The following is a 72,089-nucleotide window of genomic DNA, read 5'->3' as shown; positions in this document are numbered from 1 at the left end:
CCCGTCAAGGGCTGCCCGAGGTCCCTCCCAGAGCCTCGGCCCACTTACCCACAGCTGTCCCACATGCCGTGCGCGGGCCGGCACACAGCCAGCAGGACGAGGAGGGCGAGCACTTTCATTGCTGCCAGCGGCACGTGTCAGCGTCAGCTGCAAGAAGGAGGTCTGGTTGCCTCCAGCGCAGCCGCCGACGTACTGCCCGCAGCAGTCTCGCTGCCTCTGATGCCCTTGGCCCCGGGGCTGATGTCACAGAGCCGCCGTTTCTGGGCGTGGGGCACGGTGGCCTCTCAAGGGGGGGTGGAGGTGGGGGTGTCAGCCACATGAGGGCTTTCCAAGCAGGAGCGGCGGCGGAAGCTGGGATCAGACAGCCCTGACAAACCCCTGCTGAACACTCTGCCTGCGGGACGAGGGCGTGCAGGCCCCGTGGCAGGCAGCGGCGCCTGCCTCCGAGCGCTGCCTGCTCACAGCCAGCAGGAAAAAAACAAGCGTGGCATCACGGCCTCTTTGGGAAGTTCACTGCCACCCTGCTCTCCACAGCCGTTTGCCACCAGGTCCTTCCCAAAACACATACATCGGGGAAGATCACCGCTATAGGCAGTACGCGCCTGTTTGGGGGCAGAAGAGCCAACTCGGTCTCAGCCGCGGTCGGCAAGCTGCGCGGGCAGCTCCGGGACCGCGCGGGCTCCAGAGGCGGCGGCTGCAGCCGGGGCCTCCCCGCGCAGCTCATGTACGGCAAGCAAAGGCAGTGGTTTATCCTTCTTTTTCTCTCGTTAGTGATGGAGTTTTTCCTTCCTTTGCTTTCCCAGGTCTGGCCCTGGTGTTTGGCTTTGGTTTTCGGCCTTGTTTTTCACAAAATTCTCATAGGAATTGCAAACCTTGAGTTTTCCCAAGATCCAGGGCCTATTGTTCTGTCTGATGGACCAAGTGGTCTGTCAGCAAGAGTTCCTTTCTCAAAGCCTGGTCCTGTTTTTTTCAGAAGAAGGACTACGGGCAGCTCCCTTCCACCCGCTCAGACGAGGGAACCCCCAGCCCCCCTACCCACGGCATTATCAGCACCCGCTTCTTAAGCAACCGGCTGTGCTGCCGTGGAGGCCAACAACCCCATTCTCCCCGACCTCCGTGGCAGCAGCAGCAGTGCCTGTAGCCGATCCCTGAGCCTACGGCTGGGCTGGACCAATGACACACGCAACGGGCAGCAGCAAAAGGGCCTGACTTTCCAAACACAACCTGCCACTATTGCCTGACGTTTGCAATGGTGTCACACCAGCCCCAAGTACCCGGGAGCCCTCAGCGCAAGCAGGGACTTCAGGTGACAGGCCCTGGGCTCTTGGAGCTTATGCACCAAAGGGAGGCAGCGACTCCCTCCCCAGGCCAAGCTCACCCATTCAGGGCCGGTCTGCTGCTGCTTGCCTCCCCGAGCGCCTTCTTCCCGCCTGGCTCTGCAGATGCTGAGGCTGCTCTGGGCTCTGCGAGGGCTCCGCTGGGGCTCAGCACCAAGCAAGGCTGGGCCCGCTCTCACTTCACGTTCCTCTGGCAGCTTTGCATCAGACGAGCCCTTTCTGAGCACACGGACTGATCTTTCTGCTCTTTCAGCTCAGGGAGACTCTCACCCAGGCAAAAAGATTGCAGTTAGTGACACAACCACACTGTCAAGAACGAAACACTGTATGGTCACAGCTGAAAGCCTGTCTCTCCACAGGAGCTCTTGCCTGTCCCACCCCTCATTCCCTGTTGGTTGGAAATGCAGTTTCACTTTCTTCCTCCTCTAGAAGGACCACGACTGGGCACATACCAGCGAGTATGTACTGAAAAGGCAGTGCAGTCGGCAGCTTAGGAATGCAGGAGACCCTTCTCCAATTCCAAACCGTACCAAAAATTAACCAACCGTCAAAGGGACTTTCCGTCTCTAAGAAACAAGTGACAATTTAAAAGTGAATGTACAGCTTATTCACAGGGTGAGAAGGAAGAGAATCTTCCAACTCAGTTTGCTTTACCTTGGAAACGGATGAGGCAGCAAAGCATTTTCGGTCATTACCTCTCTGTCTTAAGCCGTCATTCATCTTAAAAATGAAGGAAGGAGCCAGAAAGCAGGAAGAAGACAAACCATACATTTTTACTCAAGGGACTGGGTTGGGTTAGGGTTAGGGGTTAAGTTAGAGTTTTGGTTCTCACTCCTGCGCTGAGCTGGCATGGGAGAAAGCCCCCCTGAAGTGCTAGCAGCTGCTGTTCCGAATCGCTTCCTTTGCTGCAACGAACACAGGCGTCAGGCTGGACAGAGGCTGGGCTTTCTTTAAAAATGGATGCTGCCCACAGGAAAAAAAAAAAAAAGAAATGAACCATTACTTTCCAAACTCAGTTACTCACGGGCTCAAGCAGTATCCTGCTGGTTACCAGGCATATGCAGAAATGGGACTGAGGGGACCGCCTGCACCTGCATCTGCAAGTCCAGTCCCTTGCTATCACAGGCCACCATGGCCCATCATTCGATTAATCCATTTCTCAAGGTGTCTTCAGCTTGCTGGCAATTTTGCCCTGCCAGTGCTCTGGGAATGCTGCTTGCTGTCCCAGGGCCTTGTTCCTCTCAGGAACCTCAAAATGCTCACTTAGGTTCCTGTTTTCTACAGACACGGGCTCTTCTAGTGGTCAGAAAAGATGAGGGGCACAAGCCATTCCTCAAGGAACTCCGGTACCTCTAGGAAATGTTTATCCCAGCAATATTTAGGCCCATGTGTTCTTCTGAAGGCCTCTGAGGTCGAGAGAAGAGCAGGGAGACAAGTGTCAGAGCGCTGATGCACTCAGCTCTGGGTTGCAGGGACAGCAGTGTCTACCACCCCATGCCCTGCCCCTCCTGCGCTATCTGGCACCTTCACAGCAGGGACAGCCAAGGGGCACATGGTGCCACTCCCTGCCTGCCACAAAACCTGGCACCAAACCTGCGGCAGTTTTCATCTACTCGACTATGCCAGGCAACAGAAGGAGCTGTGACAAGTCCTGCTCAGCCGTCCCCGTTTCGCTGGCAGAAACCTCTAAAAGTGGGGCTCAGCAGCAGAAACCTTTAAGAGTGGGGCAGGAGGGACAAGCCGGGGCCGGGGCCCCTCTGATGCTCACAGGGAGCACCCGCAGCCCCTTCCTTCCCACTGCCAAACCTCTGACCGCTTGGCTGGGACTGACTTCACTGCGTTCCTCCCTGCTCATCTCTCGGCATACACCAGTCCCCGACGCCATCTCAGGCCTCTGCACCTGCTATCGTTCCACTGCAGTTATTTCGCCACCCTGTAAAACGGAACGTCCTACCAGAACACAAAATAGGGCCACAAAAATGACCGGAGGGATGGAACACCTCCCCTGTGAGCACAAGCTGAGCGAGTTGTGGTTGTTCAGCCTGGAGAAGAGAAGGCTCCGGGGAGACCTTCTAGCGCCCTTCCAGTGCTGAAAGGGGGCCTATAAGAAAGATGGGGACAGACTTTTTAGCAGGGCCTGTCGCAATAGGACAGGGGCTAACGGTTTTAAACTAAAGAGGCCAGATTCGGACTAGATATGAGGAAGAAATTTATTACACTGAGGGTGGTGAAACAGTGGCACAGGCTGCCCAGAGAGGTGGCAGAAGCCCCATCCCTGGAGACATCCAAGGTCAGGCTGGATGCGGCTCTGAGCAACCTGATGCAGCTAAAGATGTCCCTGCTCACTGCAGGGGGGCTGGACTAGATGGCCTCTAATGGGCCCTTCCAGCCCAAACCACTGTATGATTCCACTGATTTTTCACCTGAAAAGCACCGAGACTGGAGACTAACGCGAGAGGGCTCCATCTGATGCCTTTGAGTTCAGCTGATGACAAAACCATGACACAGCGCAGCTCTTTCACCTGCAGCCGCTTCGCCCTTTACCTGCAGAAGGTCCTTGGCAGACCCTCGCCTGCCCACGTCCACCTCCAGGCAGCAGCTCCAAAAGGCCCGAAACTCAGCAGACAGTTGCTCGCGGTTCTGCGGCTCTGGTGTCCCGTTGGTCGCTATCAGATCCATCGCCTAGAGAGACAAGAAACACGAGACTCCACCTGTTTCTTTCTTACCCAGAACTGCTCACAGAGAGCCCAGTTTTTAAGGCCCAGCCTCCAGTGCCACTTTCCTCCCTGGCAGAGGGTTAGAGATGATGTTTCTATACCTACAAAAAAAACCTGATGCAGCCACAGCTACTCCAACATCAACGTGATCTTGTCTCGACAGCTGATTGCAGTGGCTGACCTAGTGAGTAGGAAGTCCATCAGCAAAAGCACATTTGGCTTCTTTGTGCGTCAACACCAGCTTTACCGGCTATTTTAAAGAGTGAACTTGGTCCAGCTGTGTTATTTCAAATGATTCTGACATAAAATGCATCCCTGCAGTGCTCACTGCTCCCTAAAGTACAGCTTCCTTAAAAGACAAGTAGTCCCGATTTTCGCTCTGTTTTAGATAAAAATGGTAACTAGAGGAAAAAAAAGTAGAACCATCAGCTTATTCCTTGGCTAAACGGAAACATTTGGAGCCTCATTTCCAACACAGACATGTTAGCTGCGTGCACAAATATATTATGGAGAAAACACATAACTGGGCAGACAGGAGCCACCCGCAACTCTGTCTTTCAGCAGTCTCCAAATTCCAGATCAGCAAGTCTTCCTGACAGACCTCATGCCAAGGAATTAGAACGTAATTTTGCAAAACATCGGGCGAGCTTTATCCAGGGCGGTTCACTTGGAACCAAGGTCTAACACGTGGACAAGCTGGACAGATGAGTTCTTCTGACCTCAACGCCAAACCCAACCCGTTTGCGTCTTCTGACCCCAGCGCCAAACCCCAACGCCAAACCACAATGCGTTTGCGTCTTCTGACCACAACGCCAAACCCTAGCGCCAAACCCCAACGCCAAACCCCAACGCCAAACCCCAACGCGATTGCTTCTTCTGACCCCAACGCCAAACCCCAGCGCCAAACCCCAACGCCAAACCCCAACGCGTTTCCCTCTTCTGACCCCAACGCCAAATCCCAACACGTTTGCTTCTTCTGACCCCAACGCCAAACCCCAAGGCCAAACCCCTACGCGTTTGCATCTTCTGACCACAACGCCAAACCCCAACGCCAAACCCCAACGCCTAACCCCAACGCCAAACCCCAACGCCAAACCCCAACGCCAAACCCCAACGCCAAACCCCAACGCCAAACCCCAACGCGTTTGCCTCTTCTGACCCCAACGCGAAACCCTAATGCCTAACCTCAACGCGTTTGCGTCTTCTGACCCCAACGCGAAACTCCAGCGCCAAACCCCAATGTGTTCGCGTCTTCTGACCCCAAGGCCATATGCCAACGCCAAACCCCAACGCGTTTGCGTCTCCTGACCCCAACGCCAAACCCAACCCGTTTCCGTCTTCTGACCCCAACGCCAAAACCCAACGATAAACCCCAACGCCAAAACCCAACGCCAAACCCCAACACGTTTGCGTCTTCTGACCCCAACGCCAAACTCCAACGCCAAACCCCAATGCGTTTCCGTCTTCTGACCCCAACGCCAAACCCCAGCACCAAATCCCAACACGTTTGCTTTTTCTGACCCCAACGCCAAACCCCAAGGCCAAACCCCAACGCGTTTGTGTCTTCTAACCCCAACGCCAAACCCCAACGCGTTTGCATCTTCTGATCCCAATGCCAAATCCCAACGCCAAACTACAACGCCAAACCTTAACGCCTTTGCTTCTTCTGACCCCAACGCCAAATCACAACGCAAAACCCCAAAGTGTTTGCGTCTTCTGAACCCAACGCCAAATCTCAACGCCAAAATACAACGCCAAACACCAATGCCAAAAACCTAAGCCAAACCACAACACGTTTGATTCTTCTGACTCCAACGCCAAACCCCAACGCCAAACCCCAACACCAAACACCAACGCCAAACCCCAACGCCAAACCCCAACGCCAAACCCCAACGCGTTTGCTTCTTCTGACCCCAACGCCAAAACCCAACGATAAACCCCAACGCCAAAACCCAACGCCAAACCCCAACGCGTTTGCGTCTTCTGACCCCAACGCCAAACCCCAATGCCAAACCCCAACGCGTTTGCTTCTTCTGACCCCAACGCCAAACCCCAACGCCAAACTTCACCGCCAAACTCCACCGCCAAACTCCACCGCCAAACTCCACCGCCAAACTCCGAGTTTGCGTCTTCTGACCCCAACGCCAAACCCCAACGCCAAACCCCAACGCGTTTGCTTCTTCTGCCCCAACGCCAAACCCCAAAGCCAAACCCAACGCCAAACCCCAACGCCAAACCCCAACGCGTTTGCATCTTTGATCCCAATGCCAAATCCCAACGCCAAACTCCAACGCCAAACCCCATTGCCAAACCCCAACGCCAAACCCCAACGCCAAACCCCAACGCCAAACCCCAACGCGTTTGCTTCTTCTGACCCCAACGCCAAAACCCAACGATAAACCCCAACGCCAAAACCCAACGCCAAACCCCAACGCGTTTGCGTCTTCTGACCCCAACGCCAAACCCCAATGCCAAACCCCAACGCGTTTGCTTCTTCTGACCCCAACGCCAAACCCCAACGCCAAACTCCACCGCCAAACTCCACCGCCAAACTCCACCACCAAACTCCAACGAGTTTGCGTCTTCTGACCCCAACGCCAAACCCCAACGCCAAACCCCAACGCCAAACCCCAACGCGTTTGCTTCTTCTGCCCCAACGCCAAACCCTAAAGCCAAACCCAACGCCAAACCCCAACGCCAAACCCCAAAGCGTTTGCATCTTCTGATCCCAATGCCAAATCCCAACGCCAAAATCCAACGCCAAACCTTAACGCGTTTGCTTCTTCTGACCCCAACACCAAATCACAACGCAAAACCCCAAAGTGTTTGCGTCTTCTGAACCCAACGCCAAATCTCAACGCCAAAATACAACGCCAAACACCAATGCCAAACACGAAAGCCAAATCACAACGCGTTTGCTTCTTCTGACTCCAACGCCAAACCCCAACGCCAAACCCCAACACCAAACACCAATGCCAAACCCCACTGCCAAACCCCAACGCCAAACCCCAACGCCAAACCCCAACACGTTTGCTTCTTCTGACCCCAACGCCAAAACCCAACGATAAACCCCAACGCCAAAACCCAACGCCAAACCCCAACGCATTTACGTCTTCTGACCACAACGCCAAATCCCAACGCCAAACCCCACCGCATTTGCGTCTTCTGTCCCCAACGCCAAACCCCAACACGTCTCTTTCTTTTCACCCCAACGCCAAACCCCAATGCCAAACCCCAACGCGTTTGCTTCTTCTGACCCCAACGCCAAACCCCAACGCCAAACCCCAACACCAAACCCCAAAGCCAAACCCCAACGCCAAACCCCAACGCCTAACCCCAACGCCTAACCCCAACGCCAAACCCCAACGCCAAACCCCAACGCCAAACCCCAATGCCAAACACCAACGCGTTTGCCTCTTCTGACCCCAACGCGAAACCCTAATGCCTAACCTCAACGCGTTTGCGTCTTCTGACCCCAACGCGAAACTCCAGCGCCAAACCCCAACGTGTTCGCGTCTTCTGACCCCAAGGCTATATGCCAACGCCAAACCCCAACGCGTTTGCGTCTCCTGACCCCAACGCCAAACCCAACCCGTTTCCGTCTTCTGACCCCAACGCCAAACCCCAACGCCAAACCCCAACACCAAACACCAACGCCAAACCCCATTGCCAAACCCCAACACCAAACCCCAACGCCAAACCCCAACGCGTTTGCTTCTTCTGACCCCAACGCCAAAACCCAACGATAAACCCCAACGCCAAAACCCAACGCCAAACCCCAACGCGTTTGCGTCTTCTGACCCCAACGCCAAACTCCAACGCCAAACCCCAATGCGTTTCCGTCTTCTGACCCCAACGCCAAACCCCAGCGCCAAACCCCAACGCGTTTGCTTTTTCTGACCCCAACGCCAAACCCCAAGGCCAAACCCCAACGCGTTTGTGTCTTCTAACCCCAACGCCAAACCCCAACGCGTTTGCATCTTCTGATCCCAATGCCAAATCCCAACGCCAAACTACAACGCCAAACCTTAACGCGTTTGCTTCTTCTGACCCCAACGCCAAATCACAACGCAAAACCCCAAAGTGTTTGCGTCTTCTGAACCCAACGCCAAATCTCAACGCCAAAATACAACGCCAAACACCAATGCCAAAAACCTAAGCCAAACCACAACACGTTTGCTTCTTCTGACTCCAACGCCAAACCCCAACGCCAAACCCCAACACCAAACACCAACGCCAAACCCCAACGCCAAACCCCAACGCCAAACCCCAACGCGTTTGCTTCTTCTGACCCCAACGCCAAAACCCAACGATAAACCCCAACGCCAAAACCCAACGCCAAACCCCAACGCGTTTGCGTCTTCTGACCCCAACGCCAAACCCCAATGCCAAACCCCAACGCGTTTGCTTCTTCTGACCCCAACGCCAAACCCCAACGCCAAACCCCAACGCCAAACTCCACCGCCAAACTCCACCGCCAAACTCCAACGAGTTTGCGTCTTCTGACCCCAACGCCAAACCCCAACGCCAAACCCCAACGCGTTTGCTTCTTCTGCCCCAACGCCAAAGCCTAAAGCCAAACCCAACGCCAAACCCCAACGCCAAACCCCAACACCAAACCCCAACGCGTTTGCATCTTCTGATCCCAATGCCAAATCCCAACGCCAAACTCCAACGCCAAACCTTAACGCGTTTGCTTCTTCTGACCCCAACACCAAATCACAACGCAAAACCCCAAAGTGTTTGCGTCTTCTGAACCCAACGCCAAATCTCAACGCCAAAATACAACGCCAAACACCAATGCCAAACACCAAAGCCAAACCACAACACGTTTGCTTCTTCTGACTCCAACGCCAAACCCCAACGCCAAACCCCAACACCAAACACCAACGCCAAACCCCAACGCCAAACCCCAACGCGTTTGCTTCTTCTGACCCCAACGCCAAAACCCAACGATAAACCCCAACGCCAAAACCCAACGCCAAACCCCAACGCGTTTGCGTCTTCTGACCCCAACGCCAAACCCCAATGCCAAACCCCAACGCGTTTGCTTCTTCTGACCCCAACGCCAAACCCCAATGCCAAACTCCACCGCCAAACTCCACCGCCAAACTCCAACGAGTTTGCGTCTTCTGACCCCAACGCCAAACCCCAACGCCAAACCCCAACACGTTTGCTTCTTCTGCCCCAACGCCAAACCCTAAAGCCAAACCCAACGCCAAACCCCAACGCCAAACCCCAACGCCAAACCCCAACGCGTTTGCATCTTCTGATCCCAATGCCAAATCCCAACGCCAAACTCCAACGCCAAACCTTAACGCGTTTGCTTCTTCTGACCCCAACACCAAATCACAACGCAAAACCCCAAAATGTTTGCGTCTTCTGAACCCAACGCCAAATCTCAACGCCAAAATACAACGCCAAACACCAATGCCAAACACCAAAGCCAAACCACAAAGCGTTTGCTTCTTCTGACTCCAACGCCAAACCCCAACGCCAAACCCCAACACCAAACACCAACGCCAAACCCCATTGCCAAACCCCAACGCCAAACCCCAACGCCAAACCCCAACGCGTTTGCTTCTTCTGACCCCAACGCCAAAACCCAACGATAAACCCCAACGCCAAAACCCAACGCCAAACCCCAACGCGTTTGCTTTTTCTGACCCCAACGCCAAACCCCAAGGCCAAACCCCAACGCGTTTGCATCTTCTGATCCCAATGCCAAATCCCAACGCCAAACTACAACGCCAAACCTTAACGCCTTTGCTTCTTCTGACCCCAACGCCAAATCACAACGCAAAACCCCAAAGTGTTTGCGTCTTCTGAACCCAACGCCAAATCTCAACGCCATAATACAAAGCCAAACACCAATGCCAAAAACCTAAGCCAAACCACAACACGTTTGCTTCTTCTGACCCCAACGCCAAACCCCAACGCCAAACTCCACCGCCAAACTCCACCGCCAAACTCCAACGAGTTTGCGTCTTCTGACCCCAACGCCAAACCCCAACGCCAAACCCCAACGCGTTTGCTTCTTCTGCCCCAACGCCAAACCCTAAAGCCAAACCCAACGCCAAACCCCAACGCCAAACCCCAACGCCAAACCCCAACGCGTTTGCATCTTCTGATCCCAATGCCAAATCCCAACGCCAAAATCCAACGCCAAACCTTAACGCGTTTGCTTCTTCTGACCCCAACACCAAATCACAACGCAAAACCCCAAAGTGTTTGCGTCTTCTGAACCCAACGCCAAATCTCAACGCCAAAATACAACGCCAAACACCAATGCCAAACACCAAAGCCAAACCACAACACGTTTGCTTCTTCTGACTCCAACGCCAAACCCCAACGCCAAACCCCAACACCAAACACCAACGCCAAACCCCATTGCCAAACCCCAACGACAAACCCCAACGCCAAACCCCAACGCGTTTGCTTCTTCTGACCCCAACGCCAAAACCCAACGATAAACCCCAACGCCAAAACCCAACGCCAAACCCCAACGCGTTTGCGTCTTCTGACCCCAACGCCAAACCCCAATGCCAAACCCCAATGCGTTTGCTTCTTCTGACCCCAACGCCAAACCCCAATGCCAAACCCCAACGCGTTTGCTTCTTCTGACCCCAACGCCAAACCCCAATGCCAAACTCCACCGCCAAACTCCACCGCCAAACTCCAACGATTTTGCGTCTTCTGACCCCAACGCCAAACCCCAACGCCAAACCCCAACACGTCTGCTTCTTCTGCCCCAACGCCAAACCCTAAAGCCAAACCCAACGCCAAACCCCAACGCCAAACTCCAACGCGTTTGCATCTTCTGATCCCAATGCCAAATCCCAACGCCAAACTCCAACGCCAAACCTTAACGCGTTTGCTTCTTCTGACCCCAACACCAAATCACAACGCAAAACCCCAAAGTGTTTGCGTCTTCTGAACCCAACGCCAAATCTCAACGCCAAAATACAACGCCAAACACCAATGCCAAACACCAAAGCCAAACCACAACGCGTTTGCTTCTTCTGACTCCAACGCCAAACCCCAACGCCAAACCCCATTGCCAAACCCCAACGCCAAACCCCAACGCCAAAACCCAACGATAAACCCCAACGCCAAAACCCAACGCCAAACCCCAACACGTTTGCGTCTTCTGACCACAATGCCAAATCCCAACGCCAAACCCCACCGCGTTTGCGTCTTCTGTCCCCAACGCCAAACCCCAACACGTCTCTTTCTTTTCACCCCAACGCCAAACCCCAATGCCAAACCCCAACGCGTTTGCTTCTTCTGACCCCAACGCCAAACCCCAACGCCAAACCCCAACGCCTAACCCCAATGCCTAACCCCAACGCCTAACCCCAACGCCTAGCCCGAACGCCTAACCCCAACGCCAAACCCCAACGCCAAACCCCAACGCAAAACCCCAACGCCAAACCCCAATGCCAAACACCAACGCGTTTGCCTCTTCTGATCCCAATGCCAAATCCCAATGCCAAACCCCAACACCTAACCCCAACGCCAAACCCCAACGCCAAACCCCAACGCCAAACCCCAACGCCAAACCCCAACGGGTTTGCGTCTTCTGACCCCAATGCCAAACCCCAACGCCAAACCCCAACACCAAACACCAACGCCAAACCCCAACGCCAAACCCCAACGCCAAATCCCAACGCGTTTGCTTCTTCTGACCCCAACGCCAAAACCCAACGATAAACCCCAACGCCAAAACCCAACGCCAAACCCCAACGCGTTTGCGTCTTCTGACCACAACCCCAAACCCCAACGCCAAACCCCAATGCGTTTGCGTCTTCTGTCCCCAACGCCAAACCCCAACGCCAAACCCCAATGCGTTTGTGTCTTCTGTCCCCAACGCCAGACCCCAACACGTCTCTTTCTTTTAACCCCAACACCAAACCCCAACGCCAAACCCCAACGCCAAACCCCAACGCCAAACCCCAATGCCAAACACCAACGCGTTTGCCTCTTCTGACCCCAACGTTAAACCCTGATGCCTAACCTCAACGCGTTTGCGTCTTCTGACCCCAACGCGAAACTCCAGCGCCAAACCCCAACGTGTTCGCGTCTTCTGAACCCAAGGCTATATGCCAACGCCAAACCCCAACGCGTTTGCGTCTCCTGACCCCAACGCCAAACCCAACCCGTTTCCGTCTTCTGACCCCAACACCAAACACCAACGCCAAACCCCATTGCCAAACCCCAACGCCAAACCCCAACGCGTTTGCTTGTTCTGACCCCAACGCCAAAACCCAACGATAAACCCCAATGCCAAAACCCAACGCCAAACCCCAACGCGTTTGCGTCTTCTGACCCCAACGCCAAACTCCAACGCCAAACCCCAATGCGTTTCCGTCTTCTGACCCCAACGCCAAATCCCAAGGCCAAACCCCAACGCGTTTGTGTCTTCTAACCCCAACGCCAAACCCCAAGGCGTTTGCATCTTCTGATCCCAATGCCAAATCCCAATGCCAAACCCCAACACCTAACCCCAACGCCAAACCCCAACGCCAAACCCCAACGCGTTTGCGTCTTCTGACCCCAACGCCAAACCCCAACGCCAAAACCCAACGCGTTTGCTTCTTCTGACCCCAACGCCAAACTCCAACGCCAAACCCCAACGCGTTTGCTTCTTCTGACCCCAACGCCAAACCCCAACGCCAAACCCCAACACCAAACACCAACGCCAAACCCCAACGCCAAACCCCAACGCGTTTGCTTCTTCTGACCCCAACGCCAAAACCCAACGATAAACCCCAACGCCAAAACCCAACGCCAAACCCCAACGCGTTTGCGTCTTCTGACCACAACGCCAAACCCCAACGCCAAACCCCAATGCGTTTGCGTCTTCTGTCCCCAACGCCAAACCCCAACGCCAAACCCCAATGCGTTTGCGTCTTCTGTCCCCAACGCCAGACCCCAACACGTCTCTTTCTTTTGACCCCAACGCCAAACCCCAATGCCAAACCCCAACGCGTTTGCTTCTTCTGACCCCAACGCCAAACCCCAACGCCAAACCCCAACACCAAACCCCAACGCCTAACCCCAACGCCTAACCCCAACGCCTAACCCCACCGCAAAACTCCAATGAGTTTGCGTCTTCTCACCCGAGCGCCAAACCCCAACGCCAAACCCCAACACCTAACCCCAACGCCAAACCCCAACGCCAAACCCCAACGCCAAACCCCAACGCGATTGCTTCTTCTGACCCCAACGCCAAACCCTACCGCCAAACCCCAACGCCAAACCCCAACGCGTTTGCTTCTTCTGACCCCATCGCCAAACCCCAGCGCCAAACCCCAACGCCAAACCCCAACGCCAAACCCCAACGCGTTTGCTTCTTCTGACCCCAACGCCAAAACCCAACGATAAACCCCAACGCCAAAACCCAACGCCAAACCCCAACGCGTTTGCGTCTTCTGACCCCAACGCCAAACCCCAATGCAAAACCCCAACGCGTTTGCTTCTTCTGACCCCAACGCCAAACCCCAATGCCAAACCCCAACGCGTTTGCTTCTTCTGACCCCAACGCCAAACCCCAATGCCAAACTCCACCGCCAAACTCCACCGCCAAACTCCAACGAGTTTGCGTCTTCTGACCCCAACGCCAAACCCCAACGCCAAACCCCAACACGTCTGCTTCTTCTGCCCCAACGCCAAACCCTAAAGCCAAACCCAACGCCAAACCCCAACGCCAAACCCCAACGCGTTTGCATCTTCTGATCCCAATGCCAAATCCCAACGCCAAACTCCAACGCCAAACCTTAACGCGTTTGCTTCTTCTGACCCCAACACCAAATCACAACGCAAAACCCCAAAGTGTTTGCGTCTTCTGAACCCAACGCCAAATCTCAACGCCAAAATACAACGCCAAACACCAATGCCAAACACCAAAGCCAAACCACAACGCGTTTGCTTCTTCTGACTCCAACGCCAAACCCCAACGCCAAACCCCATTGCCAAACCCCAACGCCAAACCCCAACGCCAAAACCCAACGATAAACCCCAACGCCAAAACCCAACGCCAAACCCCAACACGTTTGCGTCTTCTGACCACAACGCCAAATCCCAACGCCAAACCCCACCGCGTTTGCGTCTTCTGTCCCCAACGCCAAACCCCAACACGTCTCTTTCTTTTCACCCCAACGCCAAACCCCAATGCCAAACCCCAACGCGTTTGATTCTTCTGACCCCAACGCCAAACCCCAACGCCAAACCCCAACGCCAAACCCCAAAGCCAAACCCCAACGCCAAACCCCAACGCCAAACCCCAACGAGTTTGCGTCTTCTGACCCCAACGCCAAACCCCAACGCCAAACCCCAACGCCTAACCCCAATGCCTAACCCCAACGCCTAACCCCAACGCCTAGCCCCAACACCTAACCCCAACGCCAAACCCCAACGCCAAACCCCAACGCAAAACCCCAACGCCAAACCCCAATGCCAAACACCAACGCGTTTGCCTCTTCTGATCCCAATGCCAAATCCCAATGCCAAACCCCAACACCTAACCCCAACGCCAAACCCCAACGCCAAACCCCAACGCCAAACCCCAACGCGTTTGCGTCTTCTGACCCCAATGCCAAACCCCAACGCCAAACCCCAACACCAAACACCAACGCCAAACCCCAACGCCAAACCCCAACGCCAAATCCCAACGCGTTTGCTTCTTCTGACCCCAACGCCAAAACCCAACGATAAACCCCAACGCCAAAACCCAACGCCAAACCCCAACGCGTTTGCGTCTTCTGACCACAACCCCAAACCCCAACGCCAAACCCCAATGCGTTTGCGTCTTCTGTCCCCAAGGCCAAACCCCAACGCCAAACCCCAATGCGTTTGTGTCTTCTGTCCCCAACGCCAGACCCCAACACGTCTCTTTCTTTTAACCCCAACACCAAACCCCAACGCCAAACCCCAACGCCAAACCCCAACGCCAAACCCCAATGCCAAACACCAACGCGTTTGCCTCTTCTGACCCCAACGTTAAACCCTGATGCCTAACCTCAACGCGTTTGCGTCTTCTGACCCCAACGCGAAACTCCAGCGCCAAACCCCAACGTGTTCGCGTCTTCTGACCCCAAGGCTATATGCCAACGCCAAACCCCAACGCGTTTGCGTCTCCTGACCCCAACGCCAAACCCAACCCGTTTCCGTCTTCTGACCCCAACACCAAACACCAACGCCAAACCCCATTGCCAAACCCCAACGCCAAACCCCAACGCGTTTGCTTGTTCTGACCCCAACGCCAAAACCCAACGATAAACCCCAATGCCAAAACCCAACGCCAAACCCCAACGCGTTTGCGTCTTCTGACCCCAACGCCAAACTCCAACGCCAAACCCCAATGCGTTTCCGTCTTCTGACCCCAACGCCAAATCCCAAGGCCAAACCCCAACGCGTTTGTGTCTTCTAACCCCAACGCCAAACCCCAAGGCGTTTGCATCTTCTGATCCCAATGCCAAATCCCAATGCCAAACCCCAACACCTAACCCCAACGCCAAACCCCAACGCCAAACCCCAACGCGTTTGCGTCTTCTGACCCCAACGCCAAACCCCAACGCCAAAACCCAACGCGTTTGCTTCTTCTGACCCCAACGCCAAACTCCAACGCCAAACCCCAACGCGTTTGCTTCTTCTGACCCCAACGCCAAACCCCAACACCAAACACCAACGCCAAACCCCAACGCCAAACCCCAACGCGTTTGCTTCTTCTGACCCCAACGCCAAAACCCAACGATAAACCCCAACGCCAAAACCCAACGCCAAACCCCAACGCGTTTGCGTCTTCTGACCACAACGCCAAACCCCAACGCCAAACCCCAATGCGTTTGCGTCTTCTGTCCCCAACGCCAAACCCCAACGCCAAACTCCAATGCGTTTGCGTCTTCTGTCCCCAACGCCAGACCCCAACACGTCTCTTTCTTTTGACCCCAACGCCAAACCCCAATGCCAAACCCCAACGCGTTTGCTTCTTCTGACCCCAACGCCAAACCCCAACGCCAAACCCCAACACCAAACCCCAACGCCTAACCCCAACGCCTAACCCCAACGCCTAACCCCACCGCAAAACTCCAATGAGTTTGCGTCTTCTGACCCGAGCGCCAAACCCCAACGCCAAACCCCAACACCTAACCCCAACGCCAAACCCCAACGCCAAACCCCAACGCCAAACCCCAACGCGATTGCTTCTTCTGACCCCAACGCCAAACCCTACCGCCAAACCCCAACGCCAAACCCCAACGCGTTTGCTTCTTCTGACCCCATCGCCAAACCCCAGCGCCAAACCCCAACGCCAAACCCCAACGCCAAACCCCAACGCGTTTCCCTCTTCTGACCCCAACGCCAAATCCCAACACGTTTGCTTCTTCTGACCCCAACGCCAAACCCCAAGGCCAAACCCCTACGCGTTTGCATCTTCTGACCACAACGCCAAACCCCAACGCCAAACCCCAACGCCAAACCGCAACGCCAAACCCCAACGCGTTTGCCTCTTCTGACCCCAACGCGAAACCCTAATGCCTAACCTCAACGTGTTTGCGTCTTCTGACCCCAACGCGAAACTCCAGCGCCACACCACAACGTGTTCGCGTCTCCTGACCCCAACGCCAAACCCAACCCGTTTCCGTCTTCTGACCCCAATGCCAAACCCCAACGCCAAACCCCAACACCAAACACCAACGCCAAACCCCATTGCCAAACCCCAACGCCAAACCCCAACGCCAAACCCCAACGCGTTTGCTTGTTCTGACCCCAACGCCAAAACCCAACGATAAACCCCAACGCCAAAACCCAACGCCAAACCCCAACCCGTTTGCGTCTTCTGACCCCAACGCCAAACTCCAACGCCAAACCTTAACGCGTTTGCTTCTTCTGACCCCAACACCAAATCACAACGCAAAACCCCAAAGTGTTTGCGTCTTCTGAACCCAACGCCAAATCTCAACGCCAAAATACAACGCCAAACACCAATGCCAAACACCAAAGCCAAACCACAACGTGTTTGCTTCTTCTGACTCCAACGCCAAACCCCAACGCCGAACCCCAACACCAAACACCAATGCCAAACCCCATTGCCAAACCCCAACGCCAAACCCCAACGCCAAACCCCAACGCGTTTGCTTCTTCTAACCCCAACGCCAAAACCCAACGATAAACCCCAACGCCAAAACCCAACGCCAAACCCCAACGCGTTTGCGTCTTCTGACCACAACGCCAAATCCCAACGCCAAACCCCACCGCGTTTGCGTCTTCTGTCCCCAACGCCAAACCCCAACACGTCTCTTTCTTTTCACCCCAACGCCAAACCCCAATGCCACACCCCAACGCGTTTGCTTCTTCTGACCCCAACGCCAAACCCCAACGCCAAACCCCAACACCAAACCCCAAAGCCAAACCCCAACGCCAAACCCCACCGCAAAACTCCAACGAGTTTGCGTCTTCTGACCCCAACGCCTAACCCCAACGCCTAACCCCAACGCCAAACCTCAACGCCAAACCCCAACGCCAAACCCCAATGCCAAACACCAACGCGTTTGCCTCTTCTGACCCCAACGCGAAACCCTAATGCCTAACCTCAACGCGTTTGCGTCTTCTGACCCCAACGCGAAACTCCAGCGCCAAACCCCAACGTGTTCGCGTCTTCTGACCCCAAGGCTATATGCCAACGCCAAACCCCAACGCGTTTGCGTCTCCTGACCCCAACGCCAAACCCAACCCGTTTCCGTCTTCTGACCCCAACGCCAAACCCCAACGCCAAACCCCAATGCCAAACACCAACGCGTTTGCCTCTTCTGACCCCAACGCGAAACCCTAATGCCTAACCTCAACGCGTTTGCGTCTTCTGACCCCAACGCGAAACTCCAGCGCCAAACCCCAACGTGTTCGCGTCTTCTGACCCCAAGGCTATATGCCAACGCCAAACCCCAACGCGTTTGCGTCTCCTGACCCCAACGCCAAACCCAACCCGTTTACGTCTTCTGACCCCAACGCCAAACCCCAACGCCAAACCCCAACACCAAACACCAACGCCAAACCCCATTGCCAAACCCCAACGCCTAACCCCAACGCCTAACCCCAACGCCTAACCCCAACGCCTAACCCCAACGCCTAACCCCAACGCCAAACCCCAACGCCAAACCCCAACGCCAAACCCCAACGCCAAACCCCAATGCCAAACACCAACGCGTTTGCCTCTTCTGACCCCAACGCGAAACCCTAATGCCTAACCTCAACGCGTTTGCGTCTTCTGACCCCAACGCGAAACTCCAGCGCCAAACCCCAACGTGTTCGCGTCTTCTGACCCCAAGGCTATATGCCAACGCCAAACCCCAACGCGTTTGCGTCTCCTGACCCCAACGCCAAACCCAACCCGTTTCCGTCTTCTGACCCCAACGCCAAACCCCAACGCCAAACCCCAACACCAAACACCAACGCCAAACCCCATTGCCAAACCCCAACGCCAAACCCCAACGCCAAACCCCAACGCCAAACCCCAACGCCAAACCCCAACGCCAACGCCAAACCCCAACGCCAAACCCCAACGCGTTTGCTTCTTCTGACCCCAACGCCAAAACCCAACGATAAACCCCAATGCCAAAACCCAACGCCAAACCCCAACGCGTTTGCGTCTTCTGACCACAACGCCAAATCCCAACGCCAAACCCCACCGCGTTTGCGTCTTCTGTCCCCAACGCCAAACCCCAACACGTCTCTTTCTTTTCACCCCAACGCCAAACCCCAATGCCAAACCCCAACGCGTTTGCTTCTTCTGACCCCATTGCCAAACCCCAACGCCAAACCCCAACGCCAAACCCCAACGCCAAACCCCACCGCAAAACCCCACCGCAAAACTCCAACGAGTTTGCGTCTTCTGACCCCAACGCCAAACCCCAACGCCAAACCCCAACGCCTAACCCCAACGCCAAACCCCAACGCCAAACCCCAACGCCAAACCCCAACGCCAAACCCCAATGCCAAACACCAACGCGTTTGCCTCTTCTGACCCCAACGCGAAACCCTAATGCCTAACCTCAACGCGTTTGCGTCTTCTGACCCCAACGCGAAACTCCAGCGCCAAACCCGAAAGTGTTTGCGTCTTCTGACCCCAAGGCTATCTGCCAACGCCAAACCCCAACGCGTTTGCGTCTCCTGACCCCAACGCCAAACCCAACCCGTTTCCGTCTTCTGACCCCAACGCCAAACCCCAACGCCAAACCCCAACGCCAAACACCAACGCCAAACCCCATTGCCAAACCCCAACGCCAAACCCCAATGCCAAACCCCAACGCGTTTGCTTCTTCTGACCCCAATGCCAAAACCCAACGATAAACCCCAACGACAAAACCCAACGCCAAACCCCAACGCGTTTGCGTCTTCTGACCACAACGCCAAACTCCAACGCCAAACCCCAATGCGTTTCCGTCTTCTGACCCCAACGCCAAACCCCAAGGCCAAACCCCAACGCGTTTCTGTCTTCTAACCCCAACGCCAAACCCCAACGCGTTTGCATCTTCTGATCCCAATGCCAAATCCCAACGCCAAACTCCAACGCCAAACCTTAACGCGTTTGCTTCTTCTGACCCCAACACCAAATCACAACGCAAAACCCCAAAGTGTTTGCGTCTTCTGAACCCAACGCCAAATCTCAACGCCAAAATACAACGCCAAACACCAATGCCAAACACCAAAGCCAAACCACAACGCGTTTGCTTCTTCTGACTCCAACGCCAAACCCCAACGCCAAACCCCATTGCCAAACCCCAACGCCAAACCCCAACGCCAAAACCCAACGATAAACCCCAACGCCAAAACCCAACGCCAAACCCCAACACGTTTGCGTCTTCTGACCACAACGCCAAATCCCAACGCCAAACCCCACCGCGTTTGCGTCTTCTGTCCCCAACGCCAAACCCCAACACGTCTCTTTCTTTTCACCCCAACGCCAAACCCCAATGCCAAACCCCAACGCGTTTGCTTCTTCTGACCCCAACGCCAAACCCCAACGCCAAACCCCAACGCCAAACCCCAAAGCCAAACCCCAACGCCAAACCCCAACGCCAAACCCCAACGAGTTTGCGTCTTCTAACCCCAACGCCAAACCCCAACGCCAAACCCCAACGCCTAACCCCAATGCCTAACCCCAACGCCTAACCCCAACGCCTAGCCCCAACGCCTAACCCCAACGCCAAACCCCAACGCCAAACCCCAACGCAAAACCCCAACGCCAAACCCCAATGCCAAACACCAACGCGTTTGCCTCTTCTGATCCCAATGCCAAATCCCAATGCCAAGCCCCAACACCTAACCCCAACGCCAAACCCCAACGCCAAACCCCAACGCCAAACCCCAACGCCAAACCCCAACGCGTTTGCGTCTCCTGACCCCAACGCCAAACCCAACCCGTTTCCGTCTTCTGACCCCAACACCAAACACCAACGCCAAACCCCATTGCCAAACCCCAACGCCAAACCCCAACGCGTTTGCTTGTTCTGACCCCAACGCCAAAACCCAACGATAAACCCCAACGACAAAACCCAACGCCAAACCCCAACGCGTTTGCGTCTTCTGACCCCAACGCCAAACTCCAACGCCAAACCCCAATGCGTTTCCGTCTTCTGACCCCAACGCCAAATCCCAAGGCCAAACGCCAACGCGTTTGTGTCTTCTAACCCCAACGCCAAACCCCAACGCCAAACCCCAACGCCAAACCCCAATGCCAAACACCAACGCGTTTGCCTCTTCTGACCCCAACGCGAAACCCTAATGCCTAACCTCAACGCGTTCGCGTCTTCTGACCCCAACGCGAAACTCCAGCGCCAAACCCCAACGTGTTCGCGTCTTCTGACCCCAAGGCTATATGCCGACGCCAAACCCCAACGCGTTTGCGTCTCCTGACCCCAACGCCAAACCCAACCCGTTTCCGTCTTCTGACCCCAACGCCAAACCCCAACGCCAAACCCCAACACCAAAGACCAACGCCAAACCCCATTGCCAAACCCCAACGCCAAACCCCAACGCCAAACCCCAACGCCAAACCCCAACGCCAAACCCCAACGCCAACGCCAAACCCCAACGCCAAACCCCAACGCGTTTGCTTCTTCTGACCCCAACGCCAAAACCCAACGATAAACCCCAATGCCAAAACCCAACGCCAAACCCCAACGCGTTTGCGTCTTCTGACCACAACGCCAAATCCCAACGCCAAACCCCACCGCGTTTGCGTCTTCTGTCCCCAACGCCAAACCCCAACACGTCTCTTTCTTTTCACCCCAACGCCAAACCCCAATGCCAAACCCCAACGCGTTTGCTTCTTCTGACCCCATTGCCAAACCCCAACGCCAAACCCCAACGCCAAACCCCAACGCCAAACCCCACCGCAAAACCCCACCGCAAAACTCCAACGAGTTTGCGTCTTCTGACCCCAACGCCAAACCCCAACGCCAAACCCCAACGCCTAACCCCAACGCCAAACCCCAACGCCAAACCCCAACGCCAAACCCCAACGCCAAACCCCAATGCCAAACACCAACGCGTTTGCCTCTTCTGACCCCAACGCGAAACCCTAATGCCTAACCTCAACGCGTTTGCGTCTTCTGACCCCAACGCGAAACTCCAGCGCCAAACCCGAAAGTGTTTGCGTCTTCTGACCCCAAGGCTATCTGCCAACGCCAAACCCCAACGCGTTTGCGTCTCCTGACCCCAACGCCAAACCCAACCCGTTTCCGTCTTCTGACCCCAACGCCAAACCCCAACGCCAAACCCCAACACCAAACACCAACGCCAAACCCCATTGCCAAACCCCAACGCCAAACCCCAATGCCAAACCCCAACGCGTTTGCTTCTTCTGACCCCAATGCCAAAACCCAACGATAAACCCCAACGACAAAACCCAACGCCAAACCCCAACGCGTTTGCGTCTTCTGACCCCAACGCCAAACCCCAACGCCAAACCCCAACGCCAAAACCCAACGATAAACCCCAACGCCAAAACCCAACGCCAAACCCCAACACGTTTGCGTCTTCTGACCACAACGCCAAATCCCAACGCCAAACCCCACCGCGTTTGCGTCTTCTGTCCCCAACGCCAAACCCCAACACGTCTCTTTCTTTTCACCCCAACGCCAAACCCCAATGCCAAACCCCAACGCGTTTGCTTCTTCTGACCCCAACGCCAAACCCCAACGCCAAACCCCAACGCCAAACCCCAAAGCCAAACCCCAACGCCAAACCCCAACGCCAAACCGCAACGAGTTTGCGTCTTCTAACCCCAACGCCAAACCCCAACGCCAAACCCCAACGCCTAACCCCAATGCCTAACCCCAACGCCTAACCCCAACGCCTAGCCCCAACGCCTAACCCCAACGCCAAACCCCAACGCCAAACCCCAACGCAAAACCCCAACGCCAAACCCCAATGCCAAACACCAACGCGTTTGCCTCTTCTGATCCCAATGCCAAATCCCAATGCCAAACCCCAACACCTAACCCCAACGCCAAACCCCAACGCCAAACCCCAACGCCAAACCCCAACGCCAAACCCCAACGCCAAACCCCAACGCGTTTGCGTCTCCTGACCCCAACGCCAAACCCAACCCGTTTCCGTCTTCTGACCCCAACACCAAACACCAACGCCAAACCCCATTGCCAAACCCCAACGCCAAACCCCAACGCGTTTGCTTGTTCTGACCCCAACGCCAAAACCCAACGATAAACCCCAACGACAAAACCCAACGCCAAACCCCAACGCGTTTGCGTCTTCTGACCCCAACGCCAAACTCCAACGCCAAACCCCAATGCGTTTCCGTCTTCTGACCCCAACGCCAAATCCCAAGGCCAAACCCCAACGCGTTTGTGTCTTCTAACCCCAACGCCAAACCCCAACGCCAAACCCCAACGCCAAACCCCAATGCCAAACACCAACGCGTTTGCCTCTTCTGACCCCAACGCGAAACCCTAATGCCTAACCTCAACGCGTTTGCGTCTTCTGACCCCAACGCGAAACTCCAGCGCCAAACCCCAACATGTTCGCGTCTTCTGACCCCAAGGCTATATGCCGACGCCAAACCCCAACGCGTTTGCGTCTCCTGACCCCAACGCCAAACCCAACCCGTTTCCGTCTTCTGACCCCAACGCCAAACCCCAACGCCAAACCCCAACACCAAACACCAACGCCAAACCCCATTGCCAAACCCCAACGCCAAACCCCAACGCCAAACCCCAACGCCAAACCCCAACGCCAAACCCCAACGCCAACGCCAAACCCCAACGCCAAACCCCAACGCGTTTGCTTCTTCTGACCCCAACGCCAAAACCCAACGATAAACCCCAATGCCAAAACCCAACGCCAAACCCCAACGCGTTTGCGTCTTCTGACCACAACGCCAAATCCCAACGCCAAACCCCACCGCGTTTGCGTCTTCTGTCCCCAACGCCAAACCCCAACACGTCTCTTTCTTTTCACCCCAACGCCAAACCCCAATGCCAAACCCCAACGCGTTTGCTTCTTCTGACCCCATTGCCAAACCCCAACGCCAAACCCCAACGCCAAACCCCAACGCCAAACCCCACCGCAAAACCCCACAGCAAAACTCCAACGAGTTTGCGTCTTCTGACCCCAACGCCAAACCCCAACGCCAAACCCCAACGCCTAACCCCAACGCCAAACCCCAACGCCAAACCCCAATGCCAAACACCAACGCGTTTGCCTCTTCTGACCCCAACGCGAAACCCTAATGCCTAACCTCAACGCGTTTGCGTCTTCTGACCCCAACGCGAAACTCCAGCGCCAAACCCGAAAGTGTTTGCGTCTTCTGACCCCAAGGCTATCTGCCAACGCCAAACCCCAACGCGTTTGCGTCTCCTGACCCCAACGCCAAACCCAACCCGTTTCCGTCTTCTGACCCCAACGCCAAACCCCAACGCCAAACCCCAACACCAAACACCAACGCCAAACCCCATTGCCAAACCCCAACGCCAAACCCCAATGCCAAACCCCAACGCGTTTGCTTCTTCTGACCCCAATGCCAAAACCCAACGATAAACCCCAACGACAAAACCCAACGCCAAACCCCAACGCGTTTGCGTCTTCTGACCCCAACGCCAAACTCCAACGCCAAACCCCAATGCGTTTCCGTCTTCTGACCCCAACGCCAAACCCCAAGGCCAAACCCCAACGCGTTTCTGTCTTCTAACCCCAACGCCAAACCCCAACGCGTTTGCATCTTCTGATCCCAATGCCAAATCCCAACGCCAAACTCCAACGCCAAACCTTAACGCGTTTGCTTCTTCTGACCCCAACACCAAATCACAACGCAAAACCCCAAAGTGTTTGCGTCTTCTGAACCCAACGCCAAATCTTAACGCCAAAATACAACGCCAAACACCAATGCCAAACACCAAAGCCAAACCACAACGCGTTTGCTTCTTCTGACTCCAACGCCAAACCCCAACGCCAAACCCCATTGCCAAACCCCAACGCCAAACCCCAACGCCAAAACCCAACGATAAACCCCAACGCCAAAACCCAACGCCAAACCCCAACACGTTTGCGTCTTCTGACCACAACGCCAAATCCCAACGCCAAACCCCACCGCGTTTGCGTCTTCTGTCCCCAACGCCAAACCCCAACACGTCTCTTTCTTTTCACCCCAACGCCAAACCCCAATGCCAAACCCCAACGCGTTTGCTTCTTCTGACCCCAACGCCAAACCCCAACGCCAAACCCCAACGCCAAACCCCAAAGCCAAACCCCAACGCCAAACCCCAACGCCAAACCGCAACGAGTTTGCGTCTTCTAACCCCAACGCCAAACCCCAACGCCAAACCCCAACGCCTAACCCCAATGCCTAACCCCAACGCCTAACCCCAACGCCTAGCCCCAACGCCTAACCCCAACGCCAAACCCCAACGCCAAACCCCAACGCAAAACCCCAACGCCAAACCCCAATGCCAAACACCAACGCGTTTGCCTCTTCTGATCCCAATGCCAAATCCCAATGCCAAACCCCAACACCTAACCCCAACGCCAAACCCCAACGCCAAACCCCAACGCCAAACCCCAACGCCAAACCCCAACGCCAAACCCCAACGCGTTTGCGTCTCCTGACCCCAACGCCAAACCCAACCCGTTTCCGTCTTCTGACCCCAACACCAAACACCAACGCCAAACCCCATTGCCAAACCCCAACGCCAAACCCCAACGCGTTTGCTTGTTCTGACCCCAACGCCAAAACCCAACGATAAACCCCAACGACAAAACCCAACGCCAAACCCCAACGCGTTTGCGTCTTCTGACCCCAACGCCAAACTCCAACGCCAAACCCCAATGCGTTTCCGTCTTCTGACCCCAACGCCAAATCCCAAGGCCAAACCCCAACGCGTTTGTGTCTTCTAACCCCAACGCCAAACCCCAACGCCAAACCCCAACGCCAAACCCCAATGCCAAACACCAACGCGTTTGCCTCTTCTGACCCCAACGCGAAACCCTAATGCCTAACCTCAACGCGTTTGCGTCTTCTGACCCCAACGCGAAACTCCAGCGCCAAACCCCAACATGTTCGCGTCTTCTGACCCCAAGGCTATATGCCGACGCCAAACCCCAACGCGTTTGCGTCTCCTGACCCCAACGCCAAACCCAACCCGTTTCCGTCTTCTGACCCCAACGCCAAACCCCAACGCCAAACCCCAACACCAAACACCAACGCCAAACCCCATTGCCAAACCCCAACGCCAAACCCCAACGCCAAACCCCAACGCCAAACCCCAACGCCAAACCCCAACGCCAACGCCAAACCCCAACGCCAAACCCCAACGCGTTTGCTTCTTCTGACCCCAACGCCAAAACCCAACGATAAACCCCAATGCCAAAACCCAACGCCAAACCCCAACGCGTTTGCGTCTTCTGACCACAACGCCAAATCCCAACGCCAAACCCCACCGCGTTTGCGTCTTCTGTCCCCAACGCCAAACCCCAACACGTCTCTTTCTTTTCACCCCAACGCCAAACCCCAATGCCAAACCCCAACGCGTTTGCTTCTTCTGACCCCATTGCCAAACCCCAACGCCAAACCCCAACGCCAAACCCCAACGCCAAACCCCACCGCAAAACCCCACAGCAAAACTCCAACGAGTTTGCGTCTTCTGACCCCAACGCCAAACCCCAACGCCAAACCCCAACGCCTAACCCCAACGCCAAACCCCAACGCCAAACCCCAATGCCAAACACCAACGCGTTTGCCTCTTCTGACCCCAACGCGAAACCCTAATGCCTAACCTCAACGCGTTTGCGTCTTCTGACCCCAACGCGAAACTCCAGCGCCAAACCCGAAAGTGTTTGCGTCTTCTGACCCCAAGGCTATCTGCCAACGCCAAACCCCAACGCGTTTGCGTCTCCTGACCCCAACGCCAAACCCAACCCGTTTCCGTCTTCTGACCCCAACGCCAAACCCCAACGCCAAACCCCAACACCAAACACCAACGCCAAACCCCATTGCCAAACCCCAACGCCAAACCCCAATGCCAAACCCCAACGCGTTTGCTTCTTCTGACCCCAATGCCAAAACCCAACGATAAACCCCAACGACAAAACCCAACGCCAAACCCCAACGCGTTTGCGTCTTCTGACCCCAACGCCAAACTCCAACGCCAAACCCCAATGCGTTTCCGTCTTCTGACCCCAACGCCAAACCCCAAGGCCAAACCCCAACGCGTTTCTGTCTTCTAACCCCAACGCCAAACCCCAACGCGTTTGCATCTTCTGATCCCAATGCCAAATCCCAACGCCAAACTCCAACGCCAAACCTTAACGCGTTTGCTTCTTCTGACCCCAACACCAAATCACAACGCAAAACCCCAAAGTGTTTGCGTCTTCTGAACCCAACGCCAAATCTTAACGCCAAAATACAACGCCAAACACCAATGCCAAACACCAAAGCCAAACCACAACGCGTTTGCTTCTTCTGACTCCAACGCCAAACCCCAACGCCAAACCCCATTGCCAAACCCCAACGCCAAACCCCAACGCCAAAACCCAACGATAAACCCCAACGCCAAAACCCAACGCCAAACCCCAACACGTTTGCGTCTTCTGACCACAACGCCAAATCCCAACGCCAAACCCCACCGCGTTTGCGTCTTCTGTCCCCAACGCCAAACCCCAACACGTCTCTTTCTTTTCACCCCAACGCCAAACCCCAATGCCAAACCCCAACGCGTTTGCTTCTTCTGACCCCAACGCCAAACCCCAACGCCAAACCCCAACGCCAAACCCCAAAGCCAAACCCCAACGCCAAACCCCAACGCCAAACCCCAACGAGTTTGCGTCTTCTGACCCCAACGCCAAACCCCAACGCCAAACCCCAACGCCTAACCCCAACGCCTAACCCCAACGCCTAGCCCCAACGCCTAGCCCCAACGCCAAACCCCAACGCCAAACCACAACGCCAATCCCCAACGCCAAACCCCAATGCCAAACACCAACGCGTTTGCCTCTTCTGATCCCAATGCCAAATCCCAATGCCAAACCCCAACACCTAACCCCAACGCCAAACCCCAACGCCAAACCCCAACGCCAAACCCCAACGCCAAACCCCAACGCCAAACCCCAACGCGTTTGCGTCTTCTGACCCCAATGCCAAACCCCAACGCCAAACCCCAACACCAAACACCAACGCCAAACCCCAACGCCAAACCCCAACGCCAAATCCCAACGCGTTTGCTTCTTCTGACCCCAACGCCAAAACCCAACGATAAACCCCAACGCCAAAACCCAACGCCAAACCCCAACGCGTTTGCGTCTTCTGACCACAACCCCAAACCCCAACGCCAAACCCCAATGCGTTTGCGTCTTCTGTCCCCAACGCCAAACCCCAACGCCAAACCCCAATGCGTTTGTGTCTTCTGTCCCCAACGCCAGACCCCAACACGTCTCTTTCTTTTAACCCCAACACCAAACCCCAACGCCAAACCCCAACGCCAAACCCCAATGCCAAACACCAACGCGTTTGCCTCTTCTGACCCCAACGTTAAACCCTGATGCCTAACCTCAACGCGTTTGCGTCTTCTGACCCCAACGCGAAACTCCAGCGCCAAACCCCAACGTGTTCGCGTCTTCTGACCCCAAGGCTATATGCCAACGCCAAACCCCAACGCGTTTGCGTCTCCTGACCCCAACGCCAAACCCAACCCGTTTCCGTCTTCTGACCCCAACACCAAACACCAACGCCAAACCCCATTGCCAAACCCCAACGCCAAACCCCAACGCGTTTGCTTGTTCTGACCCCAACGCCAAAACCCAACGATAAACCCCAACGACAAAACCCAACGCCAAACCCCAACGCGTTTGCGTCTTCTGACCCCAACGCCAAACTCCAACGCCAAACCACAATGCGTTTCCGTCTTCTGACCCCAACGCCAAATCCCAAGGCCAAACCCCAACGCGTTTGTGTCTTCTAACCCCAACGCCAAACCCCAAGGCGTTTGCATCTTCTGATCCCAATGCCAAATCCCAATGCCAAACCCCAACACCTAACCCCAACGCCAAACCCCAACGCCAAACCCCAACGCGTTTGCGTCTTCTGACCCCAACGCCAAACCCCAACGCCAAAACCCAACGCGTTTGCTTCTTCTGACCCCAACGCCAAACTCCAACGCCAAACCCCAACGCGTTTGCTTCTTCTGACCCCAACGCCAAACCCCAACGCCAAACCCCAACACCAAACACCAACGCCAAACCCCAACGCCAAACCCCAACGCGTTTGCTTCTTCTGACCCCAACGCCAAAACCCAACGATAAACCCCAACGCCAAAACCCAACGCCAAACCCCAACGCGTTTGCGTCTTCTGACCACAACGCCAAACCCCAACGCCAAACCCCAATGCGTTTGCGTCTTCTGTCCCCAACGCCAAACCCCAACGCCAAACCCCAATGCGTTTGCGTCTTCTGTCCCCAACGCCAAACCCCAACACGTCTCTTTCTTTTCACCCCAACGCCAAACCCCAATGCCAAACCCCAACGCGTTTGCTTCTTCTGACCCCAACGCCAAACCCCAACGCCAAACCCCAACGCCAAACCCCAAAGCCAAACCCCAACGCCAAACCCCAACGCCAAACCCCAACGAGTTTGCGTCTTCTAACCCCAACGCCAAACCCCAACGCCAAACCCCAACGCCTAACCCCAATGCCTAACCCCAACGCCTAACCCCAACGCCTAGCCCCAACGCCTAACCCCAACGCCAAACCCCAACGCCAAACCCCAACGCAAAACCCCAACGCCAAACCCCAATGCCAAACACCAACGCGTTTGCCTCTTCTGATCCCAATGCCAAATCCCAATGCCAAGCCCCAACACCTAACCCCAACGCCAAACCCCAACGCCAAACCCCAACGCCAAACCCCAACGCCAAACCCCAACGCGTTTGCGTCTCCTGACCCCAACGCCAAACCCAACCCGTTTCCGTCTTCTGACCCCAACACCAAACACCAACGCCAAACCCCATTGCCAAACCCCAACGCCAAACCCCAACGCGTTTGCTTGTTCTGACCCCAACGCCAAAACCCAACGATAAACCCCAACGACAAAACCCAACGCCAAACCCCAACGCGTTTGCGTCTTCTGACCCCAACGCCAAACTCCAACGCCAAACCCCAATGCGTTTCCGTCTTCTGACCCCAACGCCAAATCCCAAGGCCAAACGCCAACGCGTTTGTGTCTTCTAACCCCAACGCCAAACCCCAACGCCAAACCCCAACGCCAAACCCCAATGCCAAACACCAACGCGTTTGCCTCTTCTGACCCCAACGCGAAACCCTAATGCCTAACCTCAACGCGTTCGCGTCTTCTGACCCCAACGCGAAACTCCAGCGCCAAACCCCAACGTGTTCGCGTCTTCTGACCCCAAGGCTATATGCCGACGCCAAACCCCAACGCGTTTGCGTCTCCTGACCCCAACGCCAAACCCAACCCGTTTCCGTCTTCTGACCCCAACGCCAAACCCCAACGCCAAACCCCAACACCAAAGACCAACGCCAAACCCCATTGCCAAACCCCAACGCCAAACCCCAACGCCAAACCCCAACGCCAAACCCCAACGCCAAACCCCAACGCCAACGCCAAACCCCAACGCCAAACCCCAACGCGTTTGCTTCTTCTGACCCCAACGCCAAAACCCAACGATAAACCCCAATGCCAAAACCCAACGCCAAACCCCAACGCGTTTGCGTCTTCTGACCACAACGCCAAATCCCAACGCCAAACCCCACCGCGTTTGCGTCTTCTGTCCCCAACGCCAAACCCCAACACGTCTCTTTCTTTTCACCCCAACGCCAAACCCCAATGCCAAACCCCAACGCGTTTGCTTCTTCTGACCCCATTGCCAAACCCCAACGCCAAACCCCAACGCCAAACCCCAACGCCAAACCCCACCGCAAAACCCCACCGCAAAACTCCAACGAGTTTGCGTCTTCTGACCCCAACGCCAAACCCCAACGCCAAACCCCAACGCCTAACCCCAACGCCAAACCCCAACGCCAAACCCCAACGCCAAACCCCAACGCCAAACCCCAATGCCAAACACCAACGCGTTTGCCTCTTCTGACCCCAACGCGAAACCCTAATGCCTAACCTCAACGCGTTTGCGTCTTCTGACCCCAACGCGAAACTCCAGCGCCAAACCCGAAAGTGTTTGCGTCTTCTGACCCCAAGGCTATCTGCCAACGCCAAACCCCAACGCGTTTGCGTCTCCTGACCCCAACGCCAAACCCAACCCGTTTCCGTCTTCTGACCCCAACGCCAAACCCCAACGCCAAACCCCAACACCAAACACCAACGCCAAACCCCATTGCCAAACCCCAACGCCAAACCCCAATGCCAAACCCCAACGCGTTTGCTTCTTCTGACCCCAATGCCAAAACCCAACGATAAACCCCAACGACAAAACCCAACGCCAAACCCCAACGCGTTTGCGTCTTCTGACCCCAACGCCAAACCCCAACGCCAAACCCCAACGCCAAAACCCAACGATAAACCCCAACGCCAAAACCCAACGCCAAACCCCAACACGTTTGCGTCTTCTGACCACAACGCCAAATCCCAACGCCAAACCCCACCGCGTTTGCGTCTTCTGTCCCCAACGCCAAACCCCAACACGTCTCTTTCTTTTCACCCCAACGCCAAACCCCAATGCCAAACCCCAACGCGTTTGCTTCTTCTGACCCCAACGCCAAACCCCAACGCCAAACCCCAACGCCAAACCCCAAAGCCAAACCCCAACGCCAAACCCCAACGCCAAACCGCAACGAGTTTGCGTCTTCTAACCCCAACGCCAAACCCCAACGCCAAACCCCAACGCCTAACCCCAATGCCTAACCCCAACGCCTAACCCCAACGCCTAGCCCCAACGCCTAACCCCAACGCCAAACCCCAACGCCAAACCCCAACGCAAAACCCCAACGCCAAACCCCAATGCCAAACACCAACGCGTTTGCCTCTTCTGATCCCAATGCCAAATCCCAATGCCAAACCCCAACACCTAACCCCAACGCCAAACCCCAACGCCAAACCCCAACGCCAAACCCCAACGCCAAACCCCAACGCCAAACCCCAACGCGTTTGCGTCTCCTGACCCCAACGCCAAACCCAACCCGTTTCCGTCTTCTGACCCCAACACCAAACACCAACGCCAAACCCCATTGCCAAACCCCAACGCCAAACCCCAACGCGTTTGCTTGTTCTGACCCCAACGCCAAAACCCAACGATAAACCCCAACGACAAAACCCAACGCCAAACCCCAACGCGTTTGCGTCTTCTGACCCCAACGCCAAACTCCAACGCCAAACCCCAATGCGTTTCCGTCTTCTGACCCCAACGCCAAATCCCAAGGCCAAACCCCAACGCGTTTGTGTCTTCTAACCCCAACGCCAAACCCCAACGCCAAACCCCAACGCCAAACCCCAATGCCAAACACCAACGCGTTTGCCTCTTCTGACCCCAACGCGAAACCCTAATGCCTAACCTCAACGCGTTTGCGTCTTCTGACCCCAACGCGAAACTCCAGCGCCAAACCCCAACATGTTCGCGTCTTCTGACCCCAAGGCTATATGCCGACGCCAAACCCCAACGCGTTTGCGTCTCCTGACCCCAACGCCAAACCCAACCCGTTTCCGTCTTCTGACCCCAACGCCAAACCCCAACGCCAAACCCCAACACCAAACACCAACGCCAAACCCCATTGCCAAACCCCAACGCCAAACCCCAACGCCAAACCCCAACGCCAAACCCCAACGCCAAACCCCAACGCCAACGCCAAACCCCAACGCCAAACCCCAACGCGTTTGCTTCTTCTGACCCCAACGCCAAAACCCAACGATAAACCCCAATGCCAAAACCCAACGCCAAACCCCAACGCGTTTGCGTCTTCTGACCACAACGCCAAATCCCAACGCCAAACCCCACCGCGTTTGCGTCTTCTGTCCCCAACGCCAAACCCCAACACGTCTCTTTCTTTTCACCCCAACGCCAAACCCCAATGCCAAACCCCAACGCGTTTGCTTCTTCTGACCCCATTGCCAAACCCCAACGCCAAACCCCAACGCCAAACCCCAACGCCAAACCCCACCGCAAAACCCCACAGCAAAACTCCAACGAGTTTGCGTCTTCTGACCCCAACGCCAAACCCCAACGCCAAACCCCAACGCCTAACCCCAACGCCAAACCCCAACGCCAAACCCCAATGCCAAACACCAACGCGTTTGCCTCTTCTGACCCCAACGCGAAACCCTAATGCCTAACCTCAACGCGTTTGCGTCTTCTGACCCCAACGCGAAACTCCAGCGCCAAACCCGAAAGTGTTTGCGTCTTCTGACCCCAAGGCTATCTGCCAACGCCAAACCCCAACGCGTTTGCGTCTCCTGACCCCAACGCCAAACCCAACCCGTTTCCGTCTTCTGACCCCAACGCCAAACCCCAACGCCAAACCCCAACACCAAACACCAACGCCAAACCCCATTGCCAAACCCCAACGCCAAACCCCAATGCCAAACCCCAACGCGTTTGCTTCTTCTGACCCCAATGCCAAAACCCAACGATAAACCCCAACGACAAAACCCAACGCCAAACCCCAACGCGTTTGCGTCTTCTGACCCCAACGCCAAACTCCAACGCCAAACCCCAATGCGTTTCCGTCTTCTGACCCCAACGCCAAACCCCAAGGCCAAACCCCAACGCGTTTCTGTCTTCTAACCCCAACGCCAAACCCCAACGCGTTTGCATCTTCTGATCCCAATGCCAAATCCCAACGCCAAACTCCAACGCCAAACCTTAACGCGTTTGCTTCTTCTGACCCCAACACCAAATCACAACGCAAAACCCCAAAGTGTTTGCGTCTTCTGAACCCAACGCCAAATCTTAACGCCAAAATACAACGCCAAACACCAATGCCAAACACCAAAGCCAAACCACAACGCGTTTGCTTCTTCTGACTCCAACGCCAAACCCCAACGCCAAACCCCATTGCCAAACCCCAACGCCAAACCCCAACGCCAAAACCCAACGATAAACCCCAACGCCAAAACCCAACGCCAAACCCCAACACGTTTGCGTCTTCTGACCACAACGCCAAATCCCAACGCCAAACCCCACCGCGTTTGCGTCTTCTGTCCCCAACGCCAAACCCCAACACGTCTCTTTCTTTTCACCCCAACGCCAAACCCCAATGCCAAACCCCAACGCGTTTGCTTCTTCTGACCCCAACGCCAAACCCCAACGCCAAACCCCAACGCCAAACCCCAAAGCCAAACCCCAACGCCAAACCCCAACGCCAAACCCCAACGAGTTTGCGTCTTCTGACCCCAACGCCAAACCCCAACGCCAAACCCCAACGCCTAACCCCAACGCCTAACCCCAACGCCTAGCCCCAACGCCTAGCCCCAACGCCAAACCCCAACGCCAAACCACAACGCCAATCCCCAACGCCAAACCCCAATGCCAAACACCAACGCGTTTGCCTCTTCTGATCCCAATGCCAAATCCCAATGCCAAACCCCAACACCTAACCCCAACGCCAAACCCCAACGCCAAACCCCAACGCCAAACCCCAACGCCAAACCCCAACGCCAAACCCCAACGCGTTTGCGTCTTCTGACCCCAATGCCAAACCCCAACGCCAAACCCCAACACCAAACACCAACGCCAAACCCCAACGCCAAACCCCAACGCCAAATCCCAACGCGTTTGCTTCTTCTGACCCCAACGCCAAAACCCAACGATAAACCCCAACGCCAAAACCCAACGCCAAACCCCAACGCGTTTGCGTCTTCTGACCACAACCCCAAACCCCAACGCCAAACCCCAATGCGTTTGCGTCTTCTGTCCCCAACGCCAAACCCCAACGCCAAACCCCAATGCGTTTGTGTCTTCTGTCCCCAACGCCAGACCCCAACACGTCTCTTTCTTTTAACCCCAACACCAAACCCCAACGCCAAACCCCAACGCCAAACCCCAATGCCAAACACCAACGCGTTTGCCTCTTCTGACCCCAACGTTAAACCCTGATGCCTAACCTCAACGCGTTTGCGTCTTCTGACCCCAACGCGAAACTCCAGCGCCAAACCCCAACGTGTTCGCGTCTTCTGACCCCAAGGCTATATGCCAACGCCAAACCCCAACGCGTTTGCGTCTCCTGACCCCAACGCCAAACCCAACCCGTTTCCGTCTTCTGACCCCAACACCAAACACCAACGCCAAACCCCATTGCCAAACCCCAACGCCAAACCCCAACGCGTTTGCTTGTTCTGACCCCAACGCCAAAACCCAACGATAAACCCCAACGACAAAACCCAACGCCAAACCCCAACGCGTTTGCGTCTTCTGACCCCAACGCCAAACTCCAACGCCAAACCACAATGCGTTTCCGTCTTCTGACCCCAACGCCAAATCCCAAGGCCAAACCCCAACGCGTTTGTGTCTTCTAACCCCAACGCCAAACCCCAAGGCGTTTGCATCTTCTGATCCCAATGCCAAATCCCAATGCCAAACCCCAACACCTAACCCCAACGCCAAACCCCAACGCCAAACCCCAACGCGTTTGCGTCTTCTGACCCCAACGCCAAACCCCAACGCCAAAACCCAACGCGTTTGCTTCTTCTGACCCCAACGCCAAACTCCAACGCCAAACCCCAACGCGTTTGCTTCTTCTGACCCCAACGCCAAACCCCAACGCCAAACCCCAACACCAAACACCAACGCCAAACCCCAACGCCAAACCCCAACGCGTTTGCTTCTTCTGACCCCAACGCCAAAACCCAACGATAAACCCCAACGCCAAAACCCAACGCCAAACCCCAACGCGTTTGCGTCTTCTGACCACAACGCCAAACCCCAACGCCAAACCCCAATGCGTTTGCGTCTTCTGTCCCCAACGCCAAACCCCAACGCCAAACCCCAATGCGTTTGCGTCTTCTGTCCCCAACGCCAGACCCCAACACGTCTCTTTCTTTTGACCCCAACGCCAAACCCCAATGCCAAACCCCAACGCGTTTGCTTCTTCTGACCCCAACGCCAAACCCCAACGCCAAACCCCAACACCAAACCCCAACGCCTAACCCCAACGCCTAACCCCAACGCCTAACCCCACCGCAAAACTCCAATGAGTTTGCGTCTTCTGACCCGAGCGCCAAACCCCAACGCCAAACCCCAACACCTAACCCCAACGCCAAACCCCAACGCCAAACCCCAACGCGATTGCTTCTTCTGACCCCAACGCCAAACCCTACCGCCAAACCCCAACGCCAAACCCCAACGCGTTTGCTTCTTCTGACCCCATCGCCAAACCCCAGCGCCAAACCCCAACGCCAAACCCCAACGCCAAACCCCAACGCGTTTCCCTCTTCTGACCCCAACGCCAAATCCCAACACGTTTGCTTCTTCTGACCCCAACGCCAAACCCCAAGGCCAAACCCCTACGCGTTTGCATCTTCTGACCACAACGCCAAACCCCAACGCCAAACCCCAACGCCAAACCGCAACGCCAAACCCCAACGCGTTTGCCTCTTCTGACCCCAACGCGAAACCCTAATGCCTAACCTCAACGTGTTTGCGTCTTCTGACCCCAACGTGAAACTCCAGCGCCACACCCCAACGTGTTCGCGTCTCCTGACCCCAACGCCAAACCCAACCCGTTTCCGTCTTCTGACCCCAATGCCAAACCCCAACGCCAAACCCCAACACCAAACACCAACGCCAAACCCCATTGCCGAACCCCAACGCCAAACCCCAACGCCAAACCCCAACGCGTTTGCTTGTTCTGACCCCAACGCCAAAACCCAACGATAAACCCCAACGCCAAAACCCAACGCCAAACCCCAACGCGTTTGCTTTTTCTGACCCCAACGCCAAACCCCAACGCCAAACCCCAATGCGTTTCCGTCTTCTGACCCCAACGCCAAACCCCAGCGCCAAACCCCAACACGTTTGCTTTTTCTGACCCCAACGCCAAACCCCAGCGCCAAACCCCAACGCGTTTGCTTTTTCTGACCCCAACGCCAAACCCCAAGGCCAAACCCCAACGCGTTTGTGTCTTCTAACCCCAACGCCAAACCCCAACGCGTTTGCATCTTCTGATCCCAATGCCAAATCCCAACGCCAAACTACAACGCCAAACCTTAACGCCTTTGCTTCTTCTGACCCCAACGCCAAATCACAACGCAAAACCCCAAAGTGTTTGCGTCTTCTGAACCCAACGCCAAACCCCAACGCCAAACCCCAACACCAAACACCAACGCCAAACCCCATTGCCAAACCACAACGCCAAACCCCAACGCCAAACCCCAACGCCAAACCCCAACGCCAAACCCCAACGCGTTTGCTTCTTCTGACCCCAACGCCAAAACCCAACGATAAACCCCAACGCCAAAACCCAACGCCAAACCCCAACGCGTTTGCGTCTTCTGACCCCAACGCCAAACCCCAATGCCAAACCCCAACACGTTTGCTTCTTCTGACCCCAACGCCAAACCCCAACGCCAAACTCCACCGCCAAACTCCACCGCCAAACTCCACCGCCAAACTCCAACGAGTTTACATCCTCTGACCCCAACGCCAAACCCCAACGCCAAACCCCAACGCGTTTGCTTCTTCTGCCCCAACGCCAAACTCTAAAGCCAAACCCAACGCCAAACCCCAACGCCAAACCCCAACGCCAAACCCCAACGCGTTTGCATCTTCTGATCCCAATGCCAAATCCCAACGCCAAACTCCAACGCCAAACCTTAACGCGTTTGCTTCTTCTGACCCCAACACCAAATCACAACGCAAAACCCCAAAGTGTTTGCGTCTTCTGAACCCAACGCCAAATCTCAACGCCAAAATACAACGCCAAACACCAATGCCAAACACCAAAGCCAAACCACAACGTGTTTGCTTCTTCTGACTCCAACGCCAAACCCCAACGCCGAACCCCAACACCAAACACCAATGCCAAACCCCATTGCCAAACCCCAACGCCAAACCCCAACGCCAAACCCCAACGCGTTTGCTTCTTCTAACCCCAACGCCAAAACCCAACGATAAACCCCAACGCCAAAACCCAACGCCAAACCCCAACGCGTTTGCGTCTTCTGACCACAACGCCAAATCCCAACGCCAAACCCCACCGCGTTTGCGTCTTCTGTCCCCAACGCCAAACCCCAACACGTCTCTTTCTTTTCACCCCAACGCCAAACCCCAATGCCAAACCCCAACGCGTTTGCTTCTTCTGACCCCAACGCCAAACCCCAACGCCAAACCCCAACACCAAACCCCAAAGCCAAACCCCAACGCCAAACCCCACCGCAAAACTCCAACGAGTTTGCGTCTTCTGACCCCAACGCCTAACCCCAACGCCTAACCCCAACGCCAAACCTCAACGCCAAACCCCAACGCCAAACCCCAATGCCAAACACCAACGCGTTTGCCTCTTCTGACCCCAACGCGAAACCCTAATGCCTAACCTCAACGCGTTTGCGTCTTCTGACCCCAACGCGAAACTCCAGCGCCAAACCCCAACGTGTTCGCGTCTTCTGACCCCAAGGCTATATGCCAACGCCAAACCCCAACGCGTTTGCGTCTCCTGACCCCAACGCCAAACCCAACCCTTTTCCGTCTTCTGACCCCAACGCCAAACCCCAACGCCAAACCCCAACACCAAACACCAACGCCAAACCCCATTGCCAAACCCCAACGCCAAACCCCAACGCCTAACCCCAACGCCTAACCCCAACGCCAAACCTCAACGCCAAACCCCAACGCCAAACCCCAATGCCAAACACCAACGCGTTTGCCTCTTCTGACCCCAACGCGAAACCCTAATGCCTAACCTCAACGCGTTTGCGTCTTCTGACCCCAACGCGAAACTCCAGCGCCAAACCCCAACGTGTTCGCGTCTTCTGACCCCAAGGCTATATGCCGACGCCAAACCCCAACGCGTTTGCGTCTCCTGACCCCAACGCCAAACCCAACCCGTTTCCGTCTTCTGACCCCAACGCCAAACCCCAACGCCAAACCCCAACACCAAACACCAACGCCAAACCCCATTGCCAAACCCCAACGCCAAACCCCAACGCCAAACCCCAACGCCAAACCCCAACGCCAAACCCCAACGCCAACGCCAAACCCCAACGCCAAACCCCAACGCGTTTGCTTCTTCTGACCCCAACGCCAAAACCCAACGATAAACCCCAATGCCAAAACCCAACGCCAAACCCCAACGCGTTTGCGTCTTCTGACCACAACGCCAAATCCCAACGCCAAACCCCACCGCGTTTGCGTCTTCTGTCCCCAACGCCAAACCCCAACACGTCTCTTTCTTTTCACCCCAACGCCAAACCCCAATGCCAAACCCCAACGCGTTTGCTTCTTCTGACCCCATTGCCAAACCCCAACGCCAAACCCCAACGCCAAACCCCAACGCCAAACCCCAACGCCAAACCCCAGCGCAAAACCCCACCGCAAAACTCCAACGAGTTTGCGTCTTCTGACCCCAACGCCAAACCCCAACGCCAAACCCCAACGCCTAACCCCAACGCCAAACCCCAACGCCAAACCCCAACGCCAAACCCCAATGCCAAACACCAACGCGTTTGCCTCTTCTGACCCCAACGCGAAACCCTAATGCCTAACCTCAACGCGTTTGCGTCTTCTGACCCCAACGCGAAACTCCAGCGCCAAACCCGAAAGTGTTTGCGTCTTCTGACCCCAAGGCTATCTGCCAACGCCAAACCCCAACGCGTTTGCGTCTCCTGACCCCAACGCCAAACCCAACCCGTTTCCGTCTTCTGACCCCAATGCCAAACCCCAACGCCAAACCCCAACACCAAACACCAACGCCAAACCCCATTGCCAAACCCCAACGCCAAACCCCAACGCCAAACCCCAACGCGTTTGCTTCTTCTGACCCCAATGCCAAAACCCAACGATAAACCCCAACGACAAAACCCAACGCCAAACCCCAACGCGTTTGCGTCTTCTGACCCCAACGCCAAACTCCAACGCCAAACCCCAATGCGTTTCCGTCTTCTGACCCCAACGCCAAACCCCAAGGCCAAACCCCAACGCGTTTCTGTCTTCTAACCCCAACGCCAAACCCCAACGCGTTTGCATCTTCTGATCCCAATGCCAAATCCCAACGCCAAACCCCAACACCTAACCCCAACGCCAAACCCCAACGCCAAACCCCAACGCCAAACCCCAACGCCAAACCCCAACGCCAAACCCCAACGCGTTTGCGTCTTCTGACCCCAACGCCAAACCCCCAACGCCAAACCCCAACGCGTTTGATTCTTCTGACCCCAACGCCAAACCCCAACGCCAAACCCCAACGCGTTTGCTTCTTCTGACCCCAACGCCAAACCCCAACGCCAAACCCCAACACCAAACACCAACGCCAAACCCCATTGCCAAACCCCAACACGTTTGCTTCTTCTGACCCCAACGCCAAACCCCAACGCCAAACCCCAACGCGTTTGCTTCTTCTGACCCCAACGCCAAACCCCAACGCCAAACCCCAACGCGTTTGCTTCTTCTGACACCAACGCCAAACCCCAACGCCAAACCCCAACACATTTGCTTCTTCTGACCCCAACACCAAACCCCAACGCGTTTGATTCTTCTGACCCCAACGCCAAACCCCGTTACGCCAAACCCCGTAAGCAACGTCGTTCGTTAAGAGCCGGCTAGAGAATGTTAACATCATGTTGATAGAACGCCAACAACTCCTTTAAGAATGTTTTCTTTTGCTATTCCCAATTACACCCCGTTACCCCCGATTATCCCCCAATTACTTCTTTTCTAGATTGCCTTATATTTTCTATCCAAGTTATTGATATATATCTTAAGATGGTTTTTATTCTTTAATGGTTGTTATATTTAACAAATTTAATTATCCATAGGGAGGGGGGAAATGTAGATAGTTAGGATCTGGCGGCCGGAAGGTATCGTGCTGTACGGAAACATAGGGGCCCCCCCTCCTGACAGCCAATAGTGCCTAGTTTATGATGTAAGCAGACGTAAATGAGGTCATAAACCTAAGCTATATAACGCCATGTCACCCAGCAATAAACGCCATTTACCGTCCACCACGTTGGTGTGAGTGAGCTGATGGCCCAAGCGGCCCGGGGAAGGCCGCCGTGCCGTTCCTGAGCCAGGTCGCCACACCTCCGAAGGCAGCAGTAACCCCAAAAACATATAGTCAGTGTGTGATAGCTCTGAATCCATGTGCCCGCCTTCCAGAGGATGTTAATAAGCCATGAATTCCTCACCTTATTAATCCATAAAACAAACTGGATAACAGTCACAGTAGCCTTAGTTATAGGACCCATGTTTAGACAAGGGCCTGCAAATGGGAGAAATACAGCCACCACCACATGCTACACGAACCAGGATAAGCTAGCTCACATGATGCCACCTAACGAGGAATCTATATCCAACGCACAAGAACTGTTATTCCTTTTTCTCTCGATGCCCTCGGGCCCCACGTTGGGCGCCAAAATCTGTCTTGGTTTGAAAGACAGGTGTCTGTGGAGGAAGGCAGTAGCCTCCCTTGAATTGGAAAGTGCAACCCCCTTCCCTCCAAATTATTATAATTTTGAAATTAACGGGCCTTCAGGCAAAGATATGGGGAATAGGAATAACAGTTCTTTACTAATATATATATATATATAACACAAGGCAGGGAAAAAACAAACAACCCACTGGTTTACACTGACAGAGTCAGGAATACAACCTGACACCCTGTTAGGGTGGCAGTAGCAGTCCGATAAGATGCTGGCTGCAGTCCTCCTGAAGTGATGGATGTAGTTCTGTGGAAGCAGCAATCAGGTAAAAGAGTCTGGTCTTCCTCCGAAGGTCCAGTGGTAGGGAGGTAGCTCTTGTCCTCTGGAACTCCAGTGGTGGGAAAAGCTCCTCTGGGAATCCAGTGGAAGAAGGCTGCTAGGGTGTTTGAGATCTCAGTTTTTATTTGGCATGGACTGCTTGGCTCTTACAGCGCGATTAGAATTTGGTACGCCGTGTAACTGCGGAGGTTTGATTTACAGAGGGACTGAAATGAGTTTACATTGGCTCATAAAGTGACCCATTGTCCCGTAATTGAAACATCTCTTTTGCTTGCCTCTCTCCTTTCTATCTATGAGGAGTTGAACAGCACTGTATACAACAGCAGCAAGTAAGAACGCGATACCATTGATGCGTTCTATAACTTTAAGCATATCAGCTACTTGTGCATCTCTGGGTAGGGTACTTAAAGCTCTTTTTGTTGTATCATTAGCATTCTCAAAGGCAAGCATTTTAAAACCCTTTTCCTTTATTCCCTCATCCAAATCTGGATGACTTCTAATAACCTGATATAAACAATCAATAAAAGAAGGAAAACTTTCTTGTGGACCCTGCTTAATAGTGGCAAAGGAATATACCTTTCCTGGTTCCCTGATTGAAATTATTGCTTGGTAAGCTAACCGCTGTGACAATTGTAATACCTCTCCTATAAAACCTTGTTGTAAAACCACGCTCTCAAAAGGACCTTGGCCTGTTAGCATTTGTGCTTGTACCCCATACAATGGATCCCCTTGCTGCCTTGGTCATGCAGCCTCCTGGTCACAGAGTTGTTGCCAGGCCTTGGAGAACATAAGCTGCTGAGAAGGGGACAAAAGAATGTTAGCAATCTGTTGTGAATCAAGTGGTAACAAAACACCTGCTGTAAAAATAGATTGTAATAATTGCTGAGTATAATTAGATTGAAGCCCATATTGTGATTCTGCTAAACGCGCTTTTTCAAGGATTTTCCAGTCAAATGGTTCCCATTTTCTACCTCCTGCCTGATCTGTAACGATAGGAAAGGCAGAAGGAAGAAAATTTCCTTCAATTAGGGCATCACGAATAACTCCTTTCCATCTTCGTCCTGCTTCTTGTTCATTTAATAGTGTATTTGACAATGAAGTAGTTGGCACAGGCATTTGCGACAAAGGCACTGATAGTGATGACGGTACAGCAAAAGGATTATGAGTCGCAGCGTTTTCTGGATTCTTCTTGTTGCTGTCCGCTGCGGTATTGAGTTCCGATAGTTTGTTTATGAGTTGCTGTAGGACTTCATCAAACAGTTCCTCTTTCTGCTTTTGTTTTGACATGATCCCTGGAGAAAGAGAGTCTTCCTGTAGGCGGGTCGTTGTGACATCGGGGATAAAGGCGGGATTCTAGGCGGGTCGTTGTGACGTCGGGATAAAGGCGGGATTCTACCGGTTCACGTACTTGTCCCTTTCCTTTGCCCACGCCCTCTTGTAGTTTTTCTGCGTTCTCCGCCGAGTCCTTTGTTACTGCGATCGGGTCGGCGCCGTTATGGCGCACCTCCTCCTCCGAGGGTGCAGTCCCCGCGGAGGCCCCACTAGCCCCCGAACTCACGCTCTGTGTCTGATCGGGGTGAGATTCCGTAGTCGTTTCACGACGAGGCGCGCACCTTCCTTTTCTCTCCTCCTGCCTGGTAGCCATGTGAGTCACCACTTTTCCTCCGGCAGTGTGCTCGACCCCCCTGCAGGGTACTGCCCATCGGGGGGGGGGGGGGGGTGGGGGGGGGGGGTGGAAATGGCGGCGCAAGCGGGAAGACCTCAGACCCAGGAGACATCTGGGGTTTCGTAAATACCGACGAACTCTCGACTGCATTAAGTCGTCTCACGGCAGCAGCCGCCACCAATAGTTCCATTTTATACTTTTTCAAACAGTTAGTTACTTCCCGCCACGGCGCCCCCAGCCTTTCTGCCGTTCGGTCCTTATCAATAACCGCATCCCATAACGAGTCCCCACATCTACGCCACTCGGACACATCAAACAATGTGCTTGAGTCCGAGAAATGTCCTTTTACATATCCCAAAGTATAAAGAGATATTAAAGTCTTTTTTCCAATATTTACACCCAGCTTTCCCAGAAAGCTTTCCAATAGTGATAAAGTTACTTCTTTTTCCATTATCTTACCGCAGTGTCAAGTTTCTTTTTTTTTTTTTTTTTTTTTTTTTCTCCCAGCTTTCCCTGATGGGCCGCCTGTTTTCTCCAGCTTTCCGTGACGGGCCGCCTGTTTTCTTTTTTCCTTTTCTCCGCCGAGCTCCAACTCTGCTGCAGAGGTGAGCTTTTTCCTTAATTTCCCCAAACGTGAGTCCTGCTCATTCTTCGGGTCCCTGTTCGGGCGCCACTTGCGGAGACGGGAGTTGGAGAATCCACAAAAGACTCAATATGAGTTATATCAGGAAACTCATTTTATTGTGCAGATGCACTTTCTTATATAGCATAATTTTCCAAAGTCATCATGACTTGCAGTTTTTCATAAACTCTAGTTGTGCTATACATACATCAGTCATCTACTTCTACCTATCACTTTACTATTAATACTGATGCGTTCCGCCTCATACGGATGTTAGCTTCTAATTCTTCTATTCTGACCCTCAAGGTCGAAGCGTCCTTGAGGCCTACTATATTAGTTTAGCTAAACTGTTCAACAGAGTTTTCCCTGTGCAGGCCCTCTAGCATTCCATGCCTGTTTTCAGCGAGCTACGCTCCCACACTCTAAGAAGGCAGGGGAAGAACAATTTGCGAGGGTTTGTAGCGATAGGATGAGAGGTAATGGTTTTGAGCTACAAAAGGGTAGATTTAGGTTGGACATGAGGAAAAAGTTCTTTAATATGAGGGTGGTGGGTCACTGGAACAGGTTGCCCAGAGAGGTACCGGAAGCCCCATCCCTGCAAACATTCAAGGTCAGGCCTGACGGGGCTCTAAGCAACCCGACCTCGTTAGAGATGTCCCTGCTTGTTGTAGGGGGCTTGGACTAGACGGCCTTTAGAGGTCCCTTCCAACCCAATACATTCTAGGATTCTATGAAGCAGAGAGAGGAGGACAGGGGCAGGGAGTGGGACGTACAGGCAGAGAAAGGAAAAGCAGGTCAGGCAAGAAGCCAGAGAGATTGTGAAAAACAAGGAGGGATGCAGATCGGGACAAAGAGGCAGTGAATGAAAAAGCAGCCATGTGCTGCAGGACAGAGACAGAGGAAGGAACAAAGAGGGGCAGGGAGCAGGACAGAGGGAGAGCAAGAAAAACCAAAGGGGCAGGTAGAACAGCAGAACAAGAGAGGGGCTTGGAAACCAGAGAGGGACGAACAGGGAGCAGGGTACGAGAACAGACAGAAGAAGAAAGGTACAGGGAAGCAAATGAGTGACGCCAGTGATGGAAGGAGGGAGGGCACAGGCACAGGGAGGGACCCGGATGCAGAAGAGGGGTGACACGGCCCCAAGGGCCCAGGACTCACTGCAGTTCCCGCTCTTGGTGCTGCTGGGAGGATCTTACTGTTCAGACACTTCTGTCTCTGCCTCTCTCAGCTCTTACAATATGAGGCTTCCTACATACACAGCCTCACGTGCGCACACACACACACACACACTACACGGCTGTACCGTGCTTTGGTTACGCACACAGACCCCGCGGTGCATGTTGCTGACCAGCTCTGCTGAGGACTACTCACAGGGACCCTTCCTCACGCGGAGAGGCCGGCTGTCTCTTGTCTGCAGCTGGGGGCAGCTCGCAGCCGGATCCCCTTCGTGTCCTTCTCCAGCCGCTTTTCCTTTTGCCCATCTCTTCAGCTCCAGCCTGAGCTGGATGCAGCTGACGACATCCCCAGGGCAGGAACAGACAACCGAGCCCCTGGCACGGCCTCTGGCAGAGGGAAAGAACCCTGACTGTCTCAGCCGGCCCCAGGCCGGAGCCCCTCCTGCTGCAGCCGCTCCTGCAGACCCCGCTCCTTTCCCGCACTGCTGCTGAAGGCCCCTGGGTTAACAGAGCCCTGGGCCTGCCCGAGGCCCCGCTCGCCGCTGCCAGGACAGGCCGTGGGGCAGCCTGGGGCTGCAGGACTGGCCTCAGGGGAGGGGCTGGGGACGGGGCAGCTGCAGGGGGTAAGCGGGGCTGAGGTGGCTCAGGGGGGCTCTGGGAGTCGGGGTGCCCAGTGCCTGTGCTGGGGGGTCTGTCTCCTTCTCCTTCCCCTGCCCAGCTCTCAGGTCACTCCCGGGGATGCCCCAGCCGGCCCGGCTCCGGCTTGGAGCTCCCACCCACCACCCCCAGGCAGTCAGCAGGCAGGAGACACTCCCTCGCCCGCCCAAGGGCCTCACTCACCTGAGGGGCAGCCCCAGCCCTCACCTCAGCCGGGCCACGGCTGGAGCAGAGCCTGCACCTCCCAGCACCAACATGGCCGCCCAGCAGCCCCTGCCCCAGGACTACAGCTCCCAGCATGCCCCGGGGCTTCTTCCTGCTGCCTGCCCCTGCAGGGACACTTCCCCCGGCCCGGCCCCGCCCCCGCGGGCCCCATGGCCCCTCCCCGGGGCACAGGCCCAGAGCAGGGCGGCAAACAGCCCCCAGAGCCTGAGGGCCAGCGGGAGGGGGGAGTGTGGGGCAGGGCAGCAGAGAGGGACCGAGCAGCCATGGCTTCCGGGGTGGGGGAGCAGGGGGAGCACGAGGGGCTGGGGCAGGCAGGCAGGAGGCTAAAAAAGATGGGGACGAGGAGCCAGAGTGAGGAAGAGGAAGAGGAAGAGGAAGAGAAGCAGCGCAACAGGCTGCAGGGCAGAAAGGGAACAGCTGGAAACCTGGGAGCCAGAGCCTGAGAGAAAGGCAGTAAGACCAAAAATACCGGCTGTGGGCAACTGCTGCCATTGCTTGAGCACTGCCCAGGAACTGCACGGCCAGGAGCCTCAAAATAGGGGCGGCCTGTGAAAGCCCTGCCCCGGGCCCGCTCCTGCACCCTGCTGGTGGTGGTGAATGTCGCCTGGCAGGGTGGGCAGGGCCGGGGGAGACAACCCGTTGCGGGGTCGAATTGCCCAGCTGGTTTTTTGTTTGCTGCTTGCTTTTGCTTTTGCTTTTTTAAAAAAATAGCATTAAAGCTCTGAATACAACCTGCAAGGAGAAGGGAACCAGGCGTACCGGGCTGGGCACATTGAAAGCCCAAACCCGTTCAACAGCCGCACAAACCACCGCTGGCTCCCGCTGTGCACACTCCACTGCCCGCCTGCAGGTACAGGCAGCCGCCCTGTTTCTTGAGCCTTCCCCAGGATCGGCACCACCGGGCAGCTCAACAAAGCGGGTGGGCTGCAACCACAGGCCATCCGCACGACTGCAAGGGTCTCTCTCCTCTGCTCGTGAGCTAGTCCAGCTTCAGGTGCCCTAGTGAATTGCACACACACACAGCGCTCCCACCAGTAGCTGGCCCGAGACACACGCTCTTTCCCACCGCTGGGTCCCTGTGGCCTGTGTTCCCTTCTGCCCTTGCCGGCAGCCAGGCCTCTGGACCCACCCGCGCCCCGGATGCAGAGCGGGGCCGCACACAAAAGGAGTGGGAATCGCTCTCCCAGAGGAGGTAGGATGCACTGCAGTGATAACCTGCAGGGCTCAGTCAAACAAGCCAACCGACCAGCAGTTTACCTCTGTGTGACTGGCTCCTTGATCCCCCCTGCCCTCCTTTTTCCATGCCTATACATGCCCCTCAAATTCCTTGATGCCCCCCTTTCTCCGCCCCTGTCTCCTTCCAAGCAAGGGACCTCCCCACAGGTATTTTTCCCCCGTTGCTCCCAGGTTTGTCACAGCTGTCCACAGGTTTGGTGTTTCAGGCGCTGTTAGCTGGGTCACCTTGGACTTCCACAGCATTACTGATGCAGTTTTTTCCTGGGTATTGCTGTCCCTGCCAGACTGCTCTCCCCAAAACCACCCCAGCTCTTCCTTCAGTTATCTGTCAAGTGTGGCCACCTCCCACACCAATCCCCCTTAACTACCTGTGAAATCCGGCTCTTCCTCATGGCACTCTAACTCCCGTCAGCTTCGCACTCGCTTTGCTACAGGCAGCAATAGCTCTTGCCATGCTCAGGCATCTCCCACAATGTGTTCAGTAAGCGAAGGCTCACGGCAGGCCCTAACCTTCGGATTGCGTCCCTTAAGGCATACCACCAACGCTGGCTGCGTGTCACATCATTTCCTCCTCTCCTCTTGCTAGCCTCCATCTAGCCAGTCTTCTCCACCCCACGGTGGCTCTGAGCACCCTCGTCTCAGACCGGGCATGGTTTCAGCTTTTGGAGTGACTCCTTGCCCGTGTGACCGACTTGTCTGCCTGCAGTCTCGTTCTGCAGGTGCTGGGCGTGGAAGTCCTTGCCTTGCACAGGAGACTGGACTGAAGCAGGGTTAGCTGTGAAAATCGTCAACTTTATTTCAAGAACTAAGTCAACAGCAGCAGTTGTGTGTGCCCTGAGAGGAGCGTGGGCAGGACAGGGCAGGCCACTGGCACTGAGGCTGCCTCTGGATCTCAGCGGGCATCGCCCCAGGAGGAAACGGTGGTGCTACTCTGCAGCCTGCACTGGATCCTCTTCCTCTTGCTGCTCAAGCCTTTTTCCCCCTTAGCGCCTGCAGGAGCTCCTGCACCCGAGTAAAGAACTCCACCAGCTTCTGGAGTGGGAATGGGCAGGAGCTAAACGTGCCTGACTGTGTTGGGATCGGCCTTGGCCTCTGCACAGGGGTGGAGGCGGTGAGAAAGTGACTCCATGCCCGCGCCGTTGGAGCAGCCCGTACTTCTGGCTGCGGTCCCATCTGGACCTGGATCCAGTCGTAAAAGTACTGCGTGGAGGTGTAGATACCGGGCCGCCTGGCTCTCGCGCAGCCTCTCCCCCAGCTGGTCACCCCCACGAGCCAGAAGTAGTCGGCGTGTTTGTCTTGACAGACCAGAGGACCACCGCTGTCACCCTGCAGCGGAGCGGAGGAGAGTCAGAGGGTTCTGGTGGTGTTGGGTGGCCCCTGTCAGCACTGTGGCTGGCCCCTTCTCTCTCCCGGCACCTGCCAGAGCTGTACCCACTGCCCAGAAAGGCTCTGCTCAGGTGCTGGAGCCTGCAGGACCTTGTCTGGGAGGGGGTGGTGGGCCTGCAAGGCAGGGCGCTCTCTCCTCTCTGCCCGCTGATTCTGGAGGTGTGGAAGGGGGACGTTCCAGGACTGGGATCGGGACCTCTGGGCTGGGGCAAGAGCACTGGGTGGCCTTTCTGGGCAGAGTGCCGGGGCTCTGGGACAAGAGGAGTGCTGGGCAAGGGCCTGCAGACAGGGAAGGGGAGGCAAGCCTCGACAGCGGTGAGGACCTAGTGGCAGGAGGGTGACTCGCCAGGTGCAGCGCGTGCCGGGGGACGTTTGGGCGCTGGCGACAGGGCTGCCTGTGCTGCTGGGGGCTGGCGCGGAGCACGCTCCTACCCGGCAGGTGTCGATGCCGCCCTGCGGATAGCCGGCACACAGGTTGTGGGGTTGGATGGCCCCTCTGTACCAGAGGCTGCTGTTGCAGAGATTGACATCGATGAGGAGGACCTGGGCCTCCTGCAGGACAGCAGTCGATCCTGCAGCTGTGAAGCACAGAAAGGAGTTCTCAGGAGCAGCCCTTCTGTTCCCACTTCTCCTCCCCTGTGCGGGCAAAGCCCTTCCCTAGGGCTCGCCTTTGCCCCTGCAGACGCCTCGTGCTGGGCTTGCCCTTCCGTCTCGCTTTGGCTAATGGCTCGGGCCCATCTCTCCGTGGCCGTACGTCCCCGCAGCCCAACTCTGGCTTTCGCCGCCGCCGCTGCCAGGAAGCCCAGCCCGCCTCCCCAGTGTGCCGAGCTTGCCCTTGGCACACGAGTACTCTTTGGGAACTCACATCTTGCCGTGGTGGCACCCCAACCGCTGACGTAGCAGTTTGTCAGCTCTGACACTCTCACCGAGCCGTCGGGCACGCAGGCCAGCTGTACGTAGTAGCCGCACTGGACAGGCTGGTCCAGTTCTAGCAAGGCGATGTCGTTCCTCTCCGTGATGTAATCGTAGTGTTCGTGACGTATCAGCCGATTAATACTGCGCACTTGGGTCTCAGGGCCCGGCTGAGCCAAGTGGGTGGCCCCGATCACCACGCGCCACATGCTGAGGCGCCTGGAAGGCAGATGCAGAGAGGGCTCAGAGGGAGCGGAGCCACGTGCTGCAGCAGCCCCGCGGTTCCCTGCCTTCTGCTTCCCAAGGCAGGGAGGAAAGCAGCGCTGCGGAGGGTGCCACTGCCCTAGCATGCCTTGGGCACCAGGAACGTGGAGCTGGAGGCTGCTAGGAAGCGGTGGCACGAGCCCAGCCCTCTGCGGAGCAGTCTCTCAGCTGGGCTCGCCAGTGCCCCGGCACCGGGCGTACTGCAAGGCAGCGGGATGGCAGGAGCTCGTGAGGCTGCGGACAGGGCGCCTGCTGGTGCTGTGGGGACAGCCCCCTTCCCTGGCCCTCCTTACCTGGCTGCGTTGAAGCAGTGGGCTGCTGTGAGGACCCACTGCGGGCCGAAGAGGGACCCTCCGCACACGTGGCCCCAGGGGCTCTGGATGCTGACGATCCAGGGCCAGGCCCCTGGCTGGGCATCCGTGCCACCCACGACGCGCAACGTGCTGGAGGGATCCGCCATGGGCCGGAGCCCGCAGGTCCCGCTGTAAGAAGAAACTCGTGAGTGTGCTGCTGGATGGCTGCGCTGCTGTTGAGGCTGAAGGTCAGCCGTCTTCCCTCCCCCCGAGGGGCTGCATGGACAGCAGGGCCAGGGAACCCCGTGGCTGTGCCTCCAGCCCTCTGTCCGCTTTAGCCCCGTAGATGGGTTGTGCCAGCAGCCTGGGTGCTGGCAAGAAGCTGTGGCTCCCACAAGGGGTTTGGGAAGCTGTGGGGTGGCCACAGGGGACACGCGGGCCCCCTCCAGTGAAGCCCGTCAAGGGCTGCCCGAGCTCCCTCCCAGAGCCTCGGCCCACTTACCCACAGCTGTCCCACATGCCGTGCGCGGGCCAGCACACAGCCAGCAGGACGAGGAGGGCGAGCACTTTCATTGCTGCCAGCGGCACGTGTCAGCGTCAGCTGCAAGAAGGAGGTCTGGTTGCCTCCAGCGCAGCCGCCGACGTACTGCCCGCAGCAGTCTCGCTGCCTCTGATGCCCTTGGCCCCGGGGCTGATGTCACAGAGCCGCCGTTTCTGGGCGTGGGGCACGGTGGCCTCTCAAGGGGGGGTGGAGGTGGGGGTGTCAGCCACATGAGGGCTTTCCAAGCAGGAGCGGCGGCGGAAGCTGGGATCAGACAGCCCTGACAAACCCCTGCTGAACACTCTGCCTGCGGGACGAGGGCGTGCAGGCCCCGTGGCAGGCAGCGGCGCCTGCCTCCGAGCGCTGCCTGCTCACAGCCAGCAGGAAAAAAACAAGCGTGGCATCACGGCCTCTTTGGGAAGTTCACTGCCACCCTGCTCTCCACAGCCGTTTGCCACCAGGTCCTTCCCAAAACACATACATCGGGGAAGATCACCGCTATAGGCAGTACGCGCCTGTTTGGGGGCAGAAGAGCCAACTCGGTCTCAGCCGCGGTCGGCAAGCTGCGCGGGCAGCTCCGGGACCGCGCGGGCTCCAGAGGCGGCGGCTGCAGCCGGGGCCTCCCCGCGCAGCTCATGTACGGCAAGCAAAGGCAGTGGTTTATCCTTCTTTTTCTCTCGTTAGTGATGGAGTTTTTCCTTCCTTTGCTTTCCCAGGTCTGGCCCTGGTGTTTGGCTTTGGTTTTCGGCCTTGTTTTTCACAAAATTCTCATAGGAATTGCAAACCTTGAGTTTTCCCAAGATCCAGGGCCTATTGTTCTGTCTGATGGACCAAGTGGTCTGTCAGCAAGAGTTCCTTTCTCAAAGCCTGGTCCTGTTTTTTTCAGAAGAAGGACAGCGGGCAGCTCCCTTCCACCCGCTCAGACGAGGGAACCCCCAGCCCCCCTACCCACGGCATTATCAGCACCCGCTTCTTAAGCAACCGGCTGTGCTGCCGTGGAGGCCAACAACCCCATTCTCCCCGACCTCCGTGGCAGCAGCAGCAGTGCCTGTAGCCGATCCCTGAGCCTACGGCTGGGCTGGACCAATGACACACGCAACGGGCAGCAGCAAAAGGGCCTGACTTTCCAAACACAACCTGCCACTATTGCCTGACGTTTGCAATGGTGTCACACCAGCCCCAAGTACCCGGGAGCCCTCAGCGCAAGCAGGGACTTCAGGTGACAGGCCCTGGGCTCTTGGAGCTTATGCACCAAAGGGAGGCAGCGACTCCCTCCCCAGGCCAAGCTCACCCATTCAGGGCCGGTCTGCTGCTGCTTGCCTCCCCGAGCGCCTTCTTCCCGCCTGGCTCTGCAGATGCTGAGGCTGCTCTGGGCTCTGCGAGGGCTCCGCTGGGGCTCAGCACCAAGCAAGGCTGGGCCCGCTCTCACTTCACGTTCCTCTGGCAGCTTTGCATCAGACGAGCCCTTTCTGAGCACACGGACTGATCTTTCTGCTCTTTCAGCTCAGGGAGACTCTCACCCAGGCAAAAAGATTGCAGTTAGTGACACAAACCACACTGTCAAGAACGAAACACTGTATGGTCACAGCTGAAAGCCTGTCTCTCCACAGGAGCTCTTGCCTGTCCCACCCCTCATTCCCTGTTGGTTGGAAATGCAGTTTCACTTTCTTCCTCCTCTAGAAGGACCACGACTGGGCACATACCAGCGAGTATGTACTGAAAAGGCAGTGCAGTCGGCAGCTTAGGAATGCAGGAGACCCTTCTCCAATTCCAAACCGTACCAAAAATTAACCAACCGTCAAAGGGACTTTCCGTCTCTAAGAAACAAGTGACAATTTAAAAGTGAATGTACAGCTTATTCACAGGGTGAGAAGGAAGAGAATCTTCCAACTCAGTTTGCTTTACCTTGGAAACGGATGAGGCAGCAAAGCATTTTCGGTCATTACCTCTCTGTCTTAAGCCGTCATTCATCTTAAAAATGAAGGAAGGAGCCAGAAAGCAGGAAGAAGACAAACCATACATTTTTACTCAAGGGACTGGGTTGGGTTAGGGTTAGGGGTTAAGTTAGAGTTTTGGTTCTCACTCCTGCGCTGAGCTGGCATGGGAGAAAGCCCCCCTGAAGTGCTAGCAGCTGCTGTTCCGAATCGCTTCCTTTGCTGCAACGAACACAGGCGTCAGGCTGGACAGAGGCTGGGCTTTCTTTAAAAATGGATGCTGCCCACAGGAAAAAAAAAAAAAAGAAATGAACCATTACTTTCCAAACTCAGTTACTCACGGGCTCAAGCAGTATCCTGCTGGTTACCAGGCATATGCAGAAATGGGACTGAGGGGACCGCCTGCACCTGCATCTGCAAGTCCAGTCCCTTGCTATCACAGGCCACCATGGCCCATCATTCGATTAATCCATTTCTCAAGGTGTCTTCAGCTTGCTGGCAATTTTGCCCTGCCAGTGCTCTGGGAATGCTGCTTGCTGTCCCAGGGCCTTGTTCCTCTCAGGAACCTCAAAATGCTCACTTAGATTCCTGTTTTCTACAGACACGGGCTCTTCTAGTGGTCAGAAAAGATGAGGGGCACAAGCCATTCCTCAAGGAACTCCGGTACCTCTAGGAAATGTTTATCCCAGCAATATTTAGGCCCATGTGTTCTTCTGAAGGCCTCTGAGGTCGAGAGAAGAGCAGGGAGACAAGTGTCAGAGCGCTGATGCACTCAGCTCTGGGTTGCAGGGACAGCAGTGTCTACCACCCCATGCCCTGCCCCTCCTGCGCTATCTGGCACCTTCACAGCAGGGACAGCCAAGGGGCACATGGTGCCACTCCCTGCCTGCCACAAAACCTGGCACCAAACCTGCGGCAGTTTTCATCTACTCGACTATGCCAGGCAACAGAAGGAGCTGTGACAAGTCCTGCTCAGCCGTCCCCGTTTCGCTGGCAGAAACCTCTAAAAGTGGGGCTCAGCAGCAGAAACCTTTAAGAGTGGGGCAGGAGGGACAAGCCGGGGCCGGGGCCCCTCTGATGCTCACAGGGAGCACCCGCAGCCCCTTCCTTCCCACTGCCAAACCTCTGACCGCTTGGCTGGGACTGACTTCACTGCGTTCCTCCCTGCTCATCTCTCGGCATACACCAGTCCCCGACGCCATCTCAGGCCTCTGCACCTGCTATCGTTCCACTGCAGTTATTTCGCCACCCTGTAAAACGGAACGTCCTACCAGAACACAAAATAGGGCCACAAAAATGACCGGAGGGATGGAACACCTCCCCTGTGAGCACAAGCTGAGCGAGTTGTGGTTGTTCAGCCTGGAGAAGAGAAGGCTCCGGGGAGACCTTCTAGCGCCCTTCCAGTGCTGAAAGGGGGCCTATAAGAAAGATGGGGACAGACTTTTTAGCAGGGCCTGTCGCAATAGGACAGGGGCTAACGGTTTTAAACTAAAGAGGCCAGATTCGGACTAGATATGAGGAAGAAATTTATTACACTGAGGGTGGTGAAACACTGGCACAGGCTGCCCAGAGAGGTGGCAGAAGCCCCATCCCTGGAGACATCCAAGGTCAGGCTGGATGCGGCTCTGAGCAACCTGATGCAGCTAAAGATGTCCCTGCTCACTGCAGGGGGGCTGGACTAGATGGCCTCTAATGGGCCCTTCCAGCCCAAACCACTGTATGATTCCACTGATTTTTCACCTGAAAAGCACCGAGACTGGAGACTAACGCGAGAGGGCTCCATCTGATGCCTTTGAGTTCAGCTGATGACAAAACCATGACACAGCGCAGCTCTTTCACCTGCAGCCGCTTCGCCCTTTACCTGCAGAAGGTCCTTGGCAGACCCTCGCCTGCCCACGTCCACCTCCAGGCAGCAGCTCCAAAAGGCCCGAAACTCAGCAGACAGTTGCTCGCGGTTCTGCGGCTCTGGTGTCCCGTTGGTCGCTATCAGATCCATCGCCTAGAGAGACAAGAAACACGAGACTCCACCTGTTTCTTTCTTACCCAGAACTGCTCACAGAGAGCCCAGTTTTTAAGGCCCAGCCTCCAGTGCCACTTTCCTCCCTGGCAGAGGGTTAGAGATGATGTTTCTATACCTACAAAAAAAACCTGATGCAGCCACAGCTACTCCAACATCAACGTGATCTTGTCTCGACAGCTGATTGCAGTGGCTGACCTAGTGAGTAGGAAGTCCATCAGCAAAAGCACATTTGGCTTCTTTGTGCATCAACACCAGCTTTACCGGCTATTTTAAAGAGTGAACTTGGTCCAGCTGTGTTATTTCAAATGATTCTGACATAAAATGCATCCCTGCAGTGCTCACTGCTCCCTAAAGTACAGCTTCCTTAAAAGACAAGTAGTCCCGATTTTCGCTCTGTTTTAGATAAAAATGGTAACTAGAGGAAAAAAAAGTAGAACCATCAGCTTATTCCTTGGCTAAACGGAAACATTTGGAGCCTCATTTCCAACACAGACATGTTAGCTGCGTGCACAAATATATTATGGAGAAAACACATAACTGGGCAGACAGGAGCCACCCGCAACTCTGTCTTTCAGCAGTCTCCAAATTCCAGATCAGCAAGTCTTCCTGACAGACCTCATGCCAAGGAATTAGAACGTAATTTTGCAAAACATCGGGCGAGATTTATCCAGGGCGGTTCACTTGGAACCAAGGTCTAACACGTGGACAAGCTGGACAGATGAGTTCTTCTGACCTCAACGCCAAACCCAACCCGTTTGCGTCTTCTGACCCCAGCGCCAAACCCCAACGCCAAACCACAATGCGTTTGCGTCTTCTGACCACAACGCCAAACCCTAGCGCCAAACCCCAACGCCAAACCCCAACGCCAAACCCCAACGCGATTGCTTCTTCTGACCCCAACGCCAAACCCCAGCGCCAAACCCCAATGCCAAACCCCAACGCGTTTCCCTCTTCTGACCCCAACGCCAAATCCCAACACGTTTGCTTCTTCTGACCCCAACGCCAAACCCCAAGGCCAAACCCCTACGCGTTTGCATCTTCTGACCACAACGCCAAAACCCAACGCCAAACCCCAACGCCTAACCCCAACGCCAAACCCCAACGCCAAACCCCAACGCCAAACCCCAACGCGTTTGCCTCTTCTGACCCCAACGCGAAACCCTAATGCCTAAACTCAACGCGTTTGCGTCTTCTGACCCCAACGCGAAACTCCAGCGCCAAACCCCAATGTGTTCGCGTCTTCTGACCCCAAGGCCATATGCCAACGCCAAACCCCAACGCGTTTGCGTCTCCTGACCCCAACGCCAAACCCAACCCGTTTCCGTCTTCTGACCCCAACGCCAAAACCCAACGATAAACCCCAACGCCAAAACCCAACGCCAAACCCCAACGCGTTTGCGTCTTCTGACCCCAACGCCAAACTCCAACGCCAAACCCCAATGCGTTTCCGTCTTCTGACCCCAACGCCAAACCCCAGCGCCAAACCCTAACACGTTTGCTTTTTCTGACCCCAACGCCAAACCCCAAGGCCAAACCCCAACGCGTTTGTGTCTTCTAACCCCAACGCCAAACCCCAACGCGTTTGCATCTTCTGATCCCAATGCCAAATCCCAACGCCAAACTCAAACGCCAAACCTTAACGCCTTTGCTTCTTCTGACCCCAACGCCAAATCACAACGCAAAACCCCAAAGTGTTTGCGTCTTCTGAACCCAACGCCAAATCTCAACGCCAAAATACAACGCCAAACACCAATGCCAAAAACCTAAGCCAAACCACAACACGTTTGATTCTTCTGACTCCAACGCCAAACCCCAACGCCAAACCCCAACGCCAAACCCCAACGCCAAACCCCAACGCCAAACCCCAACGCCAAACCCCAACGCGTTTGCTTCTTCTGACCCCAACGCCAAAACCCAACGATAAACCCCAACGCCAAAACCCAACGCCAAACCCCAACGCGTTTGCGTCTTCTGACCCCAACGCCAAACCCCAATGCCAAACCCCAACGCGTTTGCTTCTTCTGACCCCAACGCCAAACCCCAACGCCAAACTCCACCGCCAAACTCCACCGCCAAACTCCACCACCAAACTCCGAGTTTGCGTCTTCTGACCCCAACGCCAAACCCCAACGCCAAACCCCAACGCCAAACCCCAACGCGTTTGCTTCTTCTGCCCCAACGCCAAACCCCAAAGCCAAACCCAACGCCAAACCCCAACGCCAAACCCCAACGCCAAACCCCAACGCGTTTGCTTCTTCTGACCCCAACGCCAAAACCCAACGATAAACCCCAACGCCAAAACCCAACGCCAAACCCCAACGCGTTTGCGTCTTCTGACCACAATGCCAAATCCCAACGCCAAACCCCACCGCGTTTGCGTCTTCTGTCCCCAACGCCAAACCCCAACACGTCTCTTTCTTTTCACCCCAACGCCAAACCCCAATGCCAAACCCCAACGCGTTTGCTTCTTCTGACCCCAACGCCAAACCCCAACGCCAAACCCCAACGCCAAACCCCACCGCAAAACTCCAACGAGTTTGCGTCTTCTGACCCCAACGCCAAACCCCAACGCCAAACCCCAACGCCTAACCCCAACGCCTAACCCCAACGCCTAACCCCAACGCCTAACCCCAACGCCAAACCCCAACGCCAAACCCCAATGCCAAACACCAACGCGCTTGCCTCTTCTGACCCCAACGCGAAACCCTAATGCCTAACCTCAACGCGTTTGCGTCTTCTGACCCCAACGCGAAACTCCAGCGCCAAACCCCAACGTGTTCGCGTCTTCTGACCCCAAGGCTATATGCCAACGCCAAACCCCAACGCGTTTGCGTCTCCTGACCCCAACGCCAAACCCAACCCGTTTCCGTCTTCTGACCCCAACGCCAAACCCCAACGCCAAACCCCAACACCAAACACCAACGCCAAACCCCATTGCCAAACCCCAACGCCAAACCCCAACGCCAAACCCCAACGCGTTTGCTTCTTCTGACCCCAACGCCAAAACCCAACGATAAACCCCAACGCCAAAACCCAACGCCAAACCCCAACGCGTTTGCGTCTTCTGACCCCAACGCCAAACTCCAACGCCAAACCCCAATGCGTTTCCGTCTTCTGACCCCAACGCCAAACCCCAGCGCCAAACCCCAACGCGTTTGCTTTTTCTGACCCCAACGCCAAACCCCAAGGCCAAACCCCAACGAGTTTGTGTCTTCTAACCCCAACGCCAAACCCCAACGCGTTTGCATCTTCTGATCCCAATGCCAAATCCCAACGCCAAACTACAACGCCAAACCTTAACGCCTTTGCTTCTTCTGACCCCAACGCCAAATCACAACGCAAAACCCCAAAGTGTTTGCGTCTTCTGAACCCAACGCCAAATCTCAACGCCAAAATACAACGCCAAACACCAATGCCAAAAACCTAAGCCAAACCACAACACGTTTGCTTCTTCTGACTCCAACGCGAAACCCCAACGCCAAACCCCAACACCAAACACCAACGCCAAACCCCAACGCCAAACCCCAACGCCAAACCCCAACGCCAAACCCCAACGCGTTTGCTTCTTCTGACCCCAACGCCAAAACCCAACGATAAACCCCAACGCCAAACCCCAATGCCAAACCCCAACGCGTTTGCGTCTTCTGACCCCAACGCCAAACCCCAACGCCAAACTCCACCGCCAAACTCCACCGCCAAACTCCAACGAGTTTGCGTCTTCTGACCCCAACGCCAAACCCCAACGCCAAACCCCAACGCCAAACCCCAATGCGTTTGCTTCTTCTGCCCCAACGCCAAACCCTAAAGCCAAACCCAACGCCAAACCCCAACGCCAAACCCCAACGCCAAACCCCAACGCGTTTGCATCTTCTGATCCCAATGCCAAATCCCAACGCCAAACTCCAACGCCAAACCTTAACGCGTTTGCTTCTTCTGACCCCAACACCAAATCACAACGCAAAACCCCAAAGTGTTTGCGTCTTCTGAACCCAACGCCAAATCTCAACGCCAAAATACAACGCCAAACACCAATGCCAAACACCAAAGCCAAACCACAACACGTTTGCTTCTTCTGACTCCAACGCCAAACCCCAACGCCAAACCCCAACACCAAACACCAACGCCAAACCCCATTGCCAAACCCCAACGCCAAACCCCAACGCCAAACCTTAACGCGTTTGCTTCTTCTGACCCCAACACCAAATCACAACGCAAAACCCCAAAGTGTTTGCGTCTTCTGAACCCAACGCCAAATCTCAACGCCAAAATACAACGCCAAACACCAATGCCAAAAACCTAAGCCAAACCACAACACGTTTGCTTCTTCTGACCCCAACGCCAAACCCCAACGCCAAACCCCAACGCGTTTGCTTCTTCTGACACCAACGCCAAACCCCAACGCCAAACCCCAACACATTTGCTTCTTCTGACCCCAACACCAAACCCCAACGCGTTTGATTCTTCTGACCCCAACGCCAAACCCCGTTACGCCAAACCCCGTAAGCAACGTCATTCGTTAAGAGCCGGCTAGAGAATGTTAACATCATGTTGATAGAACGCCAACTCCTTTAAGAATGTTTTTTTTTGCTATTCCCAATTACACCCCGTTACCCCCGATTATCCCCCAATTACTTCTTTTCTAGATTGCCTTATATTTTCTATCCAAGTTATTGATATATATCTTAAGATGGTTTTTATTCTTTAATGGTTGTTATATTTAACAAATTTAATTATCCATAGGGAGGGGGGAAATGTAGATAGTTAGGATCTGGCGGCCGGAAGGTATCGTGCTGTACGGAAACATAGGGGCCCCCCCTCCTGACAGCCAATAGTGCCTAGTTTATGATGTAAGCAGACGTAAATGAGGTCATAAACCTAAGCTATATAACGCCATGTCACCCAGCAATAAACGCCATTTACCGTCCACCACATTGGTGTGAGTGAGCTGATGGCCCAAGCGGCCCGGGGAAGGCCGCCGTGCCGTTCCTGAGCCAGGTCGCCACACCTCCGAAGGCAGCAGTAACCCCAAAAACATATAGTCAGTGTGTGATAGCTCTGAATCCATGTGCCCGCCTTCCAGAGGATGTTAATAAGCCATGAATTCCTCACCTTATTAATCCATAAAACAAACTGGATAACAGTCACAGTAGCCTTAGTTATAGGACCCATGTTTAGACAAGGGCCTGCAAATGGGAGAAATACAGCCACCACCACATGCCACACGAACCAGGATAAGCTAGCTCACATGATGCCACCTAACGAGGAATCTATATCCAACGCACAAGAACTGTTATTCCTTTTTCTCTCGATGCCCTCGGGCCCCACGTTGGGCGCCAAAATCTGTCTTGGTTTGAAAGACAGGTGTCTGTGGAGGAAGGCAGTAGCCTCCCTTGAATTGGAAAGTGCAACCCCCTTCCCTCCAAATTATTATAATTTTGAAATTAACGGGCCTTCAGGCAAAGATATGGGGAATAGGAATAACAGTTCTTTACTAATATATATATATATATAACACAAGGCAGGGAAAAAACAAACAACCCACTGGTTTACACTGACAGAGTCAGGAATACAACCTGACACCCTGTTAGGGTGGCAGTAGCAGTCCGATAAGATGCTGGCTGCAGTCCTCCTGAAGTGATGGATGTAGTTCTGTGGAAGCAGCAATCAGCTAAAAGAGTCTGGTCTTCCTCCGAAGGTCCAGTGGTAGGGAGGTAGCTCTTGTCCTCTGGAACTCCAGTGGTGGGAAAAGCTCCTCTGGGAATCCAGTGGAAGAAGGCTGCTAGGGTGTTTGAGATCTCAGTTTTTATTTGGCATGGACTGCTTGGCTCCTACAGCGCGATTAGAATTTGGTATGCCGTGTAACTGCGGAGGTTTGATTTACAGAGGGACTGAAATGAGTTTACATTGGCTCATAAAGTGACCCATTGTCCCGTAATTGAAACATCTCTTTTGCTTGCCTCTCTCCTTTCTATCTATGAGGAGTTGAACAGCACTGTATACAACAGCAGCAAGTAAGAACGCGATACCATTGATGCGTTCTATAACTTTAAGCATATCAGCTACTTGTGCATCTCTGGGTAGGGTACTTAAAGCTCTTTTTGTTGTATCATTAGCATTCTCAAAGGCAAACATTTTAAAACCCTTTTCCTTTATTCCCTCATCCAAATCTGGATGACTTCTAATAACCTAATATAAACAATCAATAAAAGAAGGAAAACTTTCTTGTGGACCCTGCTTAATAGTGGCAAAGGAATATACCTTTCCTGGTTCCCTGATTGAAATTATTGCTTGGTAAGCTAACCGCTGTGACAATTGTAATACCTCTCCTATAAAACCTTGTTGTAAAACCACGCTCTCAAAAGGACCTTGGCCTGTTAGCATTTGTGCTTGTACCCCATACAATGGATCCCCTTGCTGCCTTGGTCATGCAGCCTCCTGGTCACAGAGTTGTTGCCAGGCCTTGGAGAACATAAGCTGCTGAGAAGGGGACAAAAGAATGTTAGCAATCTGTTGTGAATCAAGTGGTAACAAAACACCTGCTGTAAAAATAGATTGTAATAATTGCTGAGTATAATTAGATTGAAGCCCATATTGTGATTCTGCTAAACGCGCTTTTTCAAGGATTTTCCAGTCAAATGGTTCCCATTTTCTACCTCCTGCCTGATCTGTAACGATAGGAAAGGCAGAAGGAAGAAAATTTCCTTCAATTAGGGCATCACGAATAACTCCTTTCCATCTTCGTCCTGCTTCTTGTTCATTTAATAGTGTATTTGACAATGAAGTAGTTGGCACAGGCATTTGCGACAAAGGCACTGATAGTGATGACGGTACAGCAAAAGGATTATGAGTCGCAGCGTTTTCTGGATTCTTCTTGTTGCTGTCCGCTGCGGTATTGAGTTCCGATAGTTTGTTTATGAGTTGCTGTAGGACTTCATCAAACAGTTCCTCTTTCTGCTTTTGTTTTGACATGATCCCTGGAGAAAGAGAGTCTTCCTGTAGGCGGGTCGTTGTGACATCGGGGATAAAGGCGGGATTCTAGGCGGGTCGTTGTGACGTCGGGATAAAGGCGGGATTCTACCGGTTCACGTACTTGTCCCTTTCCTTTGCCCACGCCCTCTTGTAGTTTTTCTGCGTTCTCCGCCGAGTCCTTTGTTACTGCGATCGGGTCGGCGCCGTTATGGCGCACCTCCTCCTCCGAGGGTGCAGTCCCCGCGGAGGCCCCACTAGCCCCCGAACTCACGCTCTGTGTCTGATCGGGGTGAGATTCCGTAGTCGTTTCACGACGAGGCGCGCACCTTCCTTTTCTCTCCTCCTGCCTGGTAGCCATGTGAGTCACCACTTTTCCTCCGGCAGTGTGCTCGACCCCCCTGCAGGGTACTGCCCATCGGGGGGGGGGGGGGGGGGGGGGGGGGGGTGGAAATGGCGGCGCAAGCGGGAAGACCTCAGACCCAGGAGACATCTGGGGTTTCGTAAATACCGACGAACTCTCGACTGCATTAAGTCGTCTCACGGCAGCAGCCGCCACCAATAGTTCCATTTTATACTTTTTCAAACAGTTAGTTACTTCCCGCCACGGCGCCCCCAGCCTTTCTGCCGTTCGGTCCTTATCAATAACCGCATCCCATAACGAGTCCCCACATCTACGCCACTCGGACACATCAAACAATGTGCTTGAGTCCGAGAAATGTCCTTTTACATATCCCAAAGTATAAAGAGATATTAAAGTCTTTTTTCCAATATTTACACCCAGCTTTCCCAGAAAGCTTTCCAATAGTGATAAAGTTACTTCTTTTTCCATTATCTTACCGCAGTGTCAAGTTTCTTTTTTTTTTTTTTTTTTTTTTTTTTCTCCCAGCTTTCCCTGATGGGCCGCCTGTTTTCTCCAGCTTTCCGTGACGGGCCGCCTGTTTTCTTTTTTCCTTTTCTCCGCCGAGCTCCAACTCTGCTGCAGAGGTGAGCTTTTTCCTTAATTTCCCCAAACGTGAGTCCTGCTCATTCTTCGGGTCCCTGTTCGGGCGCCACTTGCGGAGACGGGAGTTGGAGAATCCACAAAAGACTCAATATGAGTTATATCAGGAAACTCATTTTATTGTGCAGATGCACTTTCTTATATAGCATAATTTTCCAAAGTCATCATGACTTGCAGTTTTTCATAAACTCTAGTTGTGCTATACATACATCAGTCATCTACTTCTACCTATCACTTTACTATTAATACTGATGCGTTCCGCCTCATACGGATGTTAGCTTCTAATTCTTCTATTCTGACCCTCAAGGTCGAAGCGTCCTTGAGGCCTACTATATTAGTTTAGCTAAACTGTTCAACAGAGTTTTCCCTGTGCAGGCCCTCTAGCATTCCATGCCTGTTTTCAGCGAGCTACGCTCCCACACTCTAAGAAGGCAGGGGAAGAACAATTTGCGAGGGTTTGTAGCGATAGGATGAGAGGTAATGGTTTTGAGCTACAAAAGGGTAGATTTAGGTTGGACATGAGGAAAAAGTTCTTTAATATGAGGGTGGTGGGTCACTGGAACAGGTTGCCCAGAGAGGTACCGGAAGCCCCATCCCTGCAAACATTCAAGGTCAGGCCTGACGGGGCTCTAAGCAACCCGACCTCGTTAGAGATGTCCCTGCTTGTTGTAGGGGGCTTGGACTAGACGGCCTTTAGAGGTCCCTTCCAACCCAATACATTCTAGGATTCTATGAAGCAGAGAGAGGAGGACAGGGGCAGGGAGTGGGACGTACAGGCAGAGAAAGGAAAAGCAGGTCAGGCAAGAAGCCAGAGAGATTGTGAAAAACAAGGAGGGATGCAGATCGGGACAAAGAGGCAGTGAATGAAAAAGCAGCCATGTGCTGCAGGACAGAGACAGAGGAAGGAACAAAGAGGGGCAGGGAGCCGGACAGAGGGAGAGCAAGAAAAACCAAAGGGGCAGGTAGAACAGCAGAACAAGAGAGGGGCTTGGAAACCAGAGAGGGACGAACAGGGAGCAGGGTACGAGAACAGACAGAAGAAGAAAGGTACAGGGAAGCAAAAGAGTGACGCCAGTGATGGAAGGAGGGAGGGCACAGGCACAGGGAGGGACCCGGATGCAGAAGAGGGGTGACACGGCCCCAAGGGCCCAGGACTCACTGCAGTTCCCACTCTTGGTGCTGCTGGGAGGATCTTACTGTTCAGACACTTCTGTCTCTGCCTCTCTCAGCTCTTACAATATGAGGCTTCCTACATACACAGCCTCACGTGCGCACACACACACACACACACTACACGGCTGTACTGTGCTTTGGTTACGCACACAGACCCCGCGGTGCATGTTGCTGACCAGCTCTGCTGAGGACTACTCACAGGGACCCTTCCTCACGCGGAGAGGCCGGCTGTCTCTTGTCTGCAGCTGGGGGCAGCTCGCAGCCGGATCCCCTTCGTGTCCTTCTCCAGCCGCTTTTCCTTTTGCCCATCTCTTCAGCTCCAGCCTGAGCTGGATGCAGCTGACGACATCCCCAGGGCAGGAACAGACAACCGAGCCCCTGGCACAGCCTCTGGCAGAGGGAAAGAACCCTGACTGTCTCAGCCGGCCCCAGGCCGGAGCCCCTCCTGCTGCAGCCGCTCCTGCAGACCCCGCTCCTTCCCCGCACTGCTGCTGAAGGCCCCTGGGTTAACAGAGCCCTGGGCCTGCCCGAGGCCCCACTTGCCGCTGCCAGGACAGGCCGTGGGGCAGCCTGGGGCTGCAGGACTGGCCTCAGGGGAGGGGCTGGGGACGGGGCAGCTGCAGGGGGTAAGCGGGGCTGAGGTGGCTCAGGGGGGCTCTGGGAGTCGGGGTGCCCAGTGCCTGTGCTGGGGGGTCTGTCTCCTTCTCCTTCCCCTGCCCAGCTCTCAGATCACTCCCGGGGATGCCCCAGCCGGCCCGGCTCCGGCTTGGAGCTCCCACCCACCACCCCCAGGCAGTCAGCAGGCAGGAGACACTCCCTCGCCCGCCCAAGGGCCTCACTCACCTGAGGGGCAGCCCCAGCCCTCACCTCAGCCGGGCCACGGCTGGAGCAGAGCCTGCACCTCCCAGCACCAACATGGCTGCTCAGCAGCCCCTGCCCCAGGACTACAGCTCCCAGCATGCCCCGGGGCTTCTTCCTGCTGCCTGCCCCTGCAGGGACACTTCCCCCGGCCCGGCCCCGCCCCCGCGGGCCCCATGGCCCCTCCCCGGGGCACAGGCCCAGAGCAGGGCGGCAAACAGCCCCCAGAGCCTGAGGGCCAGCGGGAGGGGGGAGTGTGGGGCAGGGCGGCAGAGAGGGACCGAGCAGCCATGGCTTCCGGGGTGGGGGAGCAGGGGGAGCACGAGGGGCTGGGGCAGGCAGGCAGGAGGCTAAAAAAGATGGGGACGAGGAGCCAGAGTGAGGAAGAGGAAGAGGAAGAGGAAGAGAAGCAGCGCAACAGGCTGCAGGGCAGAAAGGGAACAGCTGGAAACCTGGGAGCCAGAGCCTGAGAGAAAGGCAGTAAGACCAAAAATACCGGCTGTGGGCAACTGCTGCCATTGCTTGAGCACTGCCCAGGAACTGCACGGCCAGGAGCCTCAAAATAGGGGCGGCCTGTGAAAGCCCTGCCCCGGGCCCGCTCCTGCACCCTGCTGGTGGTGGTGAATGTCGCCTGGCAGGGTGGGCAGGGCCGGGGGAGACAACCCGTTGCGGGGTCGAATTGCCCAGCTGGTTTTTTGTTTGCTGCTTGCTTTTGCTTTTGCTTTTTTAAAAAAATAGCATTAAAGCTCTGAATACAACCTGCAAGGAGAAGGGAACCAGGCGTACCGGGCTGGGCACATTGAAAGCCCAAACCCGTTCAACAGCCGCACAAACCACCGCTGGCTCCCGCTGTGCACACTCCACTGCCCGCCTGCAGGTACAGGCAGCCGCCCTGTTTCTTGAGCCTTCCCCAGGATCGGCACCACCGGGCAGCTCAACAAAGCGGGTGGGCTGCAACCACAGGCCATCCGCACGACTGCAAGGGTCTCTCTCCTCTGCTCGTGAGCTAGTCCAGCTTCAGGTGCCCTAGTGAATTGCACACACACACAGCGCTCCCACCAGTAGCTGGCCCGAGACACACGCTCTTTCCCACCGCTGGGTCCCTGTGGCCTGTGTTCCCTTCTGCCCTTGCCGGCAGCCAGGCCTCTGGACCCACCCGCGCCCCGGATGCAGAGCGGGGCCGCACACAAAAGGAGTGGGAATCGCTCTCCCAGAGGAGGTAGGATGCACTGCAGTGATAACCTGCAGGGCTCAGTCAAACAAGCCAACCGACCAGCAGTTTACCTCTGTGTGACTGGCTCCTTGATCCCCCCTGCCCTCCTTTTTCCATGCCTATACATGCCCCTCAAATTCCTTGATGCCCCCCTTTCTCCACCCCTGTCTCCTTCCAAGCAAGGGACCTCCCCACAGGTATTTTTCCCCCGTTGCTCCCAGGTTTGTCACAGCTGTCCACAGGTTTGGTGTTTCAGGCGCTGTTAGCTGGGTCACCTTGGACTTCCACAGCATTACTGATGCAGTTTTTTCCTGGGTATTGCTGTCCCTGCCAGACTGCTCTCCCCAAAACCACCCCAGCTCTTCCTTCAGTTATCTGTCAAGTGTGGCCACCTCCCACACCAATCCCCCTTAACTACCTGTGAAATCCGGCTCTTCCTCATGGCACTCTAACTCCCGTCAGCTTCGCACTCGCTTTGCTACAGGCAGCAATAGCTCTTGCCATGCTCAGGCATCTCCCACAATGTGTTCAGTAAGCGAAGGCTCACGGCAGGCCCTAACCTTCGGATTGCGTCCCTTAAGGCATACCACCAACGCTGGCTGCGTGTCACATCATTTCCTCCTCTCCTCTTGCTAGCCTCCATCTAGCCAGTCTTCTCCACCCCACGGTGGCTCTGAGCACCCTCGTCTCAGACCGGGCATGGTTTCAGCTTTTGGAGTGACTCCTTGCCCGTGTGACCGACTTGTCTGCCTGCAGTCTCGTTCTGCAGGTGCTGGGCGTGGAAGTCCTTGCCTTGCACAGGAGACTGGACTGAAGCAGGGTTAGCTGTGAAAATCGTCAACTTTATTTCAAGAACTAAGTCAACAGCAGCAGTTGTGTGTGCCCTGAGAGGAGCGTGGGCAGGACAGGGCAGGCCACTGGCACTGAGGCTGCCTCTGGATCTCAGCGGGCATCGCCCCAGGAGGAAACGGTGGTGCTACTCTGCAGCCTGCACTGGATCCTCTTCCTCTTGCTGCTCAAGCCTTTTTCCCCCTTAGCGCCTGCAGGAGCTCCTGCACCCGAGTAAAGAACTCCACCAGCTTCTGGAGTGGGAATGGGCAGGAGCTAAACGTGCCTGACTGTGTTGGGATCGGCCTTGGCCTCTGCACAGGGGTGGAGGCGGTGAGAAAGTGACTCCATGCCCGCGCCGTTGGAGCAGCCCGTACTTCTGGCTGCGGTCCCATCTGGACCTGGATCCAGTCGTAAAAGTACTGCGTGGAGGTGTAGATACCGGGCCGCCTGGCTCTCGCGCAGCCTCTCCCCCAGCTGGTCACCCCCACGAGCCAGAAGTAGTCGGCGTGTTTGTCTTGACAGACCAGAGGACCACCGCTGTCACCCTGCAGCGGAGCGGAGGAGAGTCAGAGGGTTCTGGTGGTGTTGGGTGGCCCCTGTCAGCACTGTGGCTGGCCCCTTCTCTCTCCCGGCACCTGCCAGAGCTGTACCCACTGCCCAGAAAGGCTCTGCTCAGGTGCTGGAGCCTGCAGGACCTTGTCTGGGAGGGGGTGGTGGGCCTGCAAGGCAGGGCGCTCTCTCCTCTCTGCCCGCTGATTCTGGAGGTGTGGAAGGGGGACGTTCCAGGACTGGGATCGGGACCTCTGGGCTGGGGCAAGAGCACTGGGTGGCCTTTCTGGGCAGAGTGCCGGGGCTCTGGGACAAGAGGAGTGCTGGGCAAGGGCCTGCAGACAGGGAAGGGGAGGCAAGCCTCGACAGCGGTGAGGACCTAGTGGCAGGAGGGTGACTCGCCAGGTGCAGCGCGTGCCGGGGGACGTTTGGGCGCTGGCGACAGGGCTGCCTGTGCTGCTGGGGGCTGGCGCGGAGCACGCTCCTACCCGGCAGGTGTCGATGCCGCCCTGCGGATAGCCGGCACACAGGTTGTGGGGTTGGATGGCCCCTCTGTACCAGAGGCTGCTGTTGCAGAGATTGACATCGATGAGGAGGACCTGGGCCTCCTGCAGGACAGCAGTCGATCCTGCAGCTGTGAAGCACAGAAAGGAGTTCTCAGGAGCAGCCCTTCTGTTCCCACTTCTCCTCCCCTGTGCGGGCAAAGCCCTTCCCTAGGGCTCGCCTTTGCCCCTGCAGACGCCTCGTGCTGGGCTTGCCCTTCCGTCTCGCTTTGGCTAATGGCTCGGGCCCATCTCTCCGTGGCCGTACGTCCCCGCAGCCCAACTCTGGCTTTCGCCGCCGCCGCTGCCAGGAAGCCCAGCCCGCCTCCCCAGTGTGCCGAGCTTGCCCTTGGCACACGAGTACTCTTTGGGAACTCACATCTTGCCGTGGTGGCACCCCAACCGCTGACGTAGCAGTTTGTCAGCTCTGACACTCTCACCGAGCCGTCGGGCACGCAGGCCAGCTGTACGTAGTAGCCGCACTGGACAGGCTGGTCCAGTTCTAGCAAGGCGATGTCGTTCCTCTCCGTGATGTAATCGTAGTGTTCGTGACGTATCAGCCGATTAATACTGCGCACTTGGGTCTCAGGGCCCGGCTGAGCCAAGTGGGTGGCCCCGATCACCACGCGCCACATGCTGAGGCGCCTGGAAGGCAGATGCAGAGAGGGCTCAGAGGGAGCGGAGCCACGTGCTGCAGCAGCCCCGCGGTTCCCTGCCTTCTGCTTCCCAAGGCAGGGAGGAAAGCAGCGCTGCGGAGGGTGCCACTGCCCTAGCATGCCTTGGGCACCAGGAACGTGGAGCTGGAGGCTGCTAGGAAGCGGTGGCACGAGCCCAGCCCTCTGCGGAGCAGTCTCTCAGCTGGGCTCGCCAGTGCCCCGGCACCGGGCGTACTGCAAGGCAGCGGGATGGCAGGAGCTCGTGGGGCTGCGGACAGGGCGCCTGCTGGTGCTGTGGGGACAGCCCCCTTCCCTGGCCCTCCTTACCTGGCTGCGTTGAAGCAGTGGGCTGCTGTGAGGACCCACTGCGGGCCGAAGAGGGACCCTCCGCACACGTGGCCCCAGGGGCTCTGGATGCTGACGATCCAGGGCCAGGCCCCTGGCTGGGCATCCGTGCCACCCACGACGCGCAACGTGCTGGAGGGATCCGCCATGGGCCGGAGCCCGCAGGTCCCGCTGTAAGAAGAAACTCGTGAGTGTGCTGCTGGATGGCTGCGCTGCTGTTGAGGCTGAAGGTCAGCCGTCTTCCCTCCCCCCGAGGGGCTGCATGGACAGCAGGGCCAGGGAACCCCGTGGCTGTGCCTCCAGCCCTCTGTCCGCTTTAGCCCCGTAGATGGGTTGTGCCAGCAGCCTGGGTGCTGGCAAGAAGCTGTGGCTCCCACAAGGGGTTTGGGAAGCTGTGGGGTGGCCACAGGGGACACGCGGGCCCCCTCCAGTGAAGCCCGTCAAGGGCTGCCCGAGCTCCCTCCCAGAGCCTCGGCCCACTTACCCACAGCTGTCCCACATGCCGTGCGCGGGCCAGCACACAGCCAGCAGGACGAGGAGGGCGAGCACTTTCATTGCTGCCAGCGGCACGTGTCAGCGTCAGCTGCAAGAAGGAGGTCTGGTTGCCTCCAGCGCAGCCGCCGACGTACTGCCCGCAGCAGTCTCGCTGCCTCTGATGCCCTTGGCCCCGGGGCTGATGTCACAGAGCCGCCGTTTCTGGGCGTGGGGCACGGTGGCCTCTCAAGGGGGGGTGGAGGTGGGGGTGTCAGCCACATGAGGGCTTTCCAAGCAGGAGCGGCGGCGGAAGCTGGGATCAGACAGCCCTGACAAACCCCTGCTGAACACTCTGCCTGCGGGACGAGGGCGTGCAGGCCCCGTGGCAGGCAGCGGCGCCTGCCTCCGAGCGCTGCCTGCTCACAGACAGCAGGAAAAAAACAAGCGTGGCATCACGGCCTCTTTGGGAAGTTCACTGCCACCCTGCTCTCCACAGCCGTTTGCCACCAGGTCCTTCCCAAAACACATACATCGGGGAAGATCACCGCTATAGGCAGTACGCGCCTGTTTGGGGGCAGAAGAGCCAACTCGGTCTCAGCCGCGGTCGGCAAGCTGCGCGGGCAGCTCCGGGACCGCGCGGGCTCCAGAGGCGGCGGCTGCAGCCGGGGCCTCCCCGCGCAGCTCATGTACGGCAAGCAAAGGCAGTGGTTTATCCTTCTTTTTCTCTCGTTAGTGATGGAGTTTTTCCTTCCTTTGCTTTCCCAGGTCTGGCCCTGGTGTTTGGCTTTGGTTTTCGGCCTTGTTTTTCACAAAATTCTCATAGGAATTGCAAACCTTGAGTTTTCCCAAGATCCAGGGCCTATTGTTCTGTCTGATGGACCAAGTGGTCTGTCAGCAAGAGTTCCTTTCTCAAAGCCTGGTCCTGTTTTTTTCAGAAGAAGGACAGCGGGCAGCTCCCTTCCACCCGCTCAGACGAGGGAACCCCCAGCCCCCCTACCCACGGCATTATCAGCACCCGCTTCTTAAGCAACCGGCTGTGCTGCCGTGGAGGCCAACAACCCCATTCTCCCCGACCTCCGTGGCAGCAGCAGCAGTGCCTGTAGCCAATCCCTGAGCCTACGGCTGGGCTGGACCAATGACACACGCAACGGGCAGCAGCAAAAGGGCCTGACTTTCCAAACACAACCTGCCACTATTGCCTGACGTTTGCAATGGTGTCACACCAGCCCCAAGTACCCGGGAGCCCTCAGCGCAAGCAGGGACTTCAGGTGACAGGCCCTGGGCTCTTGGAGCTTATGCACCAAAGGGAGGCAGCGACTCCCTCCCCAGGCCAAGCTCACCCATTCAGGGCCGGTCTGCTGCTGCTTGCCTCCCCGAGCGCCTTCTTCCCGCCTGGCTCTGCAGATGCTGAGGCTGCTCTGGGCTCTGCGAGGGCTCCGCTGGGGCTCAGCACCAAGCAAGGCTGGGCCCGCTCTCACTTCACGTTCCTCTGGCAGCTTTGCATCAGACGAGCCCTTTCTGAGCACACGGACTGATCTTTCTGCTCTTTCAGCTCAGGGAGACTCTCACCCAGGCAAAAAGATTGCAGTTAGTGACACAAACCACACTGTCAAGAACGAAACACTGTATGGTCACAGCTGAAAGCCTGTCTCTCCACAGGAGCTCTTGCCTGTCCCACCCCTCATTCCCTGTTGGTTGGAAATGCAGTTTCACTTTCTTCCTCCTCTAGAAGGACCACGACTGGGCACATACCAGCGAGTATGTACTGAAAAGGCAGTGCAGTCGGCAGCTTAGGAATGCAGGAGACCCTTCTCCAATTCCAAACCGTACCAAAAATTAACCAACCGTCAAAGGGACTTTCCGTCTCTAAGAAACAAGTGACAATTTAAAAGTGAATGTACAGCTTATTCACAGGGTGAGAAGGAAGAGAATCTTCCAACTCAGTTTGCTTTACCTTGGAAACGGATGAGGCAGCAAAGCATTTTCGGTCATTACCTCTCTGTCTTAAGCCGTCATTCATCTTAAAAATGAAGGAAGGAGCCAGAAAGCAGGAAGAAGACAAACCATACATTTTTACTCAAGGGACTGGGTTGGGTTAGGGTTAGGGGTTAAGTTAGAGTTTTGGTTCTCACTCCTGCGCTGAGCTGGCATGGGAGAAAGCCCCCCTGAAGTGCTAGCAGCTGCTGTTCCGAATCGCTTCCTTTGCTGCAACGAACACAGGCGTCAGGCTGGACAGAGGCTGGGCTTTCTTTAAAAATGGATGCTGCCCACAGGAAAAAAAAAAAAAAGAAATGAACCATTACTTTCCAAACTCAGTTACTCACGGGCTCAAGCAGTATCCTGCTGGTTACCAGGCATATGCAGAAATGGGACTGAGGGGACCGCCTGCACCTGCATCTGCAAGTCCAGTCCCTTGCTATCACAGGCCACCATGGCCCATCATTCGATTAATCCATTTCTCAAGGTGTCTTCAGCTTGCTGGCAATTTTGCCCTGCCAGTGCTCTGGGAATGCTGCTTGCTGTCCCAGGGCCTTGTTCCTCTCAGGAACCTCAAAATGCTCACTTAGGTTCCTGTTTTCTACAGACACGGGCTCTTCTAGTGGTCAGAAAAGATGAGGGGCACAAGCCATTCCTCAAGGAACTCCGGTACCTCTAGGAAATGTTTATCCCAGCAATATTTAGGCCCATGTGTTCTTCTGAAGGCCTCTGAGGTCGAGAGAAGAGCAGGGAGACAAGTGTCAGAGCGCTGATGCACTCAGCTCTGGGTTGCAGGGACAGCAGTGTCTACCACCCCATGCCCTGCCCCTCCTGCGCTATCTGGCACCTTCACAGCAGGGACAGCCAAGGGGCACATGGTGCCACTCCCTGCCTGCCACAAAACCTGGCACCAAACCTGCGGCAGTTTTCATCTACTCGACTATGCCAGGCAACAGAAGGAGCTGTGACAAGTCCTGCTCAGCCGTCCCCGTTTCGCTGGCAGAAACCTCTAAAAGTGGGGCTCAGCAGCAGAAACCTTTAAGAGTGGGGCAGGAGGGACAAGCCGGGGCCGGGGCCCCTCTGATGCTCACAGGGAGCACCCGCAGCCCCTTCCTTCCCACTGCCAAACCTCTGACCGCTTGG

Source organism: Leptosomus discolor, chromosome 26 (assembly GCF_034619465.1).
Source record: "Leptosomus discolor isolate bLepDis1 chromosome 26, bLepDis1.hap2, whole genome shotgun sequence".
In the NCBI taxonomy this organism is placed as follows: domain Eukaryota; kingdom Metazoa; phylum Chordata; class Aves; order Leptosomiformes; family Leptosomidae; genus Leptosomus; species Leptosomus discolor.
The sequence above is the reverse complement of the archived record's forward strand: the minus strand, read 5'-3'. Positions refer to the sequence as shown.